The 58,823-nt window shown below is 49.4% G+C and overlaps 6 non-coding genes across 6 annotated transcripts; 3 read left to right on the top strand and 3 right to left on the bottom strand.

The window, feature by feature from the left end:
* The first annotated feature begins 12,365 nt into the window (after positions 1 to 12,365).
* TRNAQ-CUG (transfer RNA glutamine (anticodon CUG)) lies at positions 12,366 to 12,437 on the top strand. The gene has a single exon. It is a non-coding gene; the product is annotated as a tRNA-Gln (tRNA).
* Positions 12,438 to 14,571: 2,134 nt separating this feature from the next.
* TRNAL-CAA (transfer RNA leucine (anticodon CAA)) lies at positions 14,572 to 14,653 on the bottom strand. The gene has a single exon. It is a non-coding gene; the product is annotated as a tRNA-Leu (tRNA).
* A 17,010-nt stretch (positions 14,654 to 31,663) lies between these two features.
* Positions 31,664 to 31,737, top strand: TRNAN-GUU (transfer RNA asparagine (anticodon GUU)). Its single transcript has one exon. It is a non-coding gene; the product is annotated as a tRNA-Asn (tRNA).
* A 1,943-nt stretch (positions 31,738 to 33,680) lies between these two features.
* On the bottom strand, positions 33,681 to 33,762 carry TRNAS-UGA (transfer RNA serine (anticodon UGA)). Its single transcript has one exon. It is a non-coding gene; the product is annotated as a tRNA-Ser (tRNA).
* Positions 33,763 to 43,349: 9,587 nt separating this feature from the next.
* Positions 43,350 to 43,422, bottom strand: TRNAK-UUU (transfer RNA lysine (anticodon UUU)). Its single transcript has one exon. It is a non-coding gene; the product is annotated as a tRNA-Lys (tRNA).
* Positions 43,423 to 53,328: 9,906 nt separating this feature from the next.
* LOC142069820 (U2 spliceosomal RNA) lies at positions 53,329 to 53,520 on the top strand. Its single transcript, XR_012665802.1, has one exon. It is a non-coding gene; the product is annotated as a U2 spliceosomal RNA (small nuclear RNA).
* Positions 53,521 to 58,823: the final 5,303 nt, after the last annotated feature.

The raw sequence follows: 58,823 nt of genomic DNA, 5'->3' as shown, positions 1-58,823 counted from the left end.
GCAAACAGGGAAAGATTAAGAATGAGCTCTCAAAAATGGATACTCTCATAAAGAACCAACCTTCCACACAAACTCCCTCGTGGCTGGATTTTACTAAAACTAGACAAGCCATTTACAATGCACACTTTTCTACAAAAGAAAAAGGACACTAAACTTTCTAAACTACTACATGCTACAAGGGGCCACAGCAATGGTTCTCTCACCCCACCTAGCAATATTGTTAACCTATCCAACTATACTCTCAGCCCAGCAGAAGCAGCTGTTCTATCTCGGGGCCTCTCCTTCTGCCCCTCCACCCCCACGAACATGATACAGTTCTGTGGTGACCTAGAATCCTATTTTCGACGTCTCCGTCTCAAGGAATATTTCCAAAATACCTCTGAACAACATACTAATCCACAGAGGTCTCCCTGCCAACACTACAGAAAGAGGGATTCTAGATGGACTCCTCCTGAAGGTCGAAACAGCAGACTGGACTTCTACATAGAGTGCTTCCGCCGACGTGCACGGGCTGAAATTGTGGAAAAGCAGCATCACTTGCCCCATAACCTCAGCCATGCGGAACGCAATGCCATCCACAGCCTCAGAAACAACTCTGACATCATAATCAAAAAGGCTGACAAAGGAGGTGCTGTTGTCATCATGAATAGGTCGGAATATGAACAAGAGGCTGCTCGGCAGCTCTCCAACACGAGTTTCTACAAGCCATTACCCTATGATCCCACTGAGAGTTACCAAAAGCAACTACAGCATTTGCTCAAGAAACTTCCTGAAAAAGCACAAGATCAAATCCGCACAGACACACCCCTGGAACCCCGACCTGGGATATTCTATCTACTACCCAAGATCCATAAACCTGGAAATCCTGGGCGCCCCATCATCTCAGGCATTGGCACCCTGACAGCAGGATTGTCTGGCTATGTAGACTCCCTCCTCAGGCCCTATGCTACCAGCACTCCCAGCTACCTTCGAGACACCACTGACTTCCTGAGGAAACTTCAATCCATCGGTGATCTTCCTGATAACACCATCCTGGCTACTATGGATGTAGAAGCCCTCTACACCAACATTCCACACAAAGATGGACTACAAGCCGTCAAGAACACTATCCCCGATAATGTCACGGCTAACCTGGTGGCTGAACTTTGTGACTTTGTCCTTACCCATAACTATTTCACATTTGGGGACAATGTATACCTTCAGATCAGCGGCACTGCTATGGGTACCCGCATGGCCCCACAGTATGCCAACATTTTTATGGCTGATTTAGAACAACGCTTCCTCAGCTCTCGTCCCCTAAAGCCCCTACTCTACTTGCGCTATATTGATGACATCTTCATCATCTGGACCCATGGAAAAGAAGCCCTTGAGGAATTCCACCATGATTTCACCAATTTCCATCCCACCACCAACCTCAGCCTGGTCCAGTCCACACAAGAGATCCACTTCCTGGACACTACAGTGCTAATAAACAATGGCCACATAAACACCACCCTATACCGGAAACCTACTGACCGCTATTCCTACCTGCATGCCTCCAGCTTTCACCCTGACCACACCACACGATCCATCGTCTACAGCCAAGCTCTGCGATACAACCGCATTTGCTCCAACCCCTCAGACAGAGACAAACACCTACAAGATCTCTATCAAGCTTTCTTACAACTACAATACCCACCTGCAGAAGTAAAGAAACAGATTGATAGAGCCAGAAGAGTTCCCAGAAGTTACCTACTACAGGACAGGCCTAACAAAGAAAATAACAGAACGCCACTAGCGGTCACCTTCAGCCCCCAACTAAAACCCCTCCAACGCATTATTAAGGATCTACAACCTATCCTAAAGGATGACCCAACACTCTCACAAGTCTTGGGAGACAGGCCAGTCCTTGCCTACAGACAGCCCCGCAACCTGAAGCAAATACTCACCAACAACCACATACCACACAACAGAACCACTAACCCAGGAACTTATCCTTGCAACAAAGCCCGTTGCCAATTGTGCCCACATATCTATTCAGGGGACACCATCACAGGGCCTAATAACATCAGCCACACTATCAGAGGCTCGTTCACCTGCACATCCACCAATGTGATATATGCCATCATGTGCCAGCAATGCCCCTCTGCCATGTACATTGGTCAAACTGGACAGTCTCTACGTAAAAGAATAAATGGACACAAATCAGATGTCAAGAATTATAACATTCATAAACCAGTCGGAGAACACTTCAATCTCTCTGGTCACGCAATCACAGACATGAAGGTCGCTATCTTAAAACAAAAAAACTTCAAATCCAGACTCCAGCGAGAAACTGCTGAATTGGAATTCATTTGCAAATTGGATACTATTAATTTAGGCTTAAATAGAGACTGGGAGTGGCTAAGTCATTATGCAAGGTAGCCTGTTTCCTCTTGTTTTTTCCTACCCCCCCCCCAGATGTTCTGGTTTAACTTGGATTTAAACTTGGAGAGTGGTCAGTTTAGATGAGCTATTACCAGCAGGAGAGTGAGTTTGTGTGTGTATGGGGGTGGGGGGGATGTGAGAAAACCTGGATCTATGCAGGAAATAGCCCGACTTGATTATGTAAAGAGTTGTCACTTTGGATGGGCTAGCACCAGCAGGAGAGTGAATTTGTGTGGGGGGGTGGAGGGTGAGAAAACCTGGATTTGTGCTGGAAATGGCCCACCTGTTGATCACTTTAGATAAGCTATTACCAGCAGGACAGTGGGGTGGGAGGAGGTATTGTTTCATATTCTCTGTGTGTATATAAAGTCTGCTGCAGTTTCCACGGTATACATCTGATGAAGTGAGCTGTAGCTCACGAAAGCTCATGCTCAAATAAATTGGTTAGTCTCTAAGGTGCCACAAGTCCTCCTTTTCTTTTCACAGGAGAGTGCATCAGCCACTTTGTTAGAAGCTCCTTAGATGTGTTGGATGCCAAAATCAAAATCTTGGAGAGCTGAACTCCACTGATAAGTTTTTTGTAATTTCTCGTGGCGGTATGAAGCCACTGTAGTGCAGCATGGTCGGTTTGCAGGTGGAAACGCCGTCCCCAAACATATGGGCATAGCTTTTCCAGGGCATAGACAAAGGTGTAACATTCTTTTTCAGTGACTGAGCAGTTGCTTTCCCTCTCACACAGTTTTTTGCTGAGAAACACTACAGGGTGGAATTCTTGATCAGGTTCTTTCTGCATTAAAACTGCTCCCACAGCACGCTCGGATGCATCTGTGGTTACTAGGAACGGTTTGTCAAAGCCTGGGGCCCTTAGTACAGGGTCAGACATGAGTGTCGCTTTAAGGTGGTTAAAGGCCTTCTGACACTTTTCGGTCCACTGAACGGCATTTGGCTGTTTCTTTTTGGTTAGGTCTGTCAGTGGGGCAGCGATTTGGCTGTATTGCGGTACAAATAATCTGTAATAACCGGACAAGCCGAAGAAGGATTGAACCTATTTCTTTGACTTTGGGACAGGCCACTTTTGGATAGCATCCACTTTGGCCTGTAGGGGGCTGATAGTTCCTTGACCCACCTGGTGTCCAAGGTAAGTCACTCTGTTTAGGCCTATTTGACACTTCTTAGCCTTAACAGTTAGTCCTGCCTCCCTTATGCGCTCAAGGACTTTTTGTAGATGTTCCAGGTGTTCTGCCCAGGAATCCGAAAATATGGCCACATCGTCAAGGTAGGCAACTGCATATTCTCCTAATCCCGCTAGGAGACCATCTACAAGTCTTTGGAAGGTGGCGGGTGCATTTCGCAGCCCGAAAGGGAGGACATTAAATTCATACAGCCCGAGATGTGTTGTGAAGGCTGACCTTTCCTTGGCGGATTGATCTAGCGGTACCTGCCAGTACCCCTTGGTTAAGTCCAAGGTAGAGATGAACTGGGCCCGTCCCAGGTTCTCTAATAGTTCATCTGTAGATGGCATTGGATAGTTGTCTGGGTGAGATACAGCATTTAGCTTACAGTAGTCCATGCAAAAATGTATCCCCCCATCTGGTTTGGGAACTAGAACCACTGGAGATGCCCATGCACTTCCAGAGGGGTGGATTACACCCATCTGTAACATATCCTGGATCTCCCATTCTATAGCAGTTTTAGCTTGAGGAGACACCCGGTAAGGTTGGATTTTAATTGGGTGAGCATTACCTGTGTCAATGGAGTGGTATGTCCGTTCAGTCAGTCCTGGGGTGGCTGAGAACGTTGGCGCATAGCTAGTGCACAGCTCCTTGATCTGCTGTCGCTGCATACACCCAATGGTCATGGAGAGGTTCACCTCTTCCACACCACCAGCACTTTTTCCTTCGCAGTAGACACCTTCAGGCCACTCAGCATCGTCTCCTCCCTGGGCTGTAAACTGACAAACCTTTAATTCTCTGGAATAAAAGGGCTTTAGGGTATTAATATGGTACACCTTAGGCTTTCGGTTGGAGGTGGGGAATGCTATCAGATAATTAATGGCTCCTAGGCGCTCCTGGACCATGAATGGCCCTTCCCACGATGCTTCCATTTTATTGGCCTGGAGCACCTTTAAGACCATGACCTGGTCCCCTACTTTGAAGGAACGCTCTCTGGCATGTTTATCATACCAGGCTTTTTGCTCTTTTTGAGCATCCTGTAAGTTTTCTTTAGCAAGGGCTAGAGAGGTTCAGAGGGTGTTTTGTAGGTTGGTTAGAAAGTCCAGAATGTTAGTTCTTGGAGAAGGTGTAAATCCCTCCCTTTGCTGTTTCACGAACTGTAATGGCCTCTTAACCTCACGGCCATATACAAGTTCAAATGGGGAAAACCCTAAACTGGGACGTGGTACAGCTCTGTAGGCAAAGAGCAAGTGCTGCAACACTAGGTCCCAATCATTGGAGTGCTCATTTACGAATTTACGTATCATGGCCCCCCAAGTTCCATTAAACTTCTCCACCATGCCATTTGTTTGATGGTGGTAAGGAGTGGCAACCAAGTGATTTACCCCATGAGCTTCCCAAAGGTTTTCCATAGTTCCCACCAGGAAATTAGTCCCTGCATCTGTGAGGATGTCGGAGGGCCAACCTACCTTTGCAAAAATGTCTGCTAGTGCCTGGCACACACTTTTAGCCCTGGTGTTGCTTAGAGCCACTGCTTCTGGCCATCGGGTGGCAAAATCCATGAAAGTCAGTATGTACTGCTTTCCTGTGGGTGTCTTTTTTCGGAAAGGACCCAGAATATCCACAGCTACTCGCTGAAATGGAACTTCAATGATGGGAAGTGCCTGGAGAGGGGCTTTGACCTGGTCTTGGGGTTTTCCCACTCTTTGGCATACTTCACAATATAGGACATAGGTAGAAACATCCTTGCCCATTCCCTCCCAGTGGAATGACCCCCCAAAACGGTCTTTGGTCCTGTTCACCCCAGCATGGCCACTAGGGTGAGCATGGGCTAAGCTCAAGAGCTTGTCCCGGTATTTAGTTGGAACTGCCAACTGTCTCTGAGGATGCCAGTCTTCCTGGTGTCCACCAGAAAGAGTTTCCTTGTATAAAAGTCCTTTTTCTACAACAAACTTGGATCGATTAGAAGAGCTGAGCGGCGGTGGGTTGGTCTGTGCCACCGTCCAAGCTCTCTGGAGCCTTTCATCTGCTTTCTGTTCGGTCTGGAACTGTTCCCTTGATGCTGGAGACATCAGTTCCTCATCGGATTGTGGACCTATACTTGGTCCCTCTGGAAGCGATGTAGGGGATGGGGCTGTTTCCATTGACTGTGAACAGCTCTCCGCTGGGACACTATGTTGGGGTTCAAGCTCCGGCTGAGCCTCTTGTTTAGGTCTGCTGCTGGTTCAGGTTCGGTGGGGGCCTCTGGTGTTGAGGTTGCAAGTACTGGATTCCATGCTGGCAATGGGTCTGGTACTGGTTGTTCTCTGGTTCCGGATCTGGCACTGGTTCCATCTGGGTCCCTGGTACTGGATCCACTGCTGCTGTTGCAGGCATTGGCCTGGGGTCCGGGTCCATCACCTCTGACCGGGTTCTGATAGAAATTTCCGGAACAGAGCTAGGCACGACAGCTTATCATAGAATCATAGAATATCAGGGTTGGGAGGGACCTCAGGAGGTCATCTAGTCCAACTCCCTGCTCAAAGCAGGACCAATCCCCAATTAAATCATCCCAGCCAGGGCTTTGTCAAGCCTGACCTTAAAAACTTCTAAGGAAGGAGATTCTACCTCCTCCCTAGGTAACACATTCCAGTGTTTCACCACCCTCCTAGTGAAAAAGTTTTTCCTAATATCCAACCTAAACCTCCCCCACTGCAACTTGAGACCATTACTCCTTGTCCTGTCCTCTTCTACCACTGAGAATAGTCTAGAACCATCCTCTCTGGAAACACCTCTCAGGTAGTTGAAAGCAGCTATCAAATCCCCCCTCATTCTTCTCTTCTGCAGACTGAACAATCCCAGTTCCCTCAGCCTCTCCTCAGAAGTCATGTGTTCCAGACCCCTAATCATTTTTGTTGCCCTTCGCTGGACTCTCTCCAATTTACCCACATCCTTCTTGTAGAGTGGGGCCCAAAACTGGACACAGTACTCCAGATGAGGCCTCACCAATTCCAAATAGAGGGGGACGATCGTGTCCCTCGATCTGCTCGCTATGTCCCTACTTATACATCGCAAAATGCCATTGGCCTTCTTGGCAAAAAGGGCACACTGTTGACTCATATCCAGCTTCTCGTCCACTGTCACCCCTAGGTCCTTTTCCGCAGAACTGCTGCCTAGCCATTCGGTCCCTAGTCTGTAGCGGTGCATTGGGTTCTTCTGTCCTAAGTGCAGGACCCTGCACTTATCCTTATTGAACCTCATCAGATTTCTTTTGGCCCAATCCTCCAATTTGTCTAGGTCCCTCTGTATCCTATCCCTGCCCTCCAGTGTATCTACCACTCCTCCCAGTTTAGTATCATCCACAAATTAGCTGAGAGTGCAATCCACACCATTCTCCAGATCATTTATGAAGATATTGAACAAAACCGGCCCCAGGGCCGACCCCTGGGGCACTCCACTTGACACCGGCTGCCAACTAGACATGGAGCCATTGATCACTACCTGTTGAGCCCGACAATCTAGCCAACTTTCTACCCACCTTATAGTGCATTCATCCAGCCCATACTTCTTTAACTTGCTGACAAGAATACTGTGGGAGACCGTGTCAAAAGCTTTGCTAAAGTCAAGAAACAATACATCCGCTGCTTTCCCTTCATCCACAGAACCAGTAATCTCATCATAGAAGGCGATTAGATTAGTCAGGCATGACCTTCCCTTGGGGAATCTATGCTGACTGTTCCTGATCAATTTCCTCTCATGTAAGTGCTTCAGGATTGATTCTTTGAGGACCTGCTCCATGATTTTTCCGGGGATTGAGGTGAGGCTGACTGGCCTGTAGTTCCCAGGATCCTCCTTCTTCCCTTTTTTAAGGCTTGTTTAGCCTGGATGCGGTTGACCATTCCCACCCTCTTGGCCCGCTTCACATGGTTGGCCAAGTCTTCCCCCAACATCATGGGGATGGGATAATGATCACAGACTGCAAAAGTCCACGTTCCTGACCAGTCCTTGTACTGGACAGGCAACTTGGCTGTAGGGAAATTGAAAGAGTTGGACTTGAAGGGTTGAATCGTCGCTTAAATCTCTGGATTGATTAAATAGGGGTCCATTAAGGAAGCATGGATAGTTGACACTTGTGCTCCGGTGTCCCTCCACGTGGTGACCTTCTTCCCGTCCACACTCACAGTTTCCCTCCGCTCCAAAGGTATCTGGGAGGTATCTGGGCCTGCGGATCTCTGGTGTAATTCTCGTGCAATGAACTGTAATCTGTTGCGGTTCTTGGACAGTTGGCCTTTACATGCCCCAGCTCGTTACATTTAAAACATCGTCCAGCTGTCGGGTCACTGGGGCGAGGCGGGTTGCTGGAGAACAGGGTGGTGGGATGATAAGGTGTCTGGAGGGTTCTTTGGGAGGTAGGTGGGGCCTTGTGTGGCTCCCGGTAATCGGGTGTGGTCTGGGGTTGTCCCTTCTGGTCTCCGCTCCAACTGCAACCAGTTTTCTTCTTCTCTGCCACCTCCACCCATCTGGCTCCAATCTCTGCTGCCTCGATTACAGTTTTGGGCTTCCCATCTAGGATGTATCTTTCTATTTCCTCAGGAAGACCCTCTCACAATTGTTCCATTTGCATTAGGAAGGGCAAATTTACTGGAGATTCAACACTTGCTCCTGATATCCAGGCACCCCAATGTTTCACAATATAGTAGACATGTCGGGTAAATGACACCTCTGGTTTCCACCTTAGGGCTCTGAACCTCTGATGAGACTGCTCGGGTGTTATCCCCGTTCTGACTCTCGCCTTGGATTTAAACAGTTCATACTTGTTCATGTGTTCTTTAGGCATTTCAGCCGCCACCTCGGCTGAGGGTCCACTGAGCTGCGGCCACAGCTCTACCATGTATTGGTCGGTAGAGATGCTGTACCCAAGGCAGGCCCTTTCGAAATTTTCTAAGAAGGTCTCCGTATCTAAGAAGGCCTCCAGGCATTGCCTGCCTTGTAGGTGGGGAACTTTCTGGGATGGGAAGTGGTACTTGGAGAAGGATTGCTCGGGTTTGTTGGTGTATTCTGCTGAGCCTTTATCTTCTCCATCTCCTCCACATGCTTCCTCTCTTTTTCCTTCTCCTCCAGTTCTTTGGCCCTTGCCTCCATTTCCCTCCTGTGGGTAGCCTCCTGTACCTCCTTCTCCAGCCTCAGGAGTTCTATCTGTCTTTCATGTTCCTTTTGTTTTTTCTCAGCCTGAAATCTGGCTAATTCCAGCTTTTGTTGAGTTGTGGATTCTGTCATCCTAACCTCTCTGTTTTTAACTAACGTTACACCCAAGGTTTAGAAATAAAGAAACAAAACTTGCCTGTAAAATTTTGCTGTGCTGGAATAGGATACCTATTCTCTGATAGTGATTGTCAGCCTACAGAAAAAGACAATTCCCTTTGTCTCTCCTCTGGCCCCAAATCAAAGGAAAAAACCTCCAACTACTTGGAAACCTGTTTACCAGGACCCCAAAGGAAAAAAAATTCCTTTTCAAACCTGCGCTTCTTGTAAAAAAAAAATCAAAATCCTAAAAAAAAAAACCCTGCCACTTTTGTCTCTAGGGAAATGGGTAGAACACTCCCCCCCCCCCCCATTTACTTTTTGGGGAAAAAAACCTCTGGTTTGTGAAGACTGTGAATTTCCATGCAGGAGTTAATTACTCTGCCTCCAGGCAAAGAAAACCTGTAATTCACAAAGATAATCCCCTTTTGTCTCTGCTCTGGCCCCAAAGCAGAGAAAAAACTCGCTGCTTTCAGTGGGACCTCCTTTCCAGCAGCCCCAAAGGGAAAAAATATTTCCTTTTTAAAATCTGTTTTTCTGGTTCAAAAAATCTCAAATTGATTTCAAAAGGATTTCAGGTTAATCCAACCACTCTGCCACCATGTCAAGGTTCCTTCCCCACTCTGAACTTTAGGGTACAGATGTGGGGACCTTCATGAAAACCTCCTAAGCTTAGTTTTACCAGCTTAGGTTAAAACTTCCCCAAGGTACAAATTAATTTTACACTTTGCCCTTGGAATTTCCACTGCCACCACCAAACTTTAACTGGGTTTACTGGGAAAACGTAATTTGGACACTTCTTTCCCCCCAAAATCCTCCCAATCCTTCCACCCTACTTCCTGGGGAAGGTTTGGAAAAAATCCTCACCAATTTGCATAGGTGACCACACACCCAAACCCTTGGATCTTAGAACAATGAAAAAGCATTCAGTTTTCTTACAAGAAGACTTTTAATAGAAGTAAAGGAATCACCTCTGTAAAATCAGGATGGTAGATAGCTTCCAGGGTAATTAGATTCAAAACATAGAGAAACCTTCTAGGCAAAACCTTAAGTTACAAAAAAGACACACAGACAGGAATAGTCATTCTATTCAGCACAGTTCTTTTCTCAGCCATTTAAAGAAATCATAATCTAACACATACCTAGCTAGATTACTTACTAAAAGTTCTAAGACTCCATTTCTGTTTTGTCCCTGGCAAAAGCAGCATACAGACAGACACAGACCTTTTGTTTCTCTCCCTCCTCCCAGCTTTTGAAAGTCTCTTGTCTCCTCATTGGTCATTTTGGTCAGGTGCCAGCGAGGTTACCTTTAGCTTCTTAACCCTTTACAGGTGAGAGGATTTTTCCTCTGGCCAGGAGGGATTTTAAAGGGGTTTACCCTTCCCTTGATATTTATGACAGCATCCCAGAGCCTGCACCACAGACCCCCTCCCCCACCCAATCTGCCGTTTGAGAGCCTTAGGCAGGTGGGGGGCAGAGTTTTTGGGGGGTGGAGTTTTGGGGAGTGGTTTCTGGGCAGCATGGGTGACATTATTGGCCAAATGGGAGAATTTGAGGATTGACACTGGCCCTAAGGTAAAGTGAGTTTGAGACCCTGCTTTAAGGCATTGGAGCAATGCTGGGGAGATGGAAGGGCACAGAGCTGGGGAGCAGTGTGTGCTCCAAGGAAAGTTGTTGTTGTGCTCTGGTGACACAGGGCGGGTGTGGGGATTTTGTAAGCTGTGGGGCTTGTAGAGAGATAAAGTTCACTAACCCCCAGGTTGAAAACTTTTCCTGCTGCAGGAGTCCTTTGTTGAGAGTGTAGCTCACTGGTTGAATAGTTGCCTGCAGGGCAATGGGTTCCTAGTTCAAATCCAAATGCTTCCCTTTAAAAACTTTTTCAAATGAAAATCGATTTCCAGACCCGTCTCCAGTGTGTTCAGGAGTCCGCTGAATGGGGATGCTTGAAATCATAGAATCATAGAATATTAGGGTTGGAAGGGACCCCAGAAGGTCATCTAGTCCAACCCCTGCTCGAAGCAGGACCAATTCCCAGTTAAATCATCCCAGCCAGGGCTTGTATGTAAACACTCAGCAGTTCCCCTTGCAATATATAGAAAACCCAGCAGAGCTGTCCAGCAGCTGAAGTCCACTCCAGTCCTCGCGTCTCAAAGAGGGTCACTCTGTATTTGGGGCATGTGCGACACCTCTGGGACGATGAAAGGTGAAAAATGCTGGATTCAATGACAGCTGAGACCACAGGAGGGGAAGGTGAATGGCAGAACTGCACAGAGTCATAACACTCAGACCTGGGGCTTCACTGTCACTACCCCTGTGTTTGCCCTCATTTATATCCTAAGAAACACACCCTTCCCCCTCCCACACACACTGTCACACCCAACCTTTTCCCCTGGAGCCCACCCCAACCCTACCCTACCCCTCTCCCACACACACGCCATGGGACACAGCCTCTCTGTGACTCACCCAGGTCGGGACTTGCCTCTGCATTGCCCCAACAGGGGACCAGTGAGCCTACAAATAGAAAAGACTTCCCTTCCCTTCTTCAGAGTCTCGTTAACCTCACCCAGGAGAAGTTTTAGCACCGGGTGGCTCAAAGCACCAACCTTCCCCTCCGCAGCGGAAGGTGGGAACCAGCTCGATCACACGGAAGGAGGCTCCCCACCTCTGTTGCTGCCATCCTGCAGCATTTAATATGGATTTGTTTTAGATAATGCAACCCCCTCATCCGTACATACATTCATGGAACAAGGAGAGAAGCCCCTAACTAGGGGTTCCACTGGTGCAATGGGTTAGCACATAGTACTTATAGAGCAGTCCTGTCTGGAATAGTGCTGAGGTTTTGAATTCAAACCTCACCTGGAGCACTGGTTTTCTTTAAGCAAATGGCTTCTGCCAATCATTTTGCCCTGTGGAAAATACAATCCCAGCTCAGAAGACACTGAGGTCCCTCCCTTTTCCGAGTGCAGGGCAGATTTCACACATCTACAATGCTCTGTTATCCACCAGCCACCTGTGTCAGGAGGGGTCAAGCAGATCCCAGAGCATGGCTCATTCTGTGATTCTTCACTCCCTGACCCTCCTCAATCTTTGCTCCCCAAACCACCTTTGGGAACACCCTCTTGGCTATGAGACTCAAACTCTGCCTGTGTGTGTGGTTTTTGTTCATACCTGTATGGGGCTGTGCAGTGTGTGATTTTCTCTTTCTCTCTGTGTGTATCTTCATGTGTAAATTCACTGTAACTTTGCAAAATATCCACAGCTTTGCCAATTTTCACCAGGAATTTTTCTCAATCAAAAATTGTCACTTGTTCCCTACCTGTTGGTGACCATTGCCCCAGGGCACTGTCACACTCAGGGTCCTGATTTCCCATTGACCCTTCCCCCTTCTATTGGGACTGGGAACTAGCCAACCAAAAATCCCACTAAGTTTTAGTAAAGGGCCAACAGTCCCCTTACACAAGCCAGCCCTGTGAGGGTCACTGATGGACATAGAAAGCAGCAGAGGCTGGTCCCATGGTGTAATGGTCAGCACTCAGGACTCTGAATCCTGCAATCTGAGTTCAAATCTCAGTGGGACCTCGTGGTAAATCCCTGGAGCTCAAAGTGCTCCTGTCTCCGGCTGAGCAAGAGCAAGTTGTTTACCTTCTACTGGTGACTCGTACCCACTGGAGCGAGGTGTTTGAGTGGGATGGCTGCCATTGTTTGGGGCTCTGGAACTGGCTACTGATGCCTGCAGTCCTGTGGTTTGACCTGGTGGTTGGGATTCTCACCGCTTCACCTGATCCCCACATGTTTGGCCCTTGCGCTTGCTGTCACACTTTTCATCTTGCCCGCATGGTGCATGAGGTAAGGAGTGCCAGGGCCAGTCATCATAGTCAGGATCAGAAAGGAGGGAGGAAGAGTCCCAGGCTGGAGCCCAGCGCACCTCTCCTCCTTTGGACACCTGGAGCAGAGGAGGTTGGTGCTGAGAGCTCCAAGGGAAGGTTTATAAGCCACAGAGCAACATAGGATAGGGCAAGAGGAGGGGAGGACCATGCCTATGCATGGCCAGCAGACGGGCATATGACACCTGGCCGCCAGCCTGCTCCCTGCTGTGCCAAACACCCACTGAAGGCCACCCAGAGACCAGCATGTGGGGTGGCTTCTGATGCTCAGTGGCCAGCATCAGAAGATGGTAGGAAAGCAGGGCCACCCCCTGGTGGGGCCTCTGACCGTTCCCACTCAGGTGCTCACTTTTGCAGTGGGGCAGGAGATTTTACCCCAAGAGGCTTTTCCCTAGCTGGCGAGAAGCAGAGAAACACCCAGCTCCAAAGGCACTATTTAGCCCCCTCAGGCACAGGGACAGCCGCACATTTGGAGGAGGGATACTGCTCTACACGCTAGCCCGGTCATCTGTCCATTTACATTGGCAAGTCAGGAATGGCAAAGGCTAGACTGGACGTACCTCGGGCTCACGCCCTAGGCTTTGTAACTCCCAAACCCAACTCCTTCCCGGGGGTCTAGCTGAAGCCAGAGCATTGGCCTGAACAGCCAAGAAGAGGATCCAGACCTGAAGAAAGCAGGACTTTCAGCACTAAGGAAAAACTGCACAAGTCCAACCATGAAGGGACTTAACCCTCAATCACCTCATCTGAAGTCATGTGCCTTATCCATTAGGCCACGTGGTCACAGGAGAGATGCCTCTCCAAACACTTCTTTGGAAAGGTGGACACTGTGTTTCTCAGGTCAGCTACTGAGGGGGGCAGAGGCTCTCTGGGCACAAGAAGTCGAATTCCCAGCGAGACATGAGACTTAATTGTATGGAGCCAGGTGCAGGACTTTGAATTAAGGGAGGCTTAGGCATGGGGGATTGGGGTGCAGCAGGTGGGCCGGCTGTCTAGGTGCAGATTTATTGACCCTGAGGTGCAGGAGGGAGGAAGAGGAGGAGGAATCGGCAGTGGCCGTGGAGAAAAAGAGGATGGGGAGAGGCTCTCAGCAAGCCTGACCAGCTCAGTCCACAGAGCATCAGGCTTTTAATGGGCGGGACCAGGGTTCAAGCCCCTGTCCAGGCAACTCAGCTCTTGCGTGCCAGGAGCCAAATCATTCCTGGTGGTGTCCAGAGCCATGTGTGGGAAAGGGAGGTTGAGACTTGTGCACCCTGCTCTGTGGCAGGGATCCTGGTAGCTCAGGCTCAGGGAAGTCTTCTGTACTCAGAGGTGCTGACTTTGAGACTTCCTGGGGCTTGCTTGACCTCTGCCCCAAACCCCCACTCTGTCCTATTTCTTCCTCCTGCACACGGGATCACTGGCAGGTGGGAGGTGCTGAAGAAGAGGAGCTTGTGGGCTAGGCCTGCTAGCAGGTGGGAGGTACTGTGAGGAGCTGGCTGCCAGTGGGTGCTGAGCAGCTCTTGTTTTGTTTCCGTTGGTGCTGCAGCCCTGTAGCACTCATTGAGTCGGCACCTCTGGCTGCACTGACGGCTCCCTTCACACTCTAGAGAGAGGAACAGAACCAGGGTTATGGCTGATCTATGGGGCAGGGGGCGTTAGGTGAGTGGCAGAGGCTTCAGGTGCTGAGAGTTAGTCTGACGCCTCAGGGACACAGTGTAAGGTGGTGTCCCAGGGATCTCTATGAAAGGAGCAGAACAGGATTTACTTGGGGTTGGGAGAGAATTGAGAGGGTCTCAGGGGTTGTAGAGAGTATTGCCCAGGTTAGAGACTGGCTAAAAGACAGGCCTTGCTGTGAGCAAGATTCAAACCTGCGCAGGGGAACCCTTTTGGATTTTGACTCCAATGCCTTCACCACTTGGCCATCGCAGCTGCGAGCACACTAGTGCTTCAATGCCACAGAAATTGGTAAATAATCACAGTGTCCAGGCTTGAAAAGAAAAGGAGGACTTGTGGCACCTTAGAGACTAACAAATGTATTAGAACATAAGCTTTTGTGAGCTACAGCTCACTTCATCGAATGCACGCAGTGGAAACTATAGTGTGGAGATTTATATACACAGAGAACATGAAACAATGGGTGAGGGATTCTAGATGGACTCCTCCTGAAGGTCGAAACAGCAGACTGGACTTCTACATAGAGTGCTTCCGCCGACGTGCACGGGCTGAAATTGTGGAAAAGCAGCATCACTTGCCCCATAACCTCAGCCATGCGGAACGCAATGCCATCCACAGCCTCAGAAACAACTCTGACATCATAATCAAAAAGGCTGACAAAGGAGGTGCTGTTGTCATCATGAATAGGTCGGAATATGAACAAGAGGCTGCTCGGCAGCTCTCCAACACGAGTTTCTACAAGCCATTACCCTATGATCCCACTGAGAGTTACCAAAAGCAACTACAGCATTTGCTCAAGAAACTTCCTGAAAAAGCACAAGATCAAATCCGCACAGACACACCCCTGGAACCCCGACCTGGGATATTCTATCTACTACCCAAGATCCATAAACCTGGAAATCCTGGGCGCCCCATCATCTCAGGCATTGGCACCCTGACAGCAGGATTGTCTGGCTATGTAGACTCCCTCCTCAGGCCCTACGCTACCAGCACTCCCAGCTACCTTCGAGACACCACTGACTTCCTGAGGAAACTTCAATCCATCGGTGATCTTCCTGATAACACCATCCTGGCTACTATGGATGTAGAAGCCCTCTACACCAACATTCCACACAAAGATGGACTACAAGCCGTCAAGAACACTATCCCCGATAATGTCACGGCTAACCTGGTGGCTGAACTTTGTGACTTTGTCCTTACCCATAACTATTTCACATTTGGAGACAATGTATACCTTCAGATCAGCGGCACTGCTATGGGTACCCGCATGGCCCCACAGTATGCCAACATTTTTATGGCTGATTTAGAACAACGCTTCCTCAGCTCTCGTCCCCTAAAGCCCCTACTCTACTTGCGCTATATTGATGACATCTTCATCATCTGGACCCATGGAAAAGAAGCCCTTGAGGAATTCCACCACGACTTCACCAATTTCCATCCCACCACCAACCTCAGCCTGGTCCAGTCCACACAAGAGATCCACTTCCTGGACACTACAGTGCTAATAAACAATGGCCACATAAACACCACCCTATACCGGAAACCTACTGACCGCTATTCCTACCTGCATGCCTCCAGCTTTCACCCTGACCACACCACACGATCCATCGTCTACAGCCAAGCTCTGCGATACAACCGCATTTGCTCCAACCCCTCAGACAGAGACAAACACCTACAAGATCTCTGTCAAGCTTTCTTACAACTACAATACCCACCTGCAGAAGTAAAGAAACAGATTGATAGAGCCAGAAGAGTTCCCAGAAGTTACCTACTACAGGACAGGCCTAACAAAGAAAATAACAGAACGCCACTAGCGGTCACCTTCAGCCCCCAACTAAAACCCCTCCAACGCATTATTAAGGATCTACAACCTATCCTAAAGGATGACCCAACACTCTCACAAGTCTTGGGAGACAGGCCAGTCCTTGCCTACAGACAGCCCCGCAACCTGAAGCAAATACTCACCAACAACCACATACCACACAACAGAACCACTAACCCAGGAACTTATCCTTGCAACAAAGCCCGTTGCCAATTGTGCCCACATATCTATTCAGGGGACACCATCACAGGGCCTAATAACATCAGCCACACTATCAGAGGCTCGTTCACCTGCACATCCACCAATGTGATATATGCCATCATGTGCCAGCAATGCCCCTCTGCCATGTACATTGGTCAAACTGGACAGTCTCTACGTAAAAGAATAAATGGACACAAATCAGATGTCAAGAATTATAACATTCATAAACCAGTCGGAGAACACTTCAATCTCTCTGGTCACGCAATCACAGACATGAAGGTCGCTATCTTAAAACAAAAAAACTTCAAATCCAGACTCCAGCGAGAAACTGCTGAATTGGAATTCATTTGCAAATTGGATACTATTAATTTAGGCTTAAATAGAGACTGGGAGTGGCTAAGTCATTATGCAAGGTAGCCTGTTTCCTCTTGTTTTTTCCTACCCCCCCCCCCAGATGTTCTGGTTTAACTTGGATTTAAACTTGGAGAGTGGTCAGTTTAGATGAGCTATTACCAGCAGGAGAGTGAGTTTGTGTGTGTATGGGGGTGGGGGGGATGTGAGAAAACCTGGATCTATGCAGGAAATAGCCCGACTTGATTATGCAAAGAGTTGTCACTTTGGATGGGCTAGCACCAGCAGGAGAGTGAATTTGTGTGGGGGGTGGAGGGTGAGAAAACCTGGATTTGTGCTGGAAATGGCCCACCTGTTGATCACTTTAGATAAGCTATTACCAGCAGGACAGTGGGGTGGGAGGAGGTATTGTTTCATATTCTCTGTGTGTATATAAAGTCTGCTGCAGTTTCCACGGTAAACATCTGATGAAGTGAGCTGTAGCTCACGAAAGCTCATGCTCAAATAAATTGGTTAGTCTCTAAGGTGCCACAAGTACTCCTTTTCTTTTTGCGAATACAGACTAACACGGCTGTTCCTCTGAAACCATACACACTGTAAGGAGAGTGATCAGGAAAGGTGAGCTATTTCAGCAGGAGAGCGGGGGGGGGGGAAGGGGGTGGGATGGGGTGAGGGTGACCTTCTGTAGTGATAATCAAGGTGGGCCATTTCCAGCACTTTACAAGAACAGTAGGAGGGGAAATAAACAAGGAGAAATAGTTTTACTTTGTGTAATGACACATCCACTCCCAGTCTTTATTCAAGCCTAAGTTAGTTGTATCCAGTTTGCAAATTAATTCCAATTCAGCAGGGTCATAAATATAAAGGGAAGGGTAAACGCCTTTAAAATCCCTCCTGGCCAGAGGAAAAATCCTTTCACCTGTAAAGGGTTAAGAAGCTAGGATGACCTCGCTGGCACCTGACCAAAATGACCAATGAGGAGACAAGATACTTTCAAAAGCTGGGAGGAGGGAGAAAAGCAAAGGGTCTGTGTCGGTCTGTGGGATGCTTTTGCCAGGGACAGAACAGGAATGGAGTCTTAGAATTTAGCAAGTAATCTAGCTAGATATGCGTTAGATTATGATTTCTTTAAATGGCTGAGAAAATAAGCCTTGCTGAATGGAATGGATATTCCTGTTGTTGTGTTTTTTGTAACTTAAGGTTTTTCCTAGAGGGATTCTCTATGTTTTGAATCTAATTACCCTGTAAGGTATTTACAAGCCTGATTTTACAGAGCTAATTCTTTTTTATTTTTTCTTCTATTAAAATTCTTCTTTTAAGAAACTGTTTTTTTTTTTTTAATTTTTCTCAAGATCCAAGGGTTTGGGTCTGTGGTCACCTATGCAAATTGGTGAGGATTTTTATCAAACCTTCCCCAGAAAAAAAGGGGGTAAAATTTGGGAGGATTTTTGGGGGAAAGACGTTTCCAAGAGGCTCTTTCCTAATAAAAAACCCGGGTAGACGTTTGGTGGTGGCAGCGAAAGTCCAAGGGCTTAAATAGTTTGTACCTTGGGGAACTTTTAACATAAGTTCGTAAAAGTAAGTTTAGGAGGTTTTCATGAAGGTCCCCACATCTATACCCTAGAGTTCAGAGTGGGGAAGGAACCTTGACATGGTGGCAGAGTGGTGGGATTAACTTGAAATCATTTTGAGATCAATTTGAGATTTTTTGAACCAGAAGCCTAGATTTTAAAAGGGATTTTTTTTTCCTTTGGTCTGCTGGAAAGCAGGTTTCCAAGTGAAAACAGTTTGAGTTTTTTTTCTCTGCTTTGGGGCCAGAGCAGAGACAAAAGGGAATTGTCTTTTGTGAGCTGGAGTTTTCTCTACCTAAAGGCAGGGTAGTTAACCTCCTGCAGGGAAATTCACAAGTCTTCACAGACCTGAAGCTGTTTTTTATCGAAGAGCAACTAGAGGGGTTTTTTGCCTATTTGCCTGGAGACAAAGGTGTTAGGGTTTTGGGGGGTTTTTTGTGGATTTTTGTTGTTTTTTTGGGGGGGGGGGATTTTTCTGTAGGCTGACCATCACTATCAGAGAATATAGGTATCATATTACAGCACAGCAAAATTTAACAAGCCAAATTTTTTTGTTTGTTTGTTTTATTTCTAACTCTCGGGTGTAAAGTTAGTTAAAAATGGAGAGGTAAATATGACAGAAACCAAGAGACAGCACAAATTGGAGTTGGGCAGACTGGAGGCAGTGAAAGAGGCAGAAAAAGCCCTAGAAGCTGCCCACAGGAGAAAAATGGAGTCAGCAAAAGAGGCAGAACAACACCGAGAGGCTGCTCATAGGAGAGTTATGGAGGCAGAAAAAAAACAAGAGGCTGCCCACAAGAGAGCAGCGGATTCAAAGGAAAAAGAAATGGAGGCAAAGGCCAAATAACTGTAGGAGAAGGAAAAAGAGGGGTAGCATGCACTGGAGATGGAGGAGGCAAAGGCTCAGCAGAATATACCAACAAACCCTAGCAATCCTTCTACAGGTATCACTTCCCATCCCAGAAAGTTCCCCACCTACAAGCCAGGCAATGATACCGAGGCCTTCTTAGAAAACTTCGAAAGGGCCTGCCTTGGGAACAGCATCTCTGCAGACCAATACATGGTAGAGCTGAGGCCGCAGCTCAGTGGACCCTTAGCTGAGGTGGTGGCTGAAATGCGTAAGGAACAAATGAACCAGTATGAACTTTTTAAATCCAAGTTGAGAGTCAGAATGGGGCTAACACCCGAGCATTCCTGTCGGCAATTCAGAGCCCTAAGGTGGAATTAACTGACATGCCTACCACATTGTGAAACACTGGGATGCCTGGAAATCAGGAGCAAGTGTTAAATCTCCAGAAGATTTGCCCTTCCTCATGCAAATGGAGCAGTTCTTAGAGGGTGTTCCTGAGGAAATAGAAAGATAGATCCTAGAGGGGAAGCCCAAAACTGTAAACGAGGTGGGGGAGATTGGAGCCAAATGGGTGGAGGTGACAGAAAAGAAAAAACTGGTTACAGTTGGAGCGGATACCAGAAGGGACAACCCCAGACCACACCCTACAACCGGGGGCTGCCCAAGGCCCCAGCTACCCCTCAAAGAACCCTCCAGACACCTTATCGTCCCACCACACTGTTCTCTAGCAACCCACCTCACCCCAGTGACCCGACAGTTGGGCAATGTTTTAAATGTAACAAGCTGGGGCATGTAAATGCCAACTGCCCAAAGAACCCTGACAGATTACAGTTCATTGCTCCCGGATCACACCAGAGGTCCTCAGGCCCAGATACCTCCCAGATACCCCTGGAGCAGAGGGAAACTGTGAGTGTGGATGGGAAGAAGGTCACCGCATGGAGGGACACCGGAGCACAAGTGTCAGCTATCCGTGCTTCCTTAGTGGACCCCAATTTAATCAACCCAGAGATCCAAGTGATGATTCAACCCATTAAGTCCAACTCTTCCAATTTCCCTACAACCAAGTTGCTTGTCCAGTACCAGGGCTGGTCAGGAACGTGGACTTCTGCAGCCTATGATGATTATCCCATCCCCATGCTGTTGGGGGAAAACTTGGCCAATCATGTGAAGCGGGCCAAGAGGGTGGGAATGGTCACCCGCAGCCAGGCTAAACAAGCCGTCACGCCTAGCTCCGTTCCGGAAACTTCTACCAGGACCCAGTCAGAGGTGATGGACCCGGACCCCAGGCCAATGTCTGCAATAGCTGTAGTGGATCCAGTCCCAGAGACCCAGACAGAGCCAGTCCCAGAACCAGAACCAGCGGAACAACCAGCACCAGACCCATTGCCAGCACTGAATCCCAGTACTTGCAACCTCAACACCAGAGGGCCCCACCGAACCTGAAACACCAGCAGCCGTACCCTACACAAGAGGCTCAGCTGGAGCCTGAACCCCAACATAGTGCACCAGTGGAGAGTGGTTCACAGTCAACGGAAACCCCACTGTCCTGCTGGTAATAGCTTATCTAAAGTGATCATCAAGTTGGGCCATTTCCAGCACAAATCCAGGTTTTCGCACCCCCCCCACCCCCCTCCAGGACAGTGGGGTGGGAGGAGGTATTGTTTCATATTCTCTGTGTGTATATAAAGTCTGCTGCAGTTTCCACGGTATGCATCCGATGAAGTGAGCTGTAGCTCACGAAAGCTCATGCTCAAATAAATTGGTTAGTCTCTAAGGTGCCACAAGTCCTCCTTTTCTTTTTGCGAATACAGACTAACACGGCTGTTACTCTGAAAACAATCCAATGAGGAACTGATGCCTCCAGCATCAAGGGAACAGTTCCAGACCGAACAGGAAGCAGATGAAAGGCTCCAGAGAGCTTGGACGGTGGCACGGACCAACCACCACCTCTCAGCTCTTCTAATTGATCCAGGTTTCTTGTCGAAAGAGGACTTTTATACAAGGAAACTCTTTCTGGTGGACACCAGGAAGACTGGCATCCTCAGAGAGAGTTGGTAGTTCCAACTAAGTACCGGGACAAGCTCTTGAGCTTAGCCCATGATCATCCTAGTGGCAATGCTGGGGTGAACAGGACCAAAGACCGTTTGGGGAGGTCATTCTACTGGGAGGGAATGGGCAAGGATGTTTCTACCTCTTTCAGGTCTTGTGAGGTATGCCAAAAAGTGGGAAAACCCCAAGACCAGGTCAAAGCCCCTTTCCAGCCACTCCCCATCATTGAAGTTCCATTTCAGTGAGTAGCTGTGGATATTCTGGGTCCTTTCCGAAAAAAAACACCCAGAGGAAAGCAGTACATACTGACTTTCATGGATTTTACCACCTGATGGCCGGAAGCAGTAGCTCTAAGCAACACCAGGGCTAAAAGTGTGTGCCAGGCACTAGCAGACATTTTTGCCAGGGTAGGTTGGCCCTCCGACATCCTCACAGGTGCAGGAACTAATTTTCTGTCAGGAACTATGGAAAACCTTTGGGAAGCTCATGGGGTAAATCACTTGGTTGCCACTCCTTACCACCATCAAACAAATGGCATGGTGGAGAAGTTTAATGGAACTTGGGGGGCCATGATACGTAAATTCGTAAATGAGCACTCCAATGACTGGGACCTAGTGTTGCAGCAGTTGCTCTTTGCCTACAGAGCTGTACCACACCCCAGTTTAGGGTTTTCCCCATTTAAACTTGTATATGGCCGTGAGGTTAAGGGGCCATTACAGTTGGTGAAGCAGCAACGGGAGGGATTTACACCTTCTCCAAGAACTAACATTCTGGACTTTCTAACCAACCTCCAAAACACCCTCCAAACCTCTCTAGCCCTTGCTAAAGAAAACTTACAGGATGCTCAAAAAGAGCAAAAAGCCTGGTATGATAAACATGCCAGAGAGCGTTCCTTCAAAGTAGGGGACCAGGTCATGGTCTTAAAGGCGCTCCAGGCCCATAAAATGGAAGCGTCGTGGGAAGGGCCATTCACGGTCCAGGAGCGCCTAGGAGCCATTAATTATCTCATAGCATTTTCCACTTCCAACCGAAAGCTTAAGGTGTACCATATTAATTCCCTAAAGCCCTTTTATTCCAGAGAATTAAAGGTTTGTCAGTTTACAGCCCAGGGAGGAGACGACGCTGAGTGGCCTACTACGAAGGGGAAAGTGCTGGTGGCGTGGAAAAGGTGAACCTTGGAGTTCAGCTAAATGCTGTAACTCGCCCAGACAACTATCCAATGCCACGCACAGATGAACTATTAGAGAACCTGTGACAGGCCCAGTTCATCTCTACCTTGGACTTAACCAAGGGGTACTGGCAGGTACTGCTAGACGAATCCGTGAAGGAAAGGTCAGCCTTCACCACACATCTCGGGCTGTATGAATTTAATGTACTCCCTTTCGAGCTGCGGAAGGCACTCGCCACCTTCCAAAGACTTGTAGATGGTCTCCTAGCGGGATTAGGAGAATATGCAGTCACCTACCTTGATGATGTGGCCATATTTTCTGATTCCTGGGCAGAACAGCTGGAACATCTACAAAAAGTCCTTGAGCGCATAAGGGAGGCAGGACTAACTGTTAAGGCTAAGAAGTGTCAAATAGGCCTAAACAGAGTGACTTACCTTGGACACCAGGTGGGTTAAGGAACTGTCAACCCCTACAGGCCAAAGTGAATGCTATCCACAAGTGGCCTGTCCCAAAGTCAAAGAAACAGGTTCAATCCTTCTTAGGCGTGTCCGATTATTACAGACGATTTGTACCGCAATACAGCTAAATCGCCACCCCACTGACAGACCTAACCAAAAAGAAACAGCCAAATGCCATTCAGTGGACCAAAGAGTGTCAGAAGGCCTTTAACCACCTTAAAGCAACACTCATGTCTGACCCTGTACTTAGGGCCCCAGACTTTGACAAACCGTTCCTAGTAACCACAGATGCGTCTGAGCATGGTGTGGGAGCAGTTTTAATGCAGGAAGGACCTGAGCAAGAATTCCATCCTGTAGTGTTTCTCAGCAAAAAACTGTCTGAGAGGAAAGCAACTGGTCAGTCAGGGAAAAAGAATGTTACTCCATTGTCTACGCTCTGGAAAAGCTACACCCATATGTTTGGGGACGGCATTTCCAGCTGCAAACCGACCATGCTGCGCTGCAGTGGCTTCATACCGCCATGGGAAATAACAAAAAACTTATTCGGTGGAGTTTAGCTCTCCAAGATTTTGATTTCGACATCCAACACATCTCATGAGCTTCTAAAAAAGTGGCTGATGCACTCTCCCGTGAAAGTTTCCCAGAATCAACTGGTTAAAATCGTCTTTGAGATGTGGAAAATATTGTTAGTCTTTATATACTTGCTAGTATAGTTCGAGGTGCATGTGTCTTATTAACTCTGTTTTTTCCTAGAACTCCAGGAAGAAATCCCAGCCAGCGTTTCACCCTAGCTGAGATTTGGGGGGCGTTTCATAAATATAAAGGGAAAAGTAAGCACCTTTAAAATCCCTCCTGGCCACAGGAAAAACCCTTTCACCTGTAGAGGGTTAAGAAGCTAGGATAACCTCGCTGGCACCCGACAACAATGACCAATGAGGAGACAAGATACTTTCAAAGCTGGAGGGGGAGGAAAACAAAGTGTCTGGGTCTGTCTGTATGATACTTTTGCCGGGGACAGAACAGGAATGGAGTCTTAGAACTTAGTAAGTAATCTAGCTAGATATGCGTTAGATTATGATTTGTTTAAATGGCTGAGAAAATAAGCTTTGCTGAATGGAATGGATATTCCTGTCGCTGTGTTTTTTGTAAGTTAAGGTTTTTCCTAGAGGGATTCTCTGTGTTTTGAGTCTAATTACCCTGTAAGGTATTTACAAGCCTGATTTTACAGAGGTGATTCTTTTTTACTTTTATTAAAATTCTTCTTTTAAGAAACTGTTTTTTTTTATTTTTCTCAAGATCCAAGGGTTTGGGTCTGTGGACACCTATGCAAATTGGTGAGGATTTTTATCAAACCTTCCCCAGAAAAAAGGGGGTAAGGTTTGGGAAGATTGTGGGGGGAAAGACATTTCCAAGTGGCTCTTTCCTAATAAAAAAACCCTGTTAGACTTTTGGAGGTGGCAGCAAAAGTCGTAGGGCAAAATGTAAAATAGTTTGTACCTTGGGGAAGTTTTAACCTAAGCTGGTAAAAGTAAGCTTAGGAGGTTTTCATGCAGGTCGCCACATCTGAACCCTAGTGTTCAGAGCGGGGAAGGAACCTTGACAAGCAGTCTCTCGTTGGAGTCTGTTTTTGAAGTTTTTTTTGTTGAAGAATTGCCACTTTTAGGTCTGTAATCAAGTGACCAAAGAGATTGAAGTGAAATACAGAATTTCCACAGCAAACCTGGCTCCAAAAGCACAGGGAGCATTTGGGGTTTGTTCTCTTTGCTTTGCCATGTGCAGTCGCACAGAGAGGGCTTTCAAAAGTCTCCCCTCCCACAAAGCGGGAATGGGAAATGATTCTCAACTTGAAGCTTGATGTGAATGAGGATGTCTGGACCACAGGACCAGGGACTAACATGTGTGCTAGAGAAACCAGTGACACACAGAACCAGGCTAAGGAAAATGTTTCCTGGAGTCAATAACTGGAATAGCAGTATTGTGCAGGAGAATGTCTCACAAGAGGCGTTAGTGCATTGTTGGTTTGGTAGCAGAAGTCACAGAGACAGGGGGAGGTCTAGCTTTGGGTTCTGGCCAACAGAGGGATGAATTTTATTGTCTTCATATTTCAATAGAAAAATTCAGACCCAAAATGTGTGTGGTGGGGGGTTCTGTGGTTTGCATTTGTTTTGTTTTGTTTTTCTCATTTGAAATGTCCTTGATAATTTGTCTGGGAAAACCATTTGGACAAGGCCAAGGACAAGTTAGAAGAATTAAAAATCTCCATGGGAGTGAGGGGGTCCCTCAGCGCCGGGGGAGGGGTGGAGATTTTTATGAGGGGAGTTGAGGTGATAAATGAGAGGCTTTTGCTCCAGCGAAAGAGAGGTTTGGCAGGTTCATTTTTATCAAGTGACTCCCCCCCCCCAACACACACACAAACACACACACACACTGCTCCCCTGCTGCTGCTGCCCCAGCTCAAACCCCACTGTCACCCCCAGCATGTGACCTACAGCTTCCTGCTGACAAAGCCCTTATATATCAGAGAAAAACTCCCCTAGGCTGCCCCTTCTCCCAGCTGAGCCCTCCCCGCACAGAGCCCAGGACAGCCCCGACCTAGCTGGATCTCGTGGCAGATGACCGAGGATGCGCGTTGCTGACACAAGGAGCCAAGTGGGCACACACCCAAGCAATGTAATAACTGTGTCAGTTCCAGTGACATAACTGTGCAGTACAAACATTGCCTGAGTATTTCACTCCGTGCACTGAGATGGGAGCGTAAAACACCCACCCACCATTGAAATCCCCCAATTTACTATCTCTGCCCTTCCCAGAAAGTCATAAACTTCAGTTCTTTCTTGCTAGCAGAGGGGAAATTCAAGTGCTACTAATGTTTACGACTGATTAAATAATGTTCAGAGTTTAATTAATATAGTAGAAAAATACACAGTAATTTCTTGACCAAACACCACAAGGTGAAACCGGAACAGAGACAAACCTTGTCAGTAAAGTCACTTTTCCCCAAAGATCCTCAAAATATTCTTAATTCCCACCCCACCGCCATAGGACATCTGTACAGGTTAAGTGCCCTACATCCATCTTCCCATTAGAATTGCCCTTGTTGGACATTCCCAGACCTTGGTATTGGTGAAATACAGAATTTGAGCAGCAAACCCGGCTCCCTGCACCAAGGGGGGGGGGGGAAGGGATGTTCTTCCTGTCACTTACTCCTTTATAATACCACAGAGAAAGATTTTTCAAAAGCCAAACCATCCCCGCACCACCCTCAGTCAGCCAATGAACTGGGAAAAGGTTACAGACAGCAGAGACCTTAGAAACAGTTAAGTCACAACAAGCCCACCTCACAAAGTGGTCGAATAGTTAAAACAATAGCCTGCTAATCTTTCGTCATCCTTGGGGGCAGAAGCTGAGGAAGCCCCCGAAGGTGTGGGGGCCACAGGCTCCCAAGCTGTGGCCCCACCCCTTCCCCCTGAGCCCTCCTCCTCCCCCCCCCAAGATCCCAACCCCACATCGCCCCATCTCCCCGAGACCCTGCCCTCTGCTTGCTCCTCTCCACCCCCTCGTGCAGTCCCTTGCCCTTAGGGCCAGTAAAGAGTTGGAGAGCATAGTTTCCCCAACCTTTAAAAGTTGGGTGCCAGGCCCCACTTCCTCCCCCACCCATTCCAGCACCTCTGCTTCTGGGACTATTTTATTCCCCCCCATCTCTCTGAACCAACCATTTCCGTCCTTCAGCTCAGTGACAGTCCCACACTCTTTGCTTCCTACACACAAAGATTCACACACAGACCTTGCAAGGAAAACCTCCCCAAGGAGTCAGAAGCACCTGAAGTGCTGGAAAATCGAGGAAAACTGACAGTGGGACCCAGAGAGGTTCCCCAGCAGATGAAGGGGATCCCCTGCTGTCCAGGGTCACCAATTGTAGGGAAGAACCAACTGGGTTTGCTTTTGGGAAGCTGCCTGGAATCAGATCTAAAATCATTATTCAGTCTGAGATATGGTAACAGCATCCACAACCTGGATTAAGTTTAGAAGTGTGTGCAACAAGAGTGATGTGATTTTTTAGATAAAGGAAATGCAGTGGATCTAATTTACTTAGATTTTAGTAAGGCGTTTGATACTGTGCCACATGGGGAATTATTAGTTAAATTGGATAAGATGGGCATCAATAGGAAAATTGAAAGGTGGATAGGGAATTGGTTAAAGGGGAGACTACAACGGGTCCTACTGAAAGGTGAACTGTCAAGTTGGAGGGAGGTTACCAGTGGAGTTCCTCAAGGATCAGTTTTGGGACCAATCTTATTTAATCTTTTTATTACTGACCTGGGCACAAAAAGTGGGAGTGTGCTAATAAAGTTTGCAGATGATACAAAGCTGGGAGGTATTGCTAATTTAGAGAAGGACAGGGATACCCTACAGGAGGATCTGGATGACCTTGTAAACTGGAGTAATAGGAATAGGATGAAATTTAATAGTGAGAAGTGTAAGGTCATGCATTTAGGGATTAATGACAAGAATTTTAGTTATAAGCTAGGGACGCATCAACTAGAAGTAACGGAGGAGGAAAAGGACCTTGGAGTATTGGTTGATCATAGGATGACTATGAGCTGCCAATGTGATATGGCTGTGAAAAAAGCTAATGTCATCTTGGGATGCATCAGGAGAGGTATTTCCAGTAGGGATAAGGAGGTTTTAGTACCGTTATATAAGGCACTGGTGAGACCTCACCTGGAATACTGTGTGCAGTTCTGGTCTCCCATGTTTAAGAAGGATGAATTCAAACTGGAACAGGTACAGAGAAGGGCTACTGGGATGATCCGAGGAATGGAAAACTTGTCTTATGAAAGGAGACTCAGGGAGCTTGGCTTGTTTAGCCTAACTAAAAGAAGGTTGAGGGGAGATATGATTGCTCTCTATAAATATATCAGAGGGATAAATACCAGAGAGGGAGAGGAATTATTTAAACTCAGTACCAATGTGGACACAAGAACAAATGGATATAAACTGGCCACTAGGAAATTTAGATTAGAAATTAGACGAAGGTTTCTAACCATCAGAGGAGTGAAGTTTTGGAATAGCCTTCCGAGGGAAGTAGTGGGGGCAAAAGATCTATCTTGCTTTAAGATTAAACTCGATAAGTTTATGGAGGAGATGGTATGATGGGATAACATGGTTTTGGTAATTAAATGTTCATGGTAAATAGGCCCAATGGCCTGTGATGGGTTTTTAGATGGGGTAAGATCCAAGTTACCCGGGAAAGAATTTTCTGTAGTATCTGGCTGATGAATCTTGCCCATATGCTCAGGGTTTAGCTGATCGCCATATTTGGGGTCGGGAAGGAATTTTCCTCCAGGGCAGATTGGAAGGCCCTGGAGGTTTTTCGCCTTCCTCTGTAGCATGGGGCACGGGTCACTTGCTGGAGGATTCTCTGCTCCTTGAGGTCTTCAAACTACAATTTGAGGACTTCAATAGCACAGATATAGGTGTGAGGTCTTTTTTAGGAGTGGTGGGTGAAATTCTGTGGCCTGCATTGTGCAGGAGGTCAGACTAGATGATCATAATGGTCCCTTCTGGCCTAAATATCTATGAATCTATGAATCTATGATGTAGTGGTGGGAGTCTGCTATAGACCACCGGACCAGGGGGATGAGGTAGATGAGGCTTTCTTCCGGCAGCTCACGGAAGCTACTAGATCGCATGTTTACTTTAATTTTCCTGATATCTGCTGGGAGAGCAATACAGCGGTGCATAGACAATCCAGGAAGTTTTTGGAAAGCGTAGGGGACAATTTCCTGGCGCAAGTGCTAGAGGAGCCAACTGGGGGGGGCGCTTTTCTTGACCTGCTGCTCACAAACCGGGTAGAATTAGTGGGGGAAGCAATAGTGGATGGGAATCTGGGAGGCAGTGACCATAAGTTGGTTGAGTTCAGGATCCTGACGCAGGGAAGAAAGGTAAGCAGCAGGATACGGACCCTGGACTTCAGGAAAGCAGACTTCGACTCCCTCAGGGAACGGATGGCCAGGATCCCCTGGGGGACTAACTTGAAGGGGAAAGGAGTCCAGGAGAGCTGGCTGTATTTCAAGGAATCCCTGTTGAGGTTACAGGGACAAACCATCCCGATGAGTCGAAAGAATAGTAAATATGGCAGGCGACCAGCTTGGCTTAATGGTGAAATCCTAGCGGATCTTAAACATAAAAAAGAGGCTTACAAGAAGTGGAAGGTTGGACATATGACCAGGGAAGAGTATAAAAATATTGCTCGGGCATGTAGGAATGATATCAGGAGGGCCAAATCGCACCTAGAGCTGCAGCTAGCCAGAGATGTCAAGAGTAACAAGAAGGGTTTCTTCAGGTATGTTGGCCACAAGAAGAAAGCCAAGGAAAGTTTCGGCCCCTTACTGAATGAGGGAGGCAACCTAGTGACAGAGGATGTGGAAAAAGCTAATGTACTCAATGCTTTTTTTGCCTCTGTTTTCACTAACAAGGTCAGCTCCCAGACTGCTGCGCTGGGCATCACAAAATGGGGAAGAGATGGCCAGCCCTCTGTGGAGATAGAGGTGGTTAGGGACTATTTAGAAAAGCTGGATGTGCACAAGTCCATGGGGCTGGACGAGTTGCATCCAAGAGTGTTGAAGGAATTGGCAGCTGTGATTGCAGAGCCATTGGCCATTATCTTTGAAAACTCGTGGCGAACGGGGGAAGTCCCGGATGACTGGAAAAAGGCTAATGTAGTGCCAATCTTTAAAAAAGGGAAGAATGAGGATCCTGGGAACTACAGGCCAGTCAGCCTCACCTCAGTTCCTGGAAAAATCATGGAGCAGGTCCTCAAAGAATCAATCCTGAAGCACTTGCATGAGAGGAAAGTGATCAGGAACAGCCAGCATGGATTCACCAAGGGAAGGTCATGCCTGACTAATCTAATCGCCTTTTATGATGAGATTACTGGTTCTGTGGATGAAGGGAAAGCAGTGGATGTATTGTTTTTTGACTTTAGCAAAGCTTTTGACACGGTCTCCCACAGTATTCTTGTCAGCAAGTTAAGGAAGTATGGGCTGGAAGAATGCACTATAAGGTGGGTAGAAAGCTGGCTAGATTGTCGGGCTCAACGGGTAGTTATCAATGGCTCCATGTCTAGTTGGCAGCCGGTATCAAGTGGAGTGCCCCAAGGGTCGGTCCTGGGGCCGGTTTTGTTCAATATCTTCATAAATGATCTGGAGGATGGTGTGGATTGCACTCTCAGCAAATTTGCGGATGATACTAAACTGGGAGGAGTGGTAGATACGCTGGAGGGGAGGGATAGGATACAGAAGGACCTAGACAAATTGGAGGATTGGGCCAAAAGAAATCTGATGAGGTTCAATAAGGATAAGTGCAGGGTCCTGCACTTAGGACGGAAGAACCCAATGCACTGCTACAGACTAGGGACCGAATGGCTAGGCAGCAGTTCTGCGGAAAAGGACCTAGGGGTGACAGTGGACGAGAAGCTGGATATGAGTCAGCAGTGTGCCCTTGTTGCCAAGAAGGCCAATGGCATTTTGGGATGTATAAGTAGGGGCATAGCGAGCAGATCGAGGGACGTGATCGTTCCCCTCTATTCGACATTGGTGAGGCCTCATCTGGAGTCCTGTGTCCAGTTTTGGGCCCCACACTTCAAGAAGGATGTGGATAAATTGGAGAGAGTCCAGCGAAGGGCAACAAAAATGATTAGGGGTCTGGAACACATGAGTTACGAGGAGAGGCTGAGGGAGCTGGGATTGTTTAGCCTGCAGAAGAGAAGAATGAGGGGGGATTTGATAGCTGCTTTCAACTACCTGAAAGGGGGTTCCAAAGAGGATGGCTCTAGACTGTTCTCAATGGTAGCAGATGACAGAACGAGGAGTAATGGTCTCAAGCTGCAGTGGGGGAGGTTTAGATTGGATATTAGGAAAAACTTTTTCACTAAGAGGGTGGTGAAACACTGGAATGTGTTACCTAGGGAGGTGGTAGAATCTCCTTCCTTAGAGGTTTTTAAGGTCAGGCTTGACAAAGCCCTGGCTGGGATGATTTAACTGGGAATTGGTCCTGCTTTGAGCAGGGGGTTGGACTAGATGACCTTCTGGGGTCCCTTCCAACCCTTATATTCTATGATTCTATGAACCCCAGTGTCACAGCTCTTGAAATGGCTTGGTCCTTGTATTTTACCAGCCACAGAACTAAAGGGATTTGAAAATAAATCCCTGTTCAGAGTCAATGAGGAGTGAGGGAACTTGGGGCTTTTCATTTCTTAGCCTCTGGCACCATCACATGGCCCTTGCAGTTTACTCTTTATAACAGTGGTCACCACCCATCAACTGCGATCGACTGGTCAATCCTGGAGCCTCAGCCAGTCGATCCCGATCTCTGAGCCACTAAAAGTCCGGCTGGCTGCTGGCACATCTCTATGGTCTGTGGGGAAAGGAGGGGGGAGAGGCAGCTCCACGTGCTGCCCCTGCCCCTAGAACTGTCCCTGCAACACTTAGCCTCAGCCTGGAGCCCCCTCCTGCACCCAAATTCCCCCCCAGAGCCTACACCCCTCACCCTTCCTACACCCCAACACTTTGCCCAAGTCCAGAGCCCCCTCCGGCACTCAAATTCCCCCCCAGAGCCTACACCGCTCACCCCTCCTACACCCCAACACTCAGCCTCAGCCCAGAGCCCCCTCCTGCACCAAAATGCTCCCCCAGAGCCTGTACCCCTCACTGCCTCCCGCACCCCAAAACTCTGCCCCAGACAAGCAGGCTGCTAGAGAGCAGCTTTGGTAAGAGCACATCAGTCTCTAGGTGTCTGTGTGGCGCAATGGGTCAGCGTGTTCAGCTGTTAACCGAAAGGCTGGTGGTTCGAGCCCACCCAGAGACAGCGATAAGCCTGTGCTACTTTCTTGCTCCTCAAGACCTGCTAGGAGCCTCAAAGGTCCCTTTTTGCCACCTCAAAACCGTCCCTCTTGGCCTCAGTGGTTTCAGCTGGTGGCCCTCAGAGTGCGCTGGATGCGACAAAGAATCCCATCTCCCAGCAGCCATGCCAGGGGCTTGGGCTTAATCCTCACGGCCGAGCACAAAACCTTCAGCCGGGAACGTTTCGCTCTCTTCCCGCCAAGTGGTCTCTGCTTCCTGCAACCTTTTCCCCAAGTTCATTGGCTGGCTGGGCAAGAGAGGGTCTGTACTACTGAAAAAGACCAAGTGCCAGGGACAAAACACTCCAATCCCGCTTGGTGTGGGGAGCTAGGTTTGCTCTTCAAATTCTGTCGTTCGTAAATGTCCAGGTCTGGGAATGTCCCACAGAAGCATTTCTAATGGGCAGCTGGCTGCAGAACAGTTAAACTGCACAGAGCTCCTGTGGAGGATAGATGGGAATTAGAAACATTTTGAGGATCGTTTGGGAAATTAGCCTTTGCTGACAAGGTTTGTCTCTGTTCCTATTTCACCTTCCGGTGTTGTGCAGAGGGATCTTTGGCATATTTTTGCAAGCTTAATAACTATCTCCGAACTTCAAACTTCAAAATTGGTGTCATCTGATTTTTGCATTGCCCTGTGAAAAAACAACGGACACGTGGGGCTTTCTACAGGGTGTCATGATGCTAAAGTTGGGGAATTCAATCGCTGTACTCGTGTGTGGGGGGGTTGCTTCTTTACAGCTGACTCAGAGCTTCCAGCCTCGGGCTGCCCCTGCCTCACTGCCAGGCACACCGGGCTGTTAGCTGCACCCACTGTCCTTGCCAGGGGTCCCTGCTGAACCCTGCGGGGTGACTCTGCAGGTGGAGAAAGTGCTGTGTAGCAATGTAGAGCAGGTGCAGGAAGGAGCCAGGGTCACTATTCAAATTCTGAATTGCACAATTTTCCAAAGTTGGGAGTGTCCAAAACCAATTCTATCGGGAAGGCGAATGCAGAGCAGTTACACTGGAGGGGCCCAGACGTCCAATGGGGGTGGCGAGGAAATTAATAAAGGGAAGATCATTACCAAAATTAGTCGTCACTGACAAGATTTGTCTCTGTTCTTATCTCACGTTATGGTGTTATTTAGAGGAATTGGTATATATTTTTACTATGTTAATTAAACCCATAAGTTTATTTAATCAAGCCAAAAACTTTGTGTCACTTATTTTTTCTCTGTCCTAGCAGGAATGAATTGAATTTTGTGATGTTCTGGAAACTGCAGAGAGATTAACTGTGGGAAATTTACAGGTTTCAGAGTAACAGCCGTGTTAGTCTGTATTCGCAAAAAGAAAAGGAGTACTTGTGGCACCTTAGAGACTAACCAATTTATTTGAGCACGAGCTTTCGTGAGCTACAGCTCACTTCAAACCCGATGAAGTGAGCTGTAGCTCACGAAAGCCCATGCTCAAATAAATTGGTTAGTCTCTAAGGTGCCACAAGTACTCCTTTTCTTTTTTTTTTGTGGGAAATTTAGTCTCTGTGTTTGTGAGCTGATGTTTTCCTCTCACAGTTCAGTGACTGCATAGAAATCCTAAGGGGGATCTAAGGGCTGGTGTACACTGGGCAATTAACTGGCAGAGCTACGTCTCTCAGGGTGTGAAAAATCCACACCCCCAAACCAATAGAGTTAAGCTGACCTAAGCCCTGGTTAGATAGAGCTAAATAGAAGGAAAAATTGTTCTGTGAATATAACTTATTACAGCGATGGGAAAACCCCTCCACTCGCTGTAGCAACTGTCTACTCCAAAGTGCTATCGCACTGTCACAGCAGTGTTTTAAGTATAGACAGACTAAGAGTGAGACCAGATCTGGCTCCAGTTCGCATGCTGCGGCACTAAGATTGCAATAATCATAACACTTTTGTCCTTCCGTAGTTGGCAGGATTTGAACCTGCGCGGGGCGACCCCAATGGATTTCAAGTCCATCGCCTTAACCACTCGGCCACAACTACGTGATGTATGGCTATTTCACTACACTATGATTCAGTTCTCACAGAATTGTCACTTCAAATTGCTCAGATCCACTTCCCTTGCAGACATTGCTGTAGATCATTGTTCATTCCCCACACTGACAATTCAGACAGTCCCTTTCCTAGTCAAATCTCCAGCACGTCATTCCAATAGCAGGGGTCAGGATTTCTCTGGGGCATGGACATTTTTCAGGGGGTTGGTGCATGAACTCAGCCTTGCATTCCATCCTTGATGTGTCATGGACTAACAAGAGCAGCATAAAGAAAGAGCCGAGCCAATATCTCCCTGTCAGGGATGCAGGTGGCCACATCCCCTCTGTCTGACCATTGCCATTGCAGGAGAGAAGGGTTCACTGGAGTTGAATGCCCTGTCTCAGACAGGACACATAGGGAAGTTTTGCTGTTCATGGATCTGTGCAAAGGAAATTGTGTCTCTGTGTTTTCCCCAGTGACTCCTACATCCCACCCCCAACATCTTCTGCATGAACGAGGATTCATTCAGAAAGTCATCATGTTTGGGTGTAAAGGTGTGAAATGATGGTAAAATTGACCGTTCTTCCTAGTTTAAATTCTGTAACTTCTACATTGGACAATAATACTCAGCTCTTCACTGGCCATGAATGAAAACCAGGTCTGCCGTATGAGAGACAATAATTCTACCGGAGAACCACAAATGTTCAAACTATAAAAAAGTGACCTCTCCATTGTAGGCCACACTCACTGCTGGGGACCGACACCGGGATAGGGCTGACACTCAGAGGAGCTCTGCGCTTCTGGTCTCCATGGAATTATTTGGACATTAAACCTATCGGGATGAAGAGGTTCGAGTTACCTGTGCCCTGTTCCTTTAAGGCATTGGAGCAATGCTGGGGAGATGGAAGGGCACGGAGCTGGGGAGCAGTGTGTGCTCCAAGGAAAGTTGTTGTTGTGCTCTGGTGGCACAGGGCGGGTGTGGGGATCTTGTAAGCCGTGGGGTTTGTGTAGAGATAAAGTTTACTAATGCCCAGGTTCAATACTGTTCCTGCTCTGGGCTATACAGGGCAGTCTTTATTGAGACTGTTGCTCACTGGTTGAATAGTTGCCTGCAGGGCAATGGGTTCCTAGTTCAAATCCAAGCGCTTCCGTTTAAAAACTTTTTCAAATGAAAATCGATTTCCAGACCCATCTCCAGTGTGTTCAGGAGTCCGCTGAATGGGGATGCTTGAAATGAATGTAAACACTCAGCAGTTCCCCTTGCGAATGTAGAAAACCCAGCAGAGCTGTCCAGCAGCTGAAATCCGCTCCAGTCCTCGCGTCTCCAAGAGGGACACTCTGTATTTGGGGCATGTGCGACACCTCTGGGACGATGACAGGTGAAAAAATGCTGGATTCAATGACAGCTGAGACCACAGGAGGGGAAGGTGAATGGCAGAACCGCACAGAATCATAACACTCAGACCCGGGGCTTCACTGTCACTACCCCTGTGTTTGTCCTCATTTATATCTTAAGAAACACACCCTTCCCTCTCCCCCACACACTGTCACACCCACCTTTTCCCCTGGAGCCCACCCCAACCCTGCCCTACCCCTCTCCCACACACACACCATGGGACACAGCCTCTCTGTGACTCACCCAGGTCGGGACTTAGCTCTGCATCACCCTAACAAGGGACCAATGAGCCTACAAATAGAAAAGACTTCCCTTCGCTTCTTCAGAGTCTCGTTAACCTCACCCAGGAGAAGTTCCAGCACCGGGTGGCTCAAAGCACCAACCTTCCCCTCAGCAGCGGAAGGTGGGAACCAGCTCGATCACACGGAAGGAGGCTCCCCAGCTCTGTTGCTGCTGCTCTGCAGCCTTTCCTATGGATTTGTTTTAGTAATGCAACGCCCGCCAACCCATCCATCTATGAGCTAAAGAGACAATCCCCTAACTGTGGGCTCCAGTGGTGCAATGGGTTAGTGCACAGGACTTATGGAGCCATGCTGCAGTTGTGAGTTCAAACCCCAGCTAGAGTACTGGTTTTCTGTAAGCAGATGGCTTCTGAGATTTGAACTCAGATTGCAGGATTCAGAGTCCTGAGTGCTGACCATTACACCATGGGACCAGTTTCTACTGCCTTCTCTGGTCATCAGTGACCCTCACGGAGCTGGCTTGTGTAAGGGGACTGTTGACCCTTTATTAAAACTTTGTGGGGTTTTTTGGTTGGCTAGTTCCCAGTCCCAATAGAAGGGGGAAGGGTCAATGGGAAATCAGGACCCTGAGAGTGACACTGCCCTGGGGAAATGGTCACCAAGCGGTAGGGAACAAGTGAGAATTGGTTGATGGAGAAAAATTCCTGGTGAAAATTGGCAAAGCTGTGGATATTTTGAAAAGTTACAGTGAATTTACAGGTTTCAGAGTAACAGCCGTGTTAGTCTGTATTCGCAAAAATAAAATGAGTACTTGTGGCACCTTAGGTACTAACCAATTTATTTGAGCATAAGCTTTCGTGAGCTACAGCTCACTTCATCGGATGCACATGAAGATACAAACAGAGAGACAAACACACAGAGAGAAAGAGAAAATCACACACTGCACAGGCCCACACAGACATAAACAAAAACCATACACACAGGCAGTGTTTTAGTCTCATAGCCAAAAGGGTGTTCCCAAACATGGTTTGGGGAGCAAAGATTGAGGAGGGTCAGGGGGGTGAAGAATCACAGAACGAGCCATGCGCTGGGCTCTGCTTCACCCCTCCTGACACAGGTGGCTGGTGGATAGCAGAGCATTGTATATGTGTGAAATCTGCCCTGCACTCGGTAAAGGGAGGGACCTCTGTGTCTTCTGAGCTGGGATTGTATTTTCCACAGGGCAAAATGATTGGCAGAAGCCATTTGCTTAAAGAAAACCAGTGCTCCAGGTGAGGTTTGAATTCACAACCTCAGCACTATTCCAGACAGGACTGCTCTATAAGTGCTATGTGCTAACCCATTGCACCAGTGGAACCCCTAGTTAGGGGCTTCTCTCCTTGTTCCATGAATGTATGTACGGATGAGGGGGTTGCATTAGCTAAAACAAACCCATATTAAATGCTGCAGGACGGCAGCAACAGAGGTGGGGAGCCTCCTTCCGTGTGATCGAGCTGGTTCCCACCTTCCACTGCTGAGGGGAAGGTTGGTGCTTTGAGCCACCCGGTGCTGGAACTTCTCCTGGGTGAGGTTAACGAGACTCTGAAGAAGGGAAGGGAAGTCTTTTCTATTTGTAGGCTCACTGGTCCCCTGTTGGGGCGATGCAGAGGCAAGTCCCGACCTGGGTGAGTCACGGAGAGGCTGTGTCCCATAGTGTGTGTGTGTGGGAGAGGGGTAGGGCCGGGTTGGGGTGGGCTCCAGGGGAAAAGGTGGGTGTGACAGAGTGTGTGGGAGGGGGAAGGGTGTGTTTCTTAGGATATAAATGAGGGCAAACACAGGGGTAGTGACAGTGAAGCCCCGGGTCTGAGTGTTATGACCCTGTGCGGTGCTGCCATTCACCTTCCCCTCCTGTGGTCTCAGCTGTCATTGAATCCAGCATTTTTCACCTGTCATCGTCCCAGAGGTGTCACACATGCCCCAAATACAGAGTGCCCTTCTTGGAGACACGAGGACTGGAGCGGATTTCAGCTGCTGGACTGCTCTGCTGGGTTTTCTACATTCGCAAGGGGAACTGCTGAGTGTTTTCATTCATTTCAAACATCCCCATTCAGCGGACTCCTGAACACACTGGAGATGGGTCTGGAAATCAATTTTCATTCGAAAAAATTTTTAAAGGGAAGCACTTGGATTTGAAGTAGTAACCCATTACCCTGTAGGCAACTATTCAACCAGTGAGCTACACTCTCAGCAAAGACTGCCCTGTATAGCCCAGAGCAGGAACAGCATTGAACCTGGGGGTCAGTAAACTTTATCTGTATACAAACACCATGGCTTACAAAATCCCCACACCCGCCTGTCTCCCACGTCGCCCCTTCCCCTGCCGTCGCCCGCCTGTCTCCCATGTTGCCCCTTCCCTTGCCATCACCCGCCGTCTCCCACATTGCCCTTTTCCCTGCTGTCTCCTGTGTCGCCCCTTCCCCTCCCGTCGCCCGCCTGTCTCCTGCATTGACACTCCCCCTGCCATCACCCTCCTGTCTCCCGTGTCACCCCTTCCCCTGCCATTGCCCAACTGTCTCCTGCCTCGCCCCTTCCCCTGCTGTTGCCTGCCTGTCTCCTGTGTCACCCCTTCCATCACCCTCCGATCTCCCACGTCGCCCCTTCCCCTGCTGTCACCCGCCTGTCTCCTGCAGCCTCTGCATGGCCACGTAATGGGGGAACTCACTACAACTGCATAGTGGGCAGCCTCTTTCATTGCAACACCAGGGGTGGGGCATGAACCACCATCTGGGGGAGACTAACCTCTTGCCCCGCCCCTACCACCTGAGGCCCCGCCCCTTCCACAAACCCCGCTGGAGCCCAGAGCCGCCCCCCCACTGCAGCAGCCAGCATCCGCCAGAGGCTTGTGCCCCCAGGCTTTTTCCCAGCTCTAGAGTGGCCTGCACGGCCCCAGCCGCCGCAGCCCCGGAGCACCGGGAGGGCGGGTTACGCGGCTCTGACTCGACCTGCCATTGAGTCACGGGGCTCTGAGCGCCATCAGCCGGGGTGGGCCAGGCTGCGGCCGGGACCCAGGCCTGGGCAGCATGGCCACGCTTCCCTGACGAGGCATAAGACAGGCCAAGGGCTGTGTGCATCCAACAGGGAAGTGGGATGGAGGCATCTTCGAGCCGGCGCGTCTTGTCTGTTTCTCCCTTGCCGCTTGAGTGGAGGCGGGAAGGGAGCAAAACATGCCAGGTTCAAGGTTTTTTTACTCTGCCATGAGGATTGAGTCCAAGCCCCTGGCATGGCTGCGGGGAGATGGGATTCTGGGTCTTATCCAGCGCACGCTGCGGGACACCAGCTGAAACCACTGAGGCCAAGAGGGACAGTTTTCAGGTGGCAAAAGGGAAACTTTGAGGCTCCCAGCAGGTCTTGAGGAGCAAAGAAGTAGCACAGGGTTACCACCATCCCTGGGGGGGCTCGAACCACCAGCCTTTCGGCCAACAGCCGAACACGCTGACCCCTTGCGCCACAGAGACACCTAGAGACTGATGTGCTGTTACCAAAGCTGGTGCCTAGCAGCGTGCATGTGTGGGGCAGAGTGTTGGGGTGCGGGAGGCAGTGAGGGGTGCAGGTTCTGGGAGGGAGCTTGGTGCAGGAGCGGGCTCCAGGCTGGGCAGGGTGTTGGGGTGTAGGAGGAGCTGTGGGCTGTAGGCTCTGGGGGGGGGAATTTGGGTGCAGGAGGGGTTCCGTGCTGGGCACAGTGTTGGGGTGCGGGGTCTGGAGGGAGCCCCGGGCTGGGGTTTGGGGTGCAGGCTCCGGCTGGGAGGTGCTTACCACTGGTGGCTCCCAGTCAGGAGCTGGCTGCTGGCACGTCTGTGCATGCGACCCCTGGGAGGGAGGGGGGCAGCGGATCTCTGTGCACTGACCACACCTGCAAGCGCCGCCCCTACAGCTGCCATTGGCCGGTTCCAAGCCAATGGGAGCTGCGGGGACAGTTCTGGAGGTGGGGGCAGCGCGTGGAGCTGCCTAACCCCCCACTTTCCCCACGGGCCCCAGAGATGTGCCAGCAGCCAGCCGGGTCTGGGAGGGGCCCGGGGCCAGGGCAGACACGCAGCCTCTGAGCCCCGCTGCGCTGCTGGACTTTTAGAAGCAAAGAGTGTGGGGTTGTCACTGAGCTGAAGGAGGGAAATGGTTAATTAAGAGAGATGGCTGAAGAATAAAATAGTCCCAGAAGCAGAGGTGCTGGAATGCGGGGGAGGGAGTGGGGCCTGGCTCCCAGCTGTTAAAGGTTGGGGAGACTATGCCCTCCAACTCTTTACCGGCCCTAAGGACAAGGGACTGCAGGAGAGGGTGGAGAGGAGCAAGCAGGGGCCAGGGTCTTGGGGAGATGGGGCAATGCGGGGTTGGGATCTTGGGGATATGGGGGGGCTCAGGGGGATGGGGTGGGCCACAGTTTGGGTGCCTGTGGCCCTCACACTTTCAGGGGGCTTCCGAAGCTCCTGACCACAAGGATGACAAAAGATTAGCAGGCTACTGTTTTAGGTGCTCAGCGCCCACTGGCAGCCAGCTCCTGCCTGCACCCCCCACTTGCTAGCTGGCCTGACCCACAACCTCCTCCTCTTCTCCTTCAGCTCCTCCCACCTGCCAGTGATCAGGTGTGTGGGAGGAGGGGGGAGAGGAAGAAATAGGGCGGCATGGCAAAATACTGGACAGGGGTGGGGAGCAGGGCCTGAGATGGAGCAGGGGTCAAGCAAACCCCAGGAACTCTCAAAGTCAGCACCTCTGAGTACAGAAGCCTCCCCTGTGTTATACCAGTAAAATAAAAACCAGCAGGATCTTATTAAAGGGGAAAAGGCAAAATGCCACATTTATTGTGAATACAGAAAGAATCATAGTAAGCAGTTAGTTATAGCTATAACATTCCATTCAATTTTATATTTATTCACACATTCATTCATACACACACACACACAGGTTCTGCAAGGTTGTTGTTATAGTTACCAGCCTTAGAGTTGCTCATGCCAAGCCACTGGCCAGGTGGCCTGAACATGAGGAGGGAGCAGGGCCTTGTCAGATGCTCATCTGATGCTCCTGGAAGTTCGTTTGTAGAATCAGACCCCAAAGTTCTCACTTTGTAGAGTCCATTTTTATAGGAATTTCTTCCTATGCCAGTCTATGGGAATTGCTTCATCATGCTGTTGCTGAATCAATCAGCAGATGGCACATTCCTGACAGCTCCGTGCTGCCAGATGTTATCTTGTTCTTTGGTTCTCCCATCCTTGAGGCTGTTGGGTGGATTCCAGTCTACCCTCCAGGGGTCCTCCGGTTGTTTCCACTTGATGCCTTCTTCAGCAGATGGACGCTGGATTCTTAGGCTGGCACCTCCCTGATCATTCAGTTATTATCCACACCAAGCATCCATCCACATACATCTTCTATCTCTATTTTAATCACAATTGTTGACAAAGCGAGATGAATACAACAAAAGGGTGGGGAGTCTCTGGGTGCTATTTCTGTTCTTACAAAGAATTGCTTTGAGAATAGACTCTGTCTCAGAATGTACTAACACAATTAGCAGCTTGCAACTTTCACACAGAGAGGGAGAGAAACAGTACCAAAAACCAAGAGACCTCTTAATCAGCAATACCCTGGAACTTAAACTATGGGGAATCAAACTCATTTGTGATTTTAATACAGAACTTCTTTAATATGATCCAACACCTGAGTCTGAGCTACCAGGATCCCTGCCACAGAGCAGGGTGCACAAGTCTCAGCCTCCCTTTCCCACACATGGCTCTGGACACCACCAGGAATGATTTGGCTCCTGGCACGCAAGAGCTGAGTTGCCTGGACAGGGGCTTGAACCCTGGTCCCGCCCATTAAAAGCCTGATGCTCTGTGGACTGAGCTGGTCAGGCTTGCTGAGAGCCTCTCCCCATCCTCTTTTTCTCCACGGCCACTGCCAATTCTTCCTCCTCTTCCTCCCTCCTGCACCTCAGGGTCAATAAATCTCTGCACCTAGACAGCCGGCCCGCCCTCTGCACCCCAATCCCCCATGCCTAAGCCTCCCTGCCAAAGTCCTGCACCTGGCTCCATAGAATTAAGTCTCACATCTCGCTGGGAACTCGACTTCTTGTGCCCAGAGAGTCTCTGCCCCCTCAGTCGCTGACCTGAGAAACTCAGTGTCAAGGTTCCTTCCCACTCTGAACTCTAGGGTACAGATGTGGGGACCTGCATGAAAACCTCCGAAGCTTACTTTACCTGCTTAGGTTAAAACTTCCCTAAGGTACAAATTATTTGCCCTTGGATTTCCACTGCCACCACCAAACTTTATCTGGGTTCCTGAAAAAATGGAGTTTGGACACGTCTTTCCCCCCAAAAATCCTCCCAACCCTTGCACCCCACTTCCTGGGGAAGGTGTGGTAAAAATCCTCACCAATTTGCATAGGTGACCACACACCCAAACCCTTGGATTTTAGAACAATGAAAAAGCATTAAGTTTCCTTACAAGAAGACTTTTAATAGAAGTAAAGGAATCACCTCTGTAAAATCAGGATGGTGAATATCTTACAGGGTAATTAGATTCAAAACATAGAGAATCCCGCTCAGCAAAACCTTAAGTTACAAAAAAGACACACAGACAGAAATAGTCATTCTATTCAGCACAGCTTATTTTCTCAGCCATTTAAAGAAATCATAATCTAACACATACCTAGCTAGATTACTTACTAAGTTCTAAGACTCCATTCCTGTTCTGTCTACGGCAAAAGCATCACACAGACAGACACAGACCCTTTGTTTTTCTCCCTCCTCCCAGCTTTTGAAAATCTTTTGTATCCTCATTGGTCATTTTGGTCAGGTGCCAGCGAGATTACCTTTAGCTTCTTAACCCTTTACAGGTGAGAGGATTTTTCCTCTGGCCAGGAGGGATTTTAAAGGGGTTTACCCTTCCCTTTATATTTATGCAAGGCTGATGGCTGCAGTCCCTCAATCACCGCTGAATACGCTGTGGTCGCTGAAAGAGAGGCTTCTGCTGCTGTGTTGGATTTCCTCTTCGCTGGCGAGGGGCCCTCTGGTCTCAAGTCAGACCCAAGGACACTGTGGGACTCACCAACAGGTCCAGTGCTCACCGCTGGGTCAGTTCTCCCCCCATATGGGTGTTTCCTTGCCTGGGTGAATGAGCCCCCAGACTGCTGCTCCCCATCCCCTGGGGTCCCACCACTACCCCGACCCAAAGACAGCTCAGTCCCCACAAGTGCTCCCAAGGTGGGGTGAGAGACTCCTGGTGCTCCACTCCCCAGCTCCCCCAATTCCGCACTCTCCTTCACCTGGTCTCCTGACAAGTCAGGCCCCAACACTAGCCTGGACCCAAGCCTCCCAGGGACTGGCACACACAAAAACCTTCTTCCTGGGGGAGGCACAGGCCCACCCCAGGCACTGCAGACACATGCTCTTCCTCCCACTCCACTCGTCTCGCAGATGTTTCACGCTCCTCCAAGTCCCAACCAGCAGCCCCGCCACCTGCACCCCTCTCCAACTGGGGGGGCTGAGCCCCACCCTCCTCCCCACTCCCACGAAGGGAAGCCGAGCGCTGGGTGAAACCTAACGCTGATGGGGCAATTCTTTCAGACTCTCCACGGAGCCCACATCACTCTGCTGTAGGAGGGAGCCCTCAATACGAAGCAAAAGCTCCAAACATTCCCCACACCCTGTCTCAGACAGGCCAGCCAGATCAGCACAGCCACGTGAAGGCAGAAAAAGAGGCAAGGAGACAGAGCTTCCACCTCCACCCTGTGAGATGCAGCTATCTGGGAGGAACCTGCGATATGCCCAGAGGCCTTTATTCCTCCAGCCTGTGAGGACAGAGGGGATGTCAGGAAGTTTCCCCTTCAATCCCACACACTAGAGGCCCTTCTTAGGAAAGGCAAAATCCTGAAGAGAAAAGGACACGCAGAAGGATGCAAAAGTGATAGACTTTTATAATCTTGGGAAATAGCTCATTGCCTGACCAGGGACTTGAACCCTGGACCCTCAGATTAAAAGTCTGATGCTCTACCAACTGAGCTAGCCAGGCTCACAAAGAAAAGGAACAAGTTCATGCAGAGGAGAAACTAGTCAAGAAAAAGAGAGCAGGAAACAATAGAGGAAACCTGCTGCTCTCTCTCTATCTCTTCCCAGCCCTAGCCCTGGTCTCCTCCTCCCTCCAGCACCCTGAGGCATTTTGCCAGCACAATGCCCAAGTCAACTCCACCCTCCCCAAACTCTAGAAGGCCCAGCTCATCAACCTGGCCACTCTTACAGCCTCCTCTCCAGCCCTGACCAATAGGGAGGAGGATTGAGTCTCCCTCCCTCAGGCCCACCCTTCAGCATTCCTGGGTAAAGACCAACACCGCCAAAGTGACTTTGGGCCAGCAGGTCAACCAAGCGGGCTGCCTCCTAGGCCTTGCTGCAGCCCAGCTGCAGCACTCAGAGTAAATCCAGCTCACATCCCTCCCTATAGGGCTCCAGGCAAGGCCAGCCTTCTGGATCCAACGTCTCCTCTGGCGTTCAAGTCACAGCTGCAAGCAGGCAAAAGACTGGCTCCCACATTTGAAAGAGCAAGACAAAGCCTTGAAACTCCACCTATGCTTAGGTGTGAAGCAACAAGTCCAAAAGTCCCACTGAGATCTGAGCTCAGCTTGCAGTATTCAGCACTCTGACAGCTGACCTTTACGCCATGGGACCCGATGATGTCACAGTCTCTAGACACTTGTGGCCCTCAGCTGGCAGGCTTGAACTCTGCACTTACAGCTCTCCAGCTGCTCCCCCTCTCTCTGCTGCTCTCGCCCTTCCCTTGGTTTATCATAGTAGCTGGCCCCACTTTCTGCCAACCAGAGACTCTGCTTTCTGGGCCCGCTCCTGTGGAGGTGGGCTTCTATCCTGCTTCCTAGGACTAAGCAGCAGAAAGAGGCCTTTCCAGGAAATGGTCATGGCTTCTGGGAATCCCTGTGTGGCTCTGGACACCACCAGGAATCATTTGGCTCCTGGCACACAAGGCAATTTAAAAGCTGAGTGCCCGGCCAGGGGCTTCAACCTTGGACCCCCAAAGTAAGAGCCCGATGCTCAACTGACTGAGCTAACTAGGCTTCCCGATAGAATCTACCCCTTTGACCACAAGAATGAGCAGGCAGGCAAAAGAGAGGCAAAAAAGTGCCAGAAACCCCTCCTCTTTTTCTCCACAGCCACTGCCTTTCAGCAGGATTCCTCCTCCTCCTCCCTCCTGTGCCTCAGTGTGACTAAATCTCTGCACCTAGACAGCCAGTCCATCCGCTGCATCCCAATCCCCCATGCCTAAGCCTCCCTTCCCAAGTCCTGCACCTGGCTGCATAGAATTAAATCTCACATCTTGCTGGGAACTCGACTTCTTGTGCCCAGAGAGTTTCTGCCCCCCTCAGTAGATGACCCGAGAAACACAGTGTCCGCCTTTTCTGAAGAAGTGCTTAGAATATCTCCTCATGTGGTCGGATGGATAAGGCATCTCCCTGTGGATCAGATGATTCAGGATTGGAGTTCCTCCATGGTTGTGCTTGCTTTGGTTAAAGGTCCTGCTTTCTTCAGGGCTGGATCCTCTTCTTGGCTGCTCAGGCCAATGCTCTGGCTTCAGCTAGACCCCTGGGAAGGAGTTGGGTTTGGGCGTCACAAAGGCTAGGGCATGAGCCCCAGGTGAGTCCAGTCTAACCTTTGCCATTCCTGACTTGCCAAAGTAAATGGGCAGCTGCCCAGGCTAGCGTGTAGAGCAGTTTCCCTCCTCCAAATGTGCACCTGTCCCTGTGCTTGAGGGTGCTAAACAGCGCCTAGGGGGCTGGGTGTTTCTCTGCTTCTCGCCAGCGGAGGAAAGCCTCTTGGGGTAAAATCTCCTGCCCCACTGCAAAAGTGAGTACCTGGAGTGGGAATGGTCAGAGGCCACACTGGCGGGGCTGGCCCTGTTTTCCTACCATCTTCTGATGCTGGCCACAGAGCAACAGCAGCTGCCTCACATGCTGGTCTGTGGGTGGCCTTCAGTGAGTGTTTGGCATGCCAGGGAACAGGTTGGCTGGGTGTCATTGTGGCTGTCTGCTGGCCACGTGCAGGCACGGTCCTCCCCTGCTCTTGCCCCACCCTCGGTTGCTCTCTGGCTTTTTAGCCTTCCCTTGGAGCTGTCAGCACCAGCCACCTCTGCTCTAGGTGCCCAGAGGAGGAGAGGTGTGCTGTGCTCTAGTCTGGGACTCTTCCTCCCTCCTGCCTAGCTCTGACTATGAAGCCTGGCCCTGCCACTCCTTTCTTCAAGCGCCATGTGGGAAAGAGGAAAAACATGGGCAGCAAGCACAAGGGCCAAACTTGTGGGCTGTCAAGATTCCTTCCCCACTCTGAACTCTAGGGTACAGATGTGGGGACCTGCATGAAAGACCCCCTAAGCTTATTCTTACCAGCTTAGGTTAAAACTTCCCCAAGGTACAAACTTTTACCTTTTCTCCTTGAACCTTTATGCTGCCACCACCAAAGTGTCTAACAAAAATAATAGGGGAAGAGCCCACTTGGAAACGTCTCCCCCCCCAAAAAAAAAATACCCCCCCCCCAAGCAGTACACCCCCTTTCCTGGGGAAGGCTTGATAAAAAATCCTCACCAATTTGCGTAGGAGAACACAGACCCAAACCCTTGGATCTTAAGAACAATGAAAAATCAATCAGGTTCTTAAAAGGGAATTTTAATTAAAGAAAAAGTAAAAGAAAAACCTCTGTAAAATCAGGATGGTAAATACCTTACAGGGTAATCAGATTCAAAAACATAGAGAATCCCTCTAGGCAAAACCTTAAGTTACAAAAAGACACAAAAACAGGAATATACATTCCATTCAGCACAACTTATTTTATCAGCCATTTAAACAAAACAGAATCAAACGCAGATCTAGCTCGATTGCTTACTAACTCTTTACAAGAGTTCTGACCTGCATGCCTGCTCTGGTCCTGGCAAAAGCATCACACAGACAGAGAGGAACCTTTGTTCCCCCCCCCCCTCCAGCTTTGAAAGTATCTTGTCTCCTCATTGGTCATTTTGGTCAAGTGCCAGCGAGGTTATCCTAGCTTCTTAACCCTTTACAGGTAAAAGGACTTTGCCTCTGGCCAGGAGGGATTTTATAGTACTGTATGCAGAAAGGTGGTTACCCTTCCCTTTATATTTATGACATGGGCATCAGGTGAAACAGCGAGAATCCCAACCATCAGGTCAGACAGCAGGCATCACTAGCCAGCGTGGCAAATTCTAGGGCCCCAACCCATTGCAGCCATCCTGACCAAAGACCTGGCTCCAGTGGGCATGAGTCACCCAGCAGGACAGAAATGACTCACTCTTTCACACTTGGAGACAGGGAAGTTGAGCACTTTGAGCTCCAGGGCTTTACTACAAACCAATACAAGGTCCCAAAGAGATTTGAACTCAGATTGCAAGATTTAGAGGCCTGAGTGCTGACCATTACACCATGGGACCAGCTCATGCTGCTTTCTCTGGATATCAGTGACCCCCACGGGGCTGGCTTGTGTAAGGGGGCTGTTGGCCCTTTACTAAAACTTTGTGGGTTTGTTTGATTGGTTAGTTCCCAGTACCAAAAGAAGCGGGAAGGGCCAATGGGGAATCAGGACCCAGAGACTGACAGTTCCCAGGGGGCAATGGGGAGACGCCAAAGCTCCAAGTTAGCCAGACTGACAGAGCAAGCAGTCTAATGAGGGAGTCATTATGTTGTACCATGGGTACTGTGCTATATAATTGGTTATGTTCTGGCTATATACAGTGTATGTTTTATAGTAAGAATTAAGGTATTAGAATAAATGAATAGGATAGTGGATACTAGTATTAGCCATTTTCTTTTTATTCATGCCTTGTAAGTAACAGACAGGATCTTGTCTGTGTCTATGTTAATTAGATCGGAGGAATTTTGAAGGCCTAGGCCCCAATGTAGGAAAAGATAGTTGCAAGATTTAGTAAGGCCTAATTTACGATGCCTTACTTGTTCAACATAAAACACTGCCATTTGTTACCTTTTGACGGTCTCCGCAAAGACCTGTTTGTGTGATTGAGGAATGTATGCATCAGGGAAAGATAAGGTGTGAAGGCCATTTTTGAAGCCAGATGGCTAAGGGAGGACAAGTGAAGAGACTGCAGAGACTCAAAGACACCAGAGAACCATCAACGCACATCCATGGTTGAGGAGGGGCAGACTGATGAACCTCAGGTGAAGACTGGCACCCTTAAAACACAAGATAATAGATTAAATGGAAACCTGACAGGCTGACCCTCCCGGAGGTCTTTTGGCCATCAAAACATAACACCCACAGAGGAGTAACTGGTCATAAACTGACACAGCAAAACCCATAGACTTCAACAAGAAAAAGGACTACAAGAACAGGGTGCTTTGCCATGGGGCTTTGGGTTCGTCTTGCCAACAACTCCAGGAGCATCGGTTCGTGACCGACAGAGCCCGGCTCCCCTCTGCGACCAATCTGGCTGGCCACTAGGTTGATCCAGACTCTGGACTGGTAACTATAAATACGACTGGCTGGACTGCGTGCATGGTGTATGGGGGTGTGACTGAAAAGCATACGCTAATTGCCCAAGAAGAGCCGGGGAGCAGAGCTGTGCTGGTGTAGTGCCAGAAACTGCTATCTGTAGGAATTTGCTACATGTAGCAGTTACTGATACCTGAGGTTGTTCTTACTGGATGACTTGTCCCAATTTGCTAAAACTTGACAGTGGCATGGGATGGAAGCATCAAGTCTTTGGCTTTCAAACGACCCTGCCTGGTGTACGTCTGTATCCATTACCTCTTTATTTATTACGATGGCACAAGGAAGTCAGTCACACAAGTGACACAGTGACCGTTGCGAGTCTATGCTGACGTAACGAGAGTTAACATAGGCTTGTAGGGTAGCTATGGCCTTAGGTCTATGAAATGTTTGGGTGAGGTAACAGGAAAAGGATGAGGGGAGACCAAGATTCATTCAGGTGTTTAGGCTCCAGCTTTTGTGGAAGTGGCCTTACTGCACCCTAAAGGCTCAGGAACAAAGAGGCCCATAAGAACGAAATATCATGACTTTATTCACATTTCTTGACTTCCGGGTGTATAATGCCTGTTTTTAGAATTCTTGGGATTGTCAAACCCCCTTGGGGTTGTAGACGTGTGTTCATTATGTTTTGAAGGCCAAAGCTGTAAATGGGTTCAACAAAGAATTAGATCAGTTCCTCAGGATAAGTGCATCAGCTATTAACTGAGATAATCAGGGATGTCTCTGCATGCTCTACGTGTCCCTAAACCTCTGACTGCCAGATGCTGGGAGTAGATGATGGGATGGTTCACTCAGTGATTGTCTGTTCTGTTCATTCCCTCCAAAGCCCCTGGCACTGGCTGCTGTCAGAAGATGATGTTCTGGCTGAAGATGTGTTATCATTAGGTTTTATCTGCCATAGGGCTGGATTAATCACATAAAACTGGGACCTGATTATGTTTTTACTGTTCTTTTGCACACCAAGTCAATGCCATTATGTCTCAGTTGAGCATGTCTGTGGAAGGAATCGCATTCCAGAGCTTCTCGGGCTGAGATCACTATAGTCTGCAGGCGGGGAAAAAAAGTGTGTGGAGGCAAATTAAATTAAGTGTGTGGAGGGCACACTTTGGTGAGAGCAGCACATTAGCCAGGGTTTGTTTCTACCCAGATATGTTCTGTCTCCCTGCTCCATAGTAGGTAGCACAGCCTGTGGTGCAGGGAAGATGGCTAATGAAGTGAGCAGGTTGGAGGAGGCAGGTTAGCCAACGAGGAGAGCCGCACGGATGGAAGGTGGGGTGGGGCAGGGAGGGATGAGACAGACGCCCAAGTCCTCACCCCCCCCTGCACCCCAACCCTCTGCCCCAACCCTGAGCCCCCTCCGCACCCTGAACCCCTCATCTCAACATCCAAGAGCCTGCACCCCCAGCCAGACCACTCAGCCCAACCCTCTGCCCTAGCCCTGAGACCCTTCCTGCACTCCAAACCCCTCATCCAAATGCCACCCCAGAGTCTTCACCCCCAGCCAGTGCCCTTGTCCTCCTGCACCCCAACTCTCTGCTCCAGCTCTGAGTCCCCTCCTGTACCCCGAACCCCTCATCCCAACCCCCCCGAGCCTACACCTTCAGCCAGAGCCCTCACCCCCCCCAATCCAACCCTCTTCCCCAGTCCTGAGCCCCCTCCCACAGTCTGAAAACTCTTGGCCACACCAAGAACATTCCCCAGGACCCATTAGTAAACATTCCCCAGGGCCCATTAGTAAATGTTTATGGCCTGTCACAACTCAGTAAATTGTCTGGGGGTGGAGGCATTTGGGGGGTTTTGGGTGGATCCTGCCTCCTCTGGAAGTTTGGGTCCTGTCCTTCACTCACCCCACGGTGGCGGCTCCTGCACCTCCGGTGCCATGGGGCTGGCTGGACTTGGCTCTCCGCTCCGGGCAGCAGGGCAGAATTAACTTTTTGTGGGCCTGGGGCCAAACATATCAGTGGGCCCCCCTGGGGAAGGATTGTAACAGATAGGAGAGTGACACAGGAGTTGTCTTTGACACAGCACACAGCTGCATGGATTTTATGGACAATATTTACATGTTTAACTTGCAGATGGAGGTGGCTGCAACCAGGGCCCCAGCAATGGGAGCCCCAGGGCAAAAAGATCCACACAAGTGTCCAGCAAATACATTCTAAAAGACCAACTACAAAATCAACCCTGTGGGGACAACCAGCAAACAAAAGCCAAAGCTGGGCAATCCACCAGCCCTGTGCTGCTCCCATGGAACGGGAACCTTCCAGCTATCTTCTCCCGCACAATTCCCACCTGAACCACCAGGGCTTGAATCTCATTTTCCTTTCCAATTGGGGTGGATTTAGAACATTGCAAAAATAAAAAATATGAAAAATACATTTTATTTCCAGCATCATTATTCACACTCGTTTTGCTAGCCCCTGAATGGGACCAGAACCACATCCCTCCACAGAACGATCCCCCTAAAAACCAGCACAGCCTCAGCAATTACATTACAGCCTCCGGGTTACAAATACCCCAGGATGGCGGTGGTTCAGAACTCTGAACAGAAAGCTCTGGTTGTTCCTTCAAAAGTCTGCAACTGAACAGAGATTGAATACAGCTTTAAATCTTTACTATGCTGGAGAGAAATGTTGCTTTTAACCATCTTAATTTAAATGAAACCAGACAGAAACAATTTCCTTACCTTGTCAAATCTTTTTTAAAATTTTCCCTTTAATTATTTTAGTTTACCTTTAATACACTACTGTGCTTTTTTTTTTTTTTTTGGTTCTCTCTCCTGTTGCCTGATTACGTATTTCCAGTTCCAAATGAGGTGTGTTTTTGACGTGTCAGTAGGTAACTGGTGTTTGCAATGCTAGAGGTTCTACTGTAGCCACAACACAAAATTCACTTGAAGTCCAGTATTCATTAAGCTATTTTTTTCTACTAGGGACCAGGCTGCTGCAATGGAGATGGATGGGAGGAGCCTAGCTTGGCTTCCAGGGAAAAAATTTTTAGGCCTGACTGGGCTTTGTAAAACCAAAATTACCAAAAAATCCCCAAACCCTGCTACTGATCAATCACTGAGCAGACATCCAGCTGCACCAAGCAGTGCCCAGGTCACCAAGATCTCGAAACACAGGCCCCAGGAGATTACAACTCCCATGAGGTATGAGGAGCTGGTCAGGGAGCTGCACTAGAAGTACACATTAGACGATGCCAAGGAAGATTAGCAGCTCTCAAGATGAAGGAATTCTCCACCTGCCCGCAGAGCTAGTTGGGAACCTTTAATTGGAAATTAGCCCCAGCCCAAGGGAAGTCTCTCTGCAGTCATCAGGGCTGTCACCACAGCCTGGAGGAGACAAACACTTACCTTAGTGACAACAGCAGCTGCTTTGCTCCCAGCTGGTCTTGCCCAGAATCACTGGGTGAATGCTCTGGAACTACTCCATAGGACTCTGGGGTAGCCTACTCTCTCTGAGCATATTGGTCTTTCTGGATCTGATCTTGGAATCCCCACAGGCTCATGTCACTGCACATAGATCCCACAGTTCCCAGATGCTGCAAGCAGACCCCAGAGCTCCAGGCACCCCATGGGGCAGGGGACCCTGGAGTTCCCAGCCACCACAGGCAACAGAGGGAGCCCCCAGCTCCTAGACACTGCAGGCAGAGCCTGGAGTTCCCAGTCACCATGGGTGATGGGGAGAAGCCGCAGTCCCATGCCATTGCAGATGGCCCCATAGCTCCCAGCTTCTGCGGGGGGACGCCAGAGCTCCCAGCTGCCACACGGGGTGGAGGAATGTTATGAAGGCCAAGACTAGAACAGGGCTCAAAAAAGAACCAGATAAATTCATGGAGGATAGGTCCATGTGGCTGTTCCTTCCCCACAGAGGCAGCAACGAGCTGGTCTACATCGCCCACAGGCATGGCAGTGCCAATGTCCCCCGCATGTGTGACATCGCGGTGATCACCCGCGCCTTCCGCCTGCTGACGTGTCCCGACGCCATGGTAAGGAACATCGCAGCAAACGCCCTCCATGACGCAACGAAGAAGCGGATCGGCAGAGCCCCCTCCAACCAAGACACCGCCAGCTTCCTGAGCGGTTCCCTGGATGGCGAATTCGGACGGGACGGGCGCGACATCACTTCACTGTGGTCCCGTGCTCGCAGTGCCACGCGTCATCTGGGGAAGCACATCGGCTGCCGCTGGGAGTGGTGCGAGGAGCGCCAGGAGCTGGGAGTCCTGGGGCCGCAGATCAGGTCTGAGGACAACACCATCTTCACCCCGAGCGCCAGGGGCATGCTGGAGAGGACGCTGAAGGCAGCCATCCACTCGCTGTACATGGAAGCCCTGAAGCGTAAACCGGACCAGGGTAAAGCCTTCAAACTGACCAGCAAGTGGGACGCCAGCAACCACTTCCTCGCCAGGGGCGGCTTCACCCGTTTCGCTGACTGGCGGTTCAGCCACTGCACCCGGCTCAACTGCGTCCCGCTCAACGGGGCTGTCCACCACGGGAACCGAGACAAGCGTTGCAGGAAGTGTGGCTACTCCAACAAGACCCTGCCCCACATCCTGTGCAGCTGCAAGCCCCACTCCAGAGCCTGGCAGCTGCACCACAATGCCATCCAGGACCGCCTGGTGAAAGCCATCGCACCGCGCCTGGGGGAGGTCGCCGTGAACTGCTCCATCCCCGGCACTGACAGCCAGCTGCGACCCGACGTGGTAGTCACCAACGAGGCCCAGAAAAAGTTCATCCTCCTCGACATCACGGTCTCCTTCGAGAACAGGACCCCGGCCCTCCGAGAAGCCCGAGCTCGGACGCTGGAAATTTACACCCCCCTGGCCGACACCCTGAGAGCGAAGGGCTACGAGGTGCAGATGGATGCCCTGATCGTCGGAGCCCTGGGCGCTTGGGACCCCTGCAACGAGCATGTGCTGCGGACCCGTGGGATCGGTCGACACTACACACGGCTCATGCGGCTCCTCATGGTCTCGGACACCATCCAATGGTCCAGGGACATCTACATTGAACACATCACCGGCCACCGACAGTACCAGGAGGTGTGAGCCGGTACGACATCGTGCATCCACTATGGGAAAAGGACTGAGAGGCTTTTTCCATTGGACCGTATGAACTGGAACCATAAACTCACTGAACATTAAATCCCACCAAATGAGGGTAAATCCATCCTCATCATCGTATCCGCTCATTATACTCCACACCTGAACATAGCCATTATATGGACAACATACCCCCATATCTCAATGTCTGTACTTTGACCGGTTAAACTTTTACCCCCAATCGGGGAGATTGCAGATTATGTATTCCTTACGCCACCAGCTCCTAAGCCGAATTTCGCACCCCTTGATAATCTGTACCTTATTCCCTGATAAACAGAAACTTCTATGCTTAAACTCTGTACCATTTTCTTTTTACTTCAACATCATCTTAATAAAATTATTAAATCTGTTCTTAACAGTTTAATCTCTGATATGTTCTCTAGCTGAGAACTCAATTGAAGGGATTTTTGGAACAGGGATCTGGAATAGAGGCTTGCTCCATCCACTCCACGCATCAGCCTGGTATTGCAGTCCTGCTGGGTATGGTGCACCTCCCCCTGGGGAGAGCATGATGGTTCAAAAAAAGAAAAAACGTGTCCCATATTGCTCTTTTATTTGTAACCTTGAGCTGTGTTTTCTGTCAGTTTCTCTATTTTCTCTTTCTGAGGTGGGTGCTTTTCTTATTTCTGCTCTAGTGCTGTTTCATAAATTACTTAAGAGGCTGGTTCTCACACATAGTGCTTTCCAGAAGTGTGGGCTTTGGGTCTGTGTCTCTCGGCAGTGTCCCCACAGGAGAGAATAGTTTCATTCCTTTCCCCCTGTGAAAATGTCCCTGTTGGCACAGAGGGAGCAGTTTAGAGGATCAGAAGAGGAGAAAGGTTTGAGTCTGATTTGTAGACCCAGAGGCTGAATGGGAGGGGGGACCCAACTCCCTAACAATCCCCCGTCCCCAAAGAAACTGTTCCGTATTGTCCCACCCACACCCAACTACCCTCCAGGTTCACCCCCAGGCTCCTTCCGTCTCCCTCAGCTCCTCCGTTCTCCCCTAGACTGGAGCGCCCTGGCAGTGCAGCCCTAGCGGTTTAGGGGCAGCCGTGCCCTCAGACAGGCCTTCCAGCTTTGTTCTGCCCTAGTGCTGGCCCCCAAACTGACACAGGGTGGTGCTGTTGCAGCCCAGAAGCCTCTGGCCAGAGGCGGAGGAGCCTGAGAGCTGACAGGGAGAGCAGGGGTAGGCGCCAGCCAGTGCTGGGCTTCCCCAGTGTCTGCCCTCCGCAGGGGCTGCTCCCCTTGAGAGCATCAGCCTCAGAGCCGCCCCCTGTTGCTGGCACGGGAGGAAGGATCGGGTGACGGGGCAGTTCTGGGACTGCTGCCCTGAGGTGCTGGAGCCTGGAACTAGGGGAAGTCGCGCGGGCTGCTACACTCCCTGGCAGGAGGGAGTTTCCATCCTATCCAAGGTTTGCAGGTTCGTTCAGTGGCTCTCTCTGCTCCCCCACTGTACACGCCCCAGTGCCCCGGCCGCTGCCCCACTTCCAAAGAGCTGCCCAAGAGCAGGCCCATCCCAGCCCCTTGCTCCCAGTGCCAGGAATTAGGATGGGACTTTGAACAACCCGCTGGCTTGTCAAGTGCATGGGGCCGGATGGGTGTTCCTGAGCCGTCGCTGGGGATGCACTGAAGCCTTCGCATCCATCGGCAAGGAAAAGGAGGGCACCCACCCGCAGAGAGGAAGTCTGGGAAGGCGGGGAGCTGGGTGGAGAAGGGAGTGGAAGGCCGAGTGGGGAGGGGAAGACGGGGGAGGTAGCTGCAGACGGAAGCAGGGTCAAGGAAGGGGAGGTGGGGTGTATTGGGGCTGGAGGGATGGGTGGAGTGGGGCAGACGGTAGGGTGGGGCCAATGAGGTAGAAGGAGAAGGAATGGTGACTGAGGCAGATGGAGAAGGTGGTGTGGGGCATAGGGCAGGGGACCCCCTCACCCATGCCTCCTGCCCAGCCCCTCACCCCAGAGTGCTGCGGCTGTGGTTCCAGTCTCAAGATGCCAGCGTCTCCTGCCCTCTGCCTCCCCCCATGACAGTGCATGTGCTTTATAAAAATAGGTTTATAAGTGTGACTATGATGTAACTGGAATATGCTTTATGCGAAAGGTCTCATTACACAGCTTATGATCTACTGAGTGTGCCCATCCTATTTGTATGAATGTATCATTATTGTCTCTGAAGCTAGAAATATGAAGTATTACTCTAAAGTCCTATTGAAATTATGCAAAGTGGGGGCCATTCATGGTGGCTTGGAATCTTGGTGGCTCTCATTAACTAAAACAATTGGTTCTTGTGACATTCCCTTAACCAGACCAGTGATCTGCTCAGTCACTCCAATCTTTGACTCTGGGAGCCAGCCTTACCCTGCTCTGCTGTGAGCCCCCCACTCCTGGGCCGCTCCTGCACAGTGTCTGGCTTGTAAGCTGATCCCAGCTACTTGCAAGCCAATGACACTAGCCAATATCTCCGCTCCCAGACACAAGCTTGGGAACCTCCGTCTTGCAGTATCCAGTTATGCCCACCGGATGCTGCAAGCTTATAGGAATTCTTCAATTTAAGAAAGAAATTGACATGGACCAGGCTTGTTATCCCAAGCGGAGCCTCTGACCACTGCAAACCAAATGCACGGCTTCAGGTAGAACAAACAAATAGATTTATTAGCTATAAAGATATGCTTTGACTTATAATCACTTAAAACCTAACAAGTCAGATTTGGTCAAATGAAATAAAAGCAAAACGCATTCTAAGCTGATCTTAACACTTTCAGTGCCCTTACAAATTTTTGAGCCTTCTCACCACAGGCTGGCTGGTTACTTTTCAGTCAGGCTCTCCCTTTTGATCAGCGTTTCAGTCTCTTTGTGCTGGTGGTGTCTGTAGATGTAGGCAGAAGAGAGACAGACTGGCAAAATGTCTCTCCCTTTTATCATGTCCTTTCTTTTCTCTTGGCTTTGCCCCCGCCCCTCCTTCAGAGTCAGGTGAGCATTACCCTCATCAGTCCCCAACTGCCCAAATGAAGGAGGTGATTCCCTCCAGGGTTTAACAGATTCTTTTGTTGCTGCCTAAGCCAGTGTCCATTGTTCCTGTGAGGCTGGGCTGGGTTTGTCCCATCCATCCCCTGACGCGGTGTGAACTGCCTCTCTGTTCTTGGAGAGTTTTTGCGTGGGCTTGCTTTAAGCCATGAGGATACATTTTCAGCCTCATAACTATATACATGAAATTATATCCTATAACTTTACTGTAACAATTACTATAACATCACTATACCAACCAAGCTCAGTGCATCATGAGCCTTCCGAAGATATCCAACATGACAAGCTTTGCATTGGATGCCACACAATCATTTTATAAAGATGAACATAGGGTTGTAGGGTGTTCCCTCGAGGTACAGAGCATCAGACTCCCCTCTTAGTTTACTGAAGGAGGGTTAGTCACTGACTATCTTGAAGGCAGTTTCTGGGTATAGTTCTCTTGGCATCCAGCCATAAAGGCCATGAGGCAGCGTGCCTCAGTTTCCCCATTCACACACAGCAAACCAGGTTTTTTTATGGTTTCTCTGCTGTGATAAACTTTAAACCGGTTTACAGGTATTAATGGAAAAGTAGCATCATCATAAGGTGTAACATCCGTGTCGAAATTCTTAGCCTCAAAACTTAACATTAATACCAACATTTATCACCACAGATGGGTGTTTACAAGTATCTTTAGGATACCACCCCCTCCGTTCCGATAGTGTACTTTGAGGTTTAGTTTGTTCGTTACCCATGGTGTCCTTTGATTCTCTCCCATGTAATCAGTCACTGGTTTTTCTTTCCCTCCAGTGTTCCCCTCTGTGTGTGCTCTTAATTTACGCATGTTTCTGGTATTTTGATATCTCAGGATCTGGCAAGATAAGGGCCCAGGGGGGTCCTGAACATTGGCTGGCCCTGTGGGGAGCAGTTTCCCAACCCCAGGACTTGTATGTGTATGTAGGAAATGCTGCTCCCCTTTAGGGGTTACCCTGTGTTTCCCCCTCCCAGCACTGAGTCCTCCCCTGCCCCCTAGAGGGCTGTGATCCGTGCTCTCTGGGCTAGGGGTGTTCAACCTTTGCTTGGATTCACCCTTTCCCAGCAGCTTTCCCATAACTGCTCTCTGTGTCTCACCAGCCTGGGGGAAAGCCCCCTGCCCCCATGAGTTGGGTCATTTGTATTCTGGCAGACGGCCACCTAGCAATTTCCTGGTCTCAACTCCTCTGCTGTGACAGGTGTTGGAGCTGCATCTTGATGTAAAGAGACACATTTACTTTCCAAAAACGTATCAGACATAGCGTCTTGAAAAAATTGGGACCTGGATTGGGGTACCCTCTGTCACCCCTTTCTCTGTCCCTGAGAAGCCAGCTGTGTGACTGCTCCCCTCCAGGAAGTCAGTTATACAGTTCCTTCTCAAAACCTGGGTCACAAGCTGCATGCCTGGGTGCACAGATGCTGACCCAGCCATCCTCCTAGTGTTCTGGCCCAGATGACTCATGAGGAGACATTCCTGTACCCCCACTATTCCTTCCCCAGTTTCCTCCTCTGGGCCCCCTCCTTCAGCTGCAGAACTCTGCCAGCCAACAACTGGGACTATTTCCTTAATCACTGACAACACCTCCCCTGCACCGAGGGCATGTTGCCTTCTGCTGTAAGGAGCTAGTCTGAGCCCCTCCCATACTTGGAAGCACCCCGCTTCCCTGTGTTACTGAGTCACAGGAATCCTCACCCACCTCAGTGGTTTCTGAGATTCTCTGCCCCTTCTCTGGGCTCTCCTCTGGGCTACATTGTGCTCTGCTCCCTAGAGCCGCTTTTGTCTCTGGTTCAGCTGTAACCTGCTGCAGCTAACAACCTGGACCATTCTCTCCCTGGCAGGCATTTCACTCCCATCCCTTCCTGATGTGGTGTTGCCACGAGCTGCAGCGTAGGAGTTGGTCTCAACCACTCTCCCACCTGGAAACACACAGCTTCCCCCAGCTGCAGAAGAATCAAGGAGACTCTCTCCCATTCTCTCAGCACTTCCTGAGACCTTACCCTTTCCCTTGGGGGTCCCAGCAGAACACTCTCTCCTGCTGCAGGCAAATACTTTAACCTGAGCTTCGCAGAAAAAAATCAATACCAAGGAGCAGGTCGAACCGGAGGTGTTCCATTATCCCCACAGTCAAAACAGCTGTGCAGATCTCACTATCAGTGTTATAGAGGGTGGACAATTTAGAAGTTTACCCTCTATAAGCTTTATACAGAGTAAAACAGATTTATTTGGAGGTTGAATCCCATTGGGAGCTGGGTGACTGGGAGCTGGAGATAGGTGACCTGCTGAGCAGGTTTTGGTTAAAGTCTGCAGCTTTGGGGGTGTGGACCAGACCTGGATCTGCGTTGCAGCAGGCTGGCATGTCTGGCTCAACAAGGCAGGGTTCTGGGAGCCCCTAACTGGCAGGGAAAATGGGCTCAGAGGTAATTCCAGCACGTCAGGTGACATTCCCAAGGGGGTCTCTGTGACCAAACCGGTCATCGCCCATTCCTCCTACGATCTGCCCTAGCACCGCCCCTTCACCTGAGGCCCTGCTCCTGCACCGCCCCTTTCCATAAGGCTCCGCCCTTGCCACAGCCCTACTCCCGAGTTCCCGCCCTTGTGTTTGCCTTCTCCTAGAGGAGTATGTGCATGTAATTGCCTATTCATTTCTTTAAGTAGCACCTTGCTTCTTTTGGAGTGCTGGCAGGGGGAGAGGTTTCTGCTTCTTTTTGTTTTTAATTTCCCACCAGAGAGAGTGGAACAACGCTGGTTCTGGCGGGACCCAACTAAGAGTGCCAATTCAGGACAAAT

This window comes from Caretta caretta, chromosome 22, assembly GCF_965140235.1.
Source record: "Caretta caretta isolate rCarCar2 chromosome 22, rCarCar1.hap1, whole genome shotgun sequence".
Lineage (NCBI taxonomy): Eukaryota > Metazoa > Chordata > Testudines > Cheloniidae > Caretta > Caretta caretta.
Note: the sequence above shows the minus strand (reverse complement) of the source record. Positions and strands in the feature narration are given on the sequence as shown.